This window comes from Triticum urartu, chromosome 3A (assembly GCF_056163025.1).
Source record: "Triticum urartu cultivar PI428250 chromosome 3A, HENAU_Tu73, whole genome shotgun sequence".
Taxonomy (NCBI): Eukaryota; Viridiplantae; Streptophyta; class Magnoliopsida; order Poales; family Poaceae; genus Triticum; species Triticum urartu.
In genome coordinates this window covers 618,968,052-619,040,140 of record NC_141875.1, presented here as the reverse complement: position 1 = coordinate 619,040,140, position 72,089 = coordinate 618,968,052, and the positions used below count along the sequence as shown (strand labels likewise).

General features: G+C 43.7%; 3 protein-coding genes and 1 long non-coding RNA gene across 4 annotated transcripts in view; 2 read left to right on the top strand and 2 right to left on the bottom strand.

The window, feature by feature from the left end:
• LOC125548905 (B3 domain-containing protein Os01g0905400-like) overlaps nt 1-1,270 on the bottom strand; it is a 2,487-nt gene extending 1,217 nt beyond the window's left edge. Inside the window, exons 1-2 of the mRNA XM_087513614.1 lie at nt 806-1,270; nt 1-707 (exon numbers count right to left, since the gene is read on the bottom strand). The exon at nt 1-707 is cut by the window's left edge and continues 314 nt beyond it. Coding sequence (XP_087369740.1) covers nt 1-707; nt 806-1,132 — 1,034 coding nt within the window. The 5' untranslated portion in view covers nt 1,133-1,270. The remainder of the gene's footprint in view (nt 708-805) is intronic.
• A 41,128-nt stretch (nt 1,271-42,398) lies between these two features.
• LOC125548904 (uncharacterized) lies at nt 42,399-43,739 on the top strand. The gene is made up of 2 exons (XR_015599818.1): nt 42,399-42,864; nt 43,319-43,739. It is a non-coding gene; the product is annotated as an uncharacterized LOC125548904 (long non-coding RNA).
• Nucleotides 43,740-61,045: 17,306 nt separating this feature from the next.
• Nucleotides 61,046-63,298, top strand: LOC125545478 (fructose-bisphosphate aldolase 1, cytoplasmic). Its single transcript, XM_048709426.2, has 2 exons — nt 61,046-61,203; nt 61,988-63,298. The coding sequence occupies exons 1-2, from the start codon at nt 61,176-61,178 to the stop codon at nt 63,034-63,036; spliced, it is 1,077 nt and encodes a 358-aa protein (XP_048565383.2). The 5' UTR covers nt 61,046-61,175; the 3' UTR covers nt 63,037-63,298.
• Nucleotides 63,299-64,642: 1,344 nt separating this feature from the next.
• Nucleotides 64,643-67,797, bottom strand: LOC125545477 (E3 ubiquitin-protein ligase AIRP2). Its single transcript, XM_048709425.2, has 5 exons — nt 67,482-67,797; nt 67,091-67,259; nt 66,896-66,962; nt 66,567-66,795; nt 64,643-65,158 (listed from the first exon to the last, which is right to left on the bottom strand). The coding sequence occupies exons 1-5, from the start codon at nt 67,559-67,561 to the stop codon at nt 64,948-64,950; spliced, it is 756 nt and encodes a 251-aa protein (XP_048565382.2). The 5' UTR covers nt 67,562-67,797; the 3' UTR covers nt 64,643-64,947.
• Nucleotides 67,798-72,089: the final 4,292 nt, after the last annotated feature.

The window sequence follows — 72,089 nt, the reverse complement described above, 5'->3', positions numbered from 1 at the left end:
CCGGAAGTTTGGCCCCGGGTAACGGGCGCTTCCATACCAATACCATTGTCCACAGGAAATACTCCTGGTTCTTCTGGAATACAGAGATCAGTTTCGAATTCGTATGCATCGGCTGTCAGAAATATGTCGTCCGTGATCTCATCGTCGAGATCCATCATGGCCAAAGGTGTTGTCGGTTCTGCATAAGTCCCAAAGTCAGAGCCCCCACAGTTCTCAGCTTGAGTGTTTGCTGTGCTTATCAGCACCATGTGATCTTGATCTTGACCTTGATCTCCGTGAGCTCTATCCTGATCACCATCTAACAGATCACAAGCACGCTGCTTCTTTTTACTGCTTTTCCTATCTTTATCCTTGCTGCTCTTCTTGCTTGCTTTCGCCGTGCGATCGCCGTCGGAGCTCGCCTTCTCCTGGGGCTTCTTCCTCTTCTTGCTCTGCCTCTTGTTCTTCTCGCACAGATGCAGCCTTTCACATGCGGATTTAGCGAAGATCTGGACGACGAAGACTGACCTGGTGATGTGCCGGAACACCAGGAACTCGCCGACGGCGACGGCGTGGTCCAGCACGAAGTTGCTCCATCCGTGCCCGAACGACAGGCGGCCGTCGCGCGAGCTCACGTACACCCGCCAGCGGAGCCCGAAGGCGTCTTCGAGGTAGACGTTGGTGTCCGCCAGGCCCGAAATGTTCTTGGCAAACGGGGGCGGCACGTCCTGCATGCACCGGTGCATCCCCGGTGAAGAATCTCCGAACCATTGCAGTGCACATACATGTCTGGTTGTGAGAGGAAAATGGGAATGCGGATTCGCACCAGTTTTTCGGAGAAGGAGCCCGTCATGACCTTGAAGAAGGACGGCGGCGTGGCGACCGGGGCCGGGGGAGCCTGGCCGGAGGAGGAAGCGGTGGCGCGGCCGTGAACTCGGGCGCATCGCCTGGTGCAGTCCACGCAGGCGCGCTTCCGTTGCGGGTCGGAGACGCCCTGCTTCCTCGTCTTCTTCTTCGCCTTCCCGGACGGCGACGGCTCCTCCTCGTGGCCGCCGCCGACGACCTTCTTGGCGCCTCCCTCTTCCAGGCTCAGGCTCTGAGCCGTACCATCTTCTTCTTGCTCTTTCTTGATCACTTCCATCATCTCGGCCATGACTACGGTTGGCTGTTGCTTGCTATGCGCGTGACATGCGTCCAGGATGGATCATCGCTGGAGGACGCTCCAAATGAAATGAGAATAAATCAGGAACAGGAAGACAGCAAGAGACGAGGAGGTGATTCTTTCACAGCAAGCATGCGTCCACCTGGCGCGCGCTCCGGGAAGTGAGACCTGGATGCTCCTCGTTGGCGTCTCACACCGATGCCCTGATGCTCTCTCGTGAGTGACCAGTCACTAATCACCGTGCACAACGGACAGTGACACCTTCTTCCTTTCTCGAACCATGCAGCCTGTGTTTTCTCGGAGAATATAATAGAACATGCACTACTAGTTATCATGCGCTCGTTCATGGGTCTATTTGTTTTGTTTTCGTGGTCATACCATGACTGTTGTTGGGTTACAAGCTTTAGTTATGTCATTATCGGTGTTTTTCTTGCGGCGGTGCCATTGTTAGTCTTTATAGCAGAAGTGCCCGTGCATTAACGGGATAATAAAATCGTGGTGTGTCAGATCAAGTTTCAAATATTCATGCTTCATGTATATACACGTATTTGAATATCTGTCCACCAACTGGCATGCATGCAAACATAAGACACGTGCATTCTAACATTCTCACAATGGATCGATGTTCGACTTGATTTTTGATGCGTGTATTTTTGTAGTACATCCTCGATGTGTGTATGAGAAGAAAAAGAAAAGAACAATCAGTCTCGCGATAGATGAAAAAACTGGAGGACACTATGACGCACAAATATTCGGAGGAACGCTCATTATTTTCACTTTTACAGGTGGCGGGGTGGGTAATGTACTTCAATCTTAGGGGCAGTTTCAACGAGAGGCGAAAATTTTAAAGAAAAAATTAACGAAGAGTTTTTTGTCACTTACATCTGACGGGGTGGGTAATTTACTTCAACTTTAGAGGCAATTTCAATGACATGCGAAAAAAATTAGGGAAACAATTACCGATAAGTTTTTTACTTATGAGTGGCATTGTGGGTAATTTACTGCAAGTATATGTGCAGCTTAGGATACGTGGACGGACCAAAAGATGGGAGAAATACATCGTCCTTTATTATTATTAGGTATAGATTAAGGTATGGTTTAGATGCGAGGAGAAGACATCATGCATTATTTATGACAGTTTTAAGGAAAATTCATACACGCGCTAACCACGACTCCAACAACACATGTACTAGCGCAGGGCTGCTATAGGAATAAGATGTTTAGAGCGCCCATTAGCATTGCGCCCCCATCGAGAATGGCGTTTTGGCTCTCGGGAGCACATGCTCCCGCGCGAATAGTAAACAAAAAAATATAGTAAATGTTTTCAAAATATTCCGAATTATTTTATAGATGTTGGAGTCAGTGTCACAAGCATCCTTAAAAAATTTCATGCGAAATGGAGCAACGGTGTTTCGCCGGTGAGAAAAAACAAATTTAGGGTGACTTTTTTGGGTAACATTTGATGTTTATTTTCCATAGGCCAAATTGTTTAATCTTTTTGCCTACAAATTTTTATGTAGCAATTGGATGTGACAAAGAACTAGATTTTTTGTTGGAAATTTTTTGGTATTTCAAAAAAAATATTTGAGCGTGCAGGAGCGCGAGCTCACGGGAGCACCAACGAATTTCTGCCCCCCCCCCCCACCACCACCACCACCTTATATATTGGGCAGTCCCATTAGCATAGGTTAGCCAAGATTTTGCATCTTTTATTTTCCTTTTTCTTTGTATTGATTTTTTATTTCACTTTTGTTTTATAAATGACTAAATGTTTCGGTAAGTTTGGAAAGTATTTTAGATAATATTCATGGTATGAAAAGTTGTTTACATATTTTTAAGAATATATGTGCATGAATTTTAAAATATGTTCTTGATATGTTAAAAATTATTCATATATTTTCAAAATTTTATTTGCGCATTTTGAAAAGTGTTCATGGAAATTCAAAAGGTGTTCATATTTTTAGAAATTTTCATGTAATTAAAAATATAAAAGAAGTGTTCATTCATGGAAATAATTATCCATACAAAGAATTCATGTATTTATAAAAAATGATCAAATATCTGGAAAACAAATTCCATGAAATTTAAAAAGTGTTCACGGGGTTCCTAAAAACGTACATGCATTTTTTTCGTAAATTTCTGTATATTTGTTGCAAAAGTTGCAGTGTAATTGTACTGACGTTTTACTTAACAATTACTCGTACAATGAAAAAAAACTAGGAAAATGAAAATACAAAAATAAATAAATAACAATTATCTGAAAAAAATAGTGTGTGTGTGTGAGAGAGAGAGAGTGAGAGCCTTATGTTTCTCGGTTCGACGTTCTTGTTTGGTGGTGGAGTTTAGTTGAACATTCGTCAAGCGGTAGATGAAAAGCTATACAGTACATAACTCGATAGTTGTTTCATTTTTTCGAGGGGAGCTGGACCGTTGTTTCAGCGAATACATCAAACGCAAGACACACATCACAGAAACCGGCCCAACCCGTCTAGCCCACAAGCACCAGTCAGGCCAGCCTGCCTCCAAAGTTCACGATGTACCAAGGAGTGTGGACGATCTGTACACAGGGGCATCTACACCCGTTTTTTAAAAATGTACTTTTTATGCGTTTTGTAATGTTCAAAAATTCAAAAAAAAATTATGCATACATGTTGGCAAAGGTACGTCCATGGTACAAAGTTTTGTGTAAAAAAGTATTTTTGTTTTGTCTCAGTAAAAAAGACAAATTTTACTGCTTCTAAATAGCGTTTTACGGCATAAAATTTTGTCTTTTTTGCACAGGCTACAAAAAAAGTTGTTTTTCTGTAAAACTTTCTGCACACACATAGAATTCGGAGATATCCGTGCGCACCCTTTTTCAGAATTTTTTGACATTGCAAAATGTGTTTTCCAAAGCGGGTTCATCCATGCACTTCTCATGTACCAAGAGGCTTCCTTTCACGAAGATCCTGTACAGCGCGTATCGCGCCCGCTGCAGTTTCTATGGGCCGGCCCATTTCGGGGTTTAACCCCAACCGGTTTTGGGAAGGTTCTAGAACCTTCCTTGAACCAGGGATTTTATGTTTTTCTTTCGAGTTTTTCTTTTTCTTTGTTCCTTTCTCTGTTTTCTTACCATTTTTTCTTTACTTTTATGTTTTCATTTTTATTCGTGTTTTTCAATTTCCAAAAATATATTAATTCGTGATTTGTTTCTAAAATCGTTTTTTTTGCATGATAAACATTTTTATTGATGATAGCTTTCCTGATGAACAATTAAATGTCATAAATACTTTTTGTACTACTCCATGGTATGCTGATTATGCTAATTATATTGTTGCTAAATTTATACCACCTAATTTCACATACCAATAAAAGAAAAAAATCTATGATTTGAGGCATTAATTTTGGGATGACCCACATCTTTATAAAGAAGGAGTAGATGGTGTTATTAGACGTTGTGTACCTGAGCATGAATAGGAACAGATCCTACGCAAGTGTCATTCCGAGGCTTATGGAGGACACCACGCTGGAGATAGAACTGCACATAAGGTACTGCAATCCGGTTTTTATTGGCCTACTCTCTTCAAGGATGCCCGTAAGTTTGTCGTATCTTGTGATGAATGTCAAAGAATTGGTAATATTAGTAGACGTCAAGAAATGCCTATGAATTATTCACTTGTTATTGAACCATTTGATGTTTGGGGCTTTGATTATATGGGACCTTTTCCTACCTTCAATGGATACACACATATTTTAGTTGCTGTTAATTACGTTACTAAGTGGGTAGAAGCTATTCCAACTAGTAGTGTTGATCAGAACACCTCTATTAAGATGCTTAAAGAAGTTATTTTTCCGAGGTTTGGAGTCCCTGGATATTTAATGACTGATGGTGGTTCACATTTTATTCACGGTGCTTTCCGTAAAATGCTTGCTAACTATGATGTTAATCATAGAATTGCATCTCCTTATCACCCACAGTCTCGTGGTCAAGTAGAATTGAGTAATAGAGAACTCAAATTAATTTTGCAAAAGACTGTTAATAGATCTATAAAGAATTGGTCCAAGAAACTTGATGATGCATTATGGGCCTATAGAACTGCATATAAAAATCCTATGGGTATGTCTCGTATAAAATGGTTTATGGAAAAGCATGTCACTTACCTCTCGAACTAGAACATAAGGCTTATTGGGCTATTAAAGAACTCAATTATGATTTCAAACTTGCCAGTGAGAAGAGGTTATTTGACATTAGCTCACTTGATGAATAGAGAACCCAAGCCTATGAGAATGCCAAATTATTTAAAGAAAAAGTTAAAAGATGGCATGACAAAAGAATACAAAAGCGTGAGTTTAATGTAGGTGATTATGTATTGCTATACAACTCTCGTTTAAGGTTTTTTGCAGGAAAATTTCTCTCTAAATGGGAGGGACCTTACTTATCGAGGAGGTCTATCATTCCGGTGCCATAAAAATCAACAACTTCGAAGGCACAAATCCGAAGGTGGTGAATGGTCAAAGAATTAAACATTATATCTCAGGTAATCCTATAAATATTGAAACCAATGTTATTGAAACCGTAACCCCGGAGGAATACATAAGGGACACTTTCCGGAACGTTTCAGACTCCAAAAAAGAATACGTATGTGGTACGGTAAGTAAACCGACCCCAAAACAGTTCTAATGGCAATTTTCCTCCGTTTTGGAGTATTTGGAAAAATAGAAAATAAGAAGTCCGGGAAGGACACGAGGGCTCCACGAGGGTGGAGGGCACGCCCTACCCCCTGGGCACGCCCCCTACCTCGTGGGCACCTCGTGTGCTCTCCGGACCCCGTTTTCTTACACATTACGTATTTTGGTTGGTAAAAATTCATTATATAATCTCCCGAAGGTTTTGACCACAGTATCACGCAAAAATCTCCTGCTCTTGTTTTGAGCCGTTTAGGCTGCAGATTAGAGCAATATGTCTTCCCTGGATTCGGAAGGAGAAAGCTATGTGGCTGATTATCTTGTAGACCCTAAGGTCTATGGGGACGTGGAGCATGGTGGTTGGACTACTGAAGAAGAAGAGGACTATGAACCCAAGGGAAGGGAGGAGATGAGCTCAGATGAAGATGAAGTCCCATTGCCCCAACCTGGGGACATGCATGTGGATTTCAAAAAGTCAAGCCTCCCTGATAGAGCAAAGAAACCTAAGATCGAGTTTATCCCTTTTCACCTCTTGCAGGAAAACAAACAGGAATCATGCAAGAAGATATTAAACCTTGAGCAGGAGATCGATGACCTAAGGGATCAAAATTCTGTCCTCAAGCGCAAATTTAGGAAGAAGCCTACGCCATCAACAAAACCAACACTCTCTTCACCAACAAAGAAGGAGACATAATCACATGGGTATGGGCACTCCCCTTGGCAACTACCAAGCTTGCGGGAGTGCCTCAGTATCGTATCACCATCACTTTTATCTTTACCGTTATTCTTAGTTCGATCCTTTTGGTAATATCTTGATCTAGTAGAATAAAGATTAGTATGATCTCATTGTGAGTTTTGCTTTATGATCCTTCTATGTAATCGAGTTCGTGAGCTATATATAACAAAGATTAGTGTTGAGTCAAGGGCTTGATTATTTTGCCATGATATTGAGTGAATAAAATAAAAGAGAGCATATGGATCTTAGGGAGAGTAATGAGCTCACATAGAAAAAGTATGATGAATAAAAGCTGTTGAGAGTTGACAAACATAGTTTTGGTCATCGTTGCAATTAATAGGAGGTAATAAAGAAAGAGAGGTCTTCACATATAAATATACTATCTTGGACTTCTTTTATGATTGTGAGCACTCATTAAAATATGACAGGCTAAAGTGTTGACGTTGGACAAGGAAGACAACGTAATGGGTCATGTTTTCTTACATCTGAGATAAATTATATTGTCATGGGTCATCCAACATGGTTGAGCTTGCCTTTCCCTCTCATGCTAGCCAATTCTTTACACCAAGTAGAGATACTACTTGTGCTTCCAAATATCCCTAAACCCAGTTTTGGCATGAGAGTCCACCATACCTACCTATGGATTGAGTAAGATCCTCCAAGTAAGTTGTCATCGGTGCAAGCAATAAAAATTGCTCTCTAAATATGTATGACTTATTAGTGTGGGAGAAAATAAGCTTTATACGATCATGTGATATGGAAGAAATAAAAGCGACGGACTGCATAATAAAGGTCCATATCACAAGTGGCAGTATAAAGTGACGTTCTTTCACACTAAGATTTTGTGCATCCAACCTAAAAGCGCATGACAACCTCTGCTTCCCTCTACGAAGGGCATATCTTTTACCTTTATCTCCTACCTTACATAAGAGTCATCGTGATCTTCACCCTTCCTTTTTACATTTTATCTTTTGGCAAGCACAACATATTGGAAAGATCCTGGTATATATGGCTAATTAGATATGAGTTTTCATGAACTATTATTGTTGACATTACCCTTGAGGTAAAACATTGAGAGGCAAAACTATAAGCCCCTATCTTTCTCTGTGTCCGATTAAAACTCCATACCCATAAGTATTGCATGAGTGTTAGCAATTGTGAAAGACTATATGATAGTTGAGTATGTGGACTTGCTGAAAAGCTCTTATATTGACTCTTTCCTATGCTATGATAAATTGCAATTGTTCCAGTGACTGAGATTATAGTTTGTTAGTTGTCAATGAAGTTTATGATTCATACTTGAAATTGTGATTGAATTATTACTCTAGCATGATCATATGACAAGAATTATATAAGTTGTTGTTCTAAGAATGATCATGATGCCTTCATGTCCGTATTTTATTTTTATCGACACCTCTATCTCTAAACATGTGGACATATTTTTTTGATTTCGGCTTTTGCTTGAGGACAAGCCAGGTCTAAGCTTGGGGGAGTTGATACGTCCATTTTGCATCATGATTTTATATCGATATTTATTGCATTATGGGCTGTTATTACACATTATGTCACAATACTTATGCCTATTCTCTCTTATTTTACAAGGTTTACATAAAGAGGGAGAATGCCGGCAGCTGGGATTCTGGGCTGGAAAAGGAGCAAATATTAGAGACCTATTCTGCACAGCTCCAAAAGTTCTGAAACTTCACGGAAGTCATTTTCAGAATATATAAAAAATACTGAGCGCAAGAAGTTCCGGAGGGGGGCCACACCCTGCCCACGAGGGTGGGGGCGCGCCCTACCCCCCTGGGCGCGCCCCCTGCCTCGTGGGTCCCCTGGTGGCCCTTCGATGCCCATCTTCTGCTATATGGAGTCTTTTGATGAGGAAAAAAGCATAAGCCAGCTTTCGGGACGAGACTCCGCCGCCACGAGGCGAAACCTTGGCGGAACCAATCTAGGGCTCTGGCGGAGCTGTTTTGCCGGGGAAACTTCCCTCCAGGAGGGGGAAATCATCACCATCGTCATCATCAACAATCCTCTCATCGGGAGGGGGCAATCTCCATCAACATCTTCACCAACACCATCTCTTCTCAAACCCTAGTTCATCTCTTGTATCCAATTCTTGTCTCTAAGTCCGGGATTGGTACCTGTTGATTGCTAGTAGTGTTGATTACTCCTTGTAGTTGATGCTAGTTGGTTTATTTGGTGTAAGATCATATGTTCAGATCCTTTATGCATATTAATACCCCTCTGATTATGAACATGAATATGCTTTGTGAGTAGTTACGTTTGTTCCTGAGGACATGGGAGAAGTCTTGCTATTAGTAGTCACGTGAATTTGGTATTCGTTCGATATTTTGATGAGATGTATGTTGTCTCTCCTCTAGTGGTGTTATGTGAACCTCGACTACATAACACTTCACCATTATTTGGGCCTAGAGAAAGGCATTGGAAAGTAATAAGTAGATGATGGGTTGCTAGAGTGACATAAGCTTAAACCCTAGTTTATGCGTTGCTTCGTAAGGGGCTGATTTGGATCCACATGTTTCATGCTATGGTTAGGTTTACCTTAATACTTTTGTTGTAGTTGCAGATGCTTGCAATTGCAATAGAGGTTAATCATAAGTGGAATGCTTGTCCAAGTAAGGACAGCTCCCAAGCACCGGTCCACCCACATACCAAATTATCAAAGTACCGAACGCGAATCATATGAACATGATGAAAACTAGCTTGACGATATTCCCATGTGTCCTCGGGAGCGCTTTACATCATATAAGAGTTTGTCCAGGCTTGTCCTTGGCCACCTTGTTGCACTTTATTTACTTTTGTTACTTGTTGCTCGTTACCAATTATCTTATCACAAAACTATCTGTTACCTATAATTTCAGTGCTTGGAAAGAATACCTTGCTGAAAACCGCTTATCATTTTCTTCTGCTCCTCGTTGGGTTCGACACTCTTACTTATCGAAAGGACTAAGATAGATCCCCTATACTTGTGGGTCATCAGGCCTCCACTCCCATGCCCACCAAGTGCCAACTTGACATTGATCCCAATGGTAAATCGGTGGATCAGAAGGTATATCGCTCCATGATTGGCTCCTTCCTTTACCTTTGTGCATGTAGACCGGATATGATGTTGAGTGTGGGAATTTGTGCATGGTTTCAAGCCGCACCTAAGGAAAGCCACTTTGTGGCGGTCAAGTGAATCTTTTGATATTTGGCTCATACCCCAAACTTTGGCTTATGGTACCCAAGGAGCAAACTTCAAGCTTGTAGGATATTCGGACTCCGATTGGGTGGGAGATAAAGTGGATAGGAAGTCAACTTTCGGAGGGTGCCAATTTCTTGGTTCCTCTTTGGTGAGTTGGTCTTCCAAAAAGCAAAGTTGTGTGTCTCTCTCGTCCACCGAAGCGGAGTATGTGGCGGCCGGTAGTTGTTGTGCACAACTTCTTTGGATGAGGCAAACTTCAAAGGATTACGGTGTCATTTGTGACAAAGTGCCACTTTGGTGTGACAATGAAAGTGCCACCAAGATTTCTCTCAACCCGGTCCAACATTTCAAGATGAAGCATATTGAGATTCGGTATCACTTCATCCGGGATCACATTAGGCGAGGGGAGATCGAGGTCAACTATGTCAACACTCATGATAACTGACATTGTCCTAGACTAGGGGGTACTCAACACGTCATCTCCCGATCTGTTAGATTGAGCCGAGGACCCCCATTGTCGTATACTCATGGGCCAGTTCGGACAGCTGCCGCATACATGGATGATTCCACAAGACTTAGTGATCAAGACAAGGACTCCTCCCCACCGACGTATTCGGCTAGGACTCTTGTTATCCTAGGCCTCTGGTGCATTATATAAACCGAGGCCAGGCTAGTCGATAGATCATATACAACAATCATACCATAGGCTAGCTTCTAGGGTTTTAGCCTCTACGATCTCGTGGTAGATCAACTCTTGTAATACTTGTATCATCAATATCAATTAAGCAGGACGTAGGGTATTACCTCCATCAAGAGGGCCCGAACCTGGGTAAACATCGTGTCCCCTGCCTCCTGTTACCATCGATCCTAGACGCACAGTTCGGGACCCCCTACCTAAGATCTGCCGGTTTTGACACCGACATTGGGCTTTCATTGAGAGTTCCGTTGTGTGATCGGCAAAAGGATCAATGGCTCGCCCGCAGGTCAACTACGACGCCGGCATCTTCGTCGCCGGCTCGACTGGTCACCTTGGCTCGACCGAGGACCGTGCTCCATCTCCAATCGTCATGTTCGGACGGGGGCCTTCTTCAACATCAACTCCGATCTCTATCATGATCATAGAGGAGTCATCCATGGAGCTCGAGGGCTCAACATCAACATTGCCCTCGGGCGGCCGTGCTGTTTTTATGGACAGTGAAGTTGTATTCGCCGTCACCACCTCCTCGAGCGTCGATTTGACGATTGCTTTGGTGGAATAGTGAGGAATTACGTCTACAACAGCCATGCAAAATGTCGTCAAGTTCCGATGGAGGAATCTCCGACAATCTATGATATACCGGAGCCCTGTCAAATCTGGACGTGAATCTGGACGAGTTTAGGGCGTGGTCTCCAGAGCTCAACTCGGAGGTCCTTTGGAAGATCCAACCATTCATCTACTGCGGAATTCCCATATCTACCACCCCTCCAAATTTCAGCTCGATCCGACGGTTCAAACTCCGGGAACCTTCTGATGAGTAGACCAATTTTCGGATCCGTTTTCTGCGCGAATATGGATCCGACCCGAATTCATGTTTCTTTATGAACGTGATATTGGACAACCTTTTTAGAGGAATTCTCTTCTAGGATATTGTGTGTTGTTTTTAAACACGTGCCCGTAAATTTTTAAGCCTCCCCTGAGGTCATCTTCATCATCATGCTGGTGTCAAACCAGTCCGGCAATATTGCTCCAAGGCTACCGACCTGCGCTAGACACGTCGTCACTTTGTTGAGCCGAGCTCAACTTCTTCGGATCATCATCTCGGCAAGCCAAACAAGAGTCTGGTATAACGAAGGATAAATCATCACCAACATCGCCGCCCCACGGATTACACGGAGCGGGCATACCGGCATCGCCGCACAGTCACTTTATCAAGCCGGCATCGACCACGTCACGACCTGCATCGGCAGGGCCGCACTGTTGCTTCTTCAAGATGGGGTCCATCACACCGACCTACTTCGACTCATCGGCTGACATTGAGGCTTCGACATCTCGGCTGGACCGGGGGCTTCGCGATCTCTTCATCAACCTACTCTAGAGACTTCGGCGTCACTAGCCGACCAGCTCCATCACGTTAGCTGGACCGAGGGCTTTGCCTCGGCGAGCCAACCTTTGCGAGCATCGCCATGCCGTCGCTTTATCGCCCATCAGGCAATGGGTGTGCGGATCGATTCCCAATTTTGGGAGTCACCTTTCTTCGGATTGCTACAACAAATAAATCAGGTGCTATTAATCCTAGTAATTTTTGCTTGTTGGAGTTTATTTTTCCCAAGAAATTATTACTCTTGTTTGTTCCTGTACACAGGTCTATCGAATGATATCCGCATTAATGACGGTCATGTGGTGGTTCGGTCAGTTTCCGTACATAGTCCGACGAACGCCGCATCCGGAACTCGGACCGACCTGTGAATTCAGGCTTTGCCACACCTTTACCGCATCACGCCGACACCCTGCATCGACATTGACTTCGGCGCCAGGCCATATTTCTTTTATTACTCACTTTGCATAAATTATTTATTATGCAACATTTTTTTATTATCATTACTATTATCTCCGGTTTGCACTATTTTTTGTGCACAGGAAAATAATCCGGGTTGGGCAGTATCGTCAACTCGGCGTACTGACATACCACGTCACCTCGGCTGGACGGGGGGCTTCGTCAACACTTCATTACCCCATGCCGGGGACTTCGGCATCACTCTGCCGGCCTGCATTGGCCGTGCTATGTCACCACTCCGGAGTGTCGAGCCCTTTGCTCCGCCACCTCGGGACCGGCTTGGGGGATGGAACCTTGTCCCGCATCAAGCTCGGACCGCGTCATCAAGACCGAACACATTAACCAGCTAAGTTGCCTTCATGCTCAAAGTTTTAAATTTTTAACTTATGTTCGGTTCGACCAAGCATTATACTTTTTTTAGAAAAAAGTTGCTTGTAAAAAATTTCCTTGTCCAAACTTTGTTTGTGACGCACAAATTCAAATACCCCATTTATTTGGGGGCTTCCTTTATGAAGCTTTTCCCCTTGCATATGATTATACTTGTACGGCTTCGTTCCTTGTTCGTGTATTACGCCACAATATGCACCATATTGACTTAAGCGATTTGCAAGCTGGGTTGCCTGGCTCCTGTGCTTACCCCTACGTTCCCGATTGTTCGGCTAGGGAGTAAAGGGAGCACCTCTGCGATTGTCACGACCGGGTCCTCCGAGCTCTGACCTCAGACTGGGTGAAGCCGAAAGCTAGCGCTCTTATTTGTTTTCAATCATGGTCGGCACACAACGGAACTCATGAGTACAAAAAATCTATTGCACAAGTCTCATAGTAATAATGAGCACCGAAGAAAGGTATCGGTGGGGGTACTATTTTCTTCAAAGATGCTTCTTACACTTCATCTGTAATATAGCATAAGTTCCCTGAGCGCGCTTTGTCTGTTACAGCCTTATGGCCTGGTTGCCTGGTTATCGGAAACACTGTCGATATTCTCGATAGGTGGAGTACATAACACTTTTCGGTCCTTGACCGAAGAGGGAGAAGCCGACGGTCGGTTAAGACGCGTTTAAAGTTCGGGTGGACAAAGATATGATATTAGTACTTCGGTACATACAATCATTATACATAAAATTCTTTTACCCAAGTAACTTGGGGGCTCTTAAATTTATATGAGCCGTTTTATAATAAGTGTTCTTCTTAGTTGTTGCAAAGTTTTTATTACTATTATTATTCATCACTCCTTTTTTCGACACGAGTGTGTGGTCACTAGCCGGGGAGCCTAATTTCTCTCTCAAAGCCGCTAGAGTTTAGTTTGCTAAACTGTCCTAATGAGAAGTACTCCGCCTTCGGGATAGGAGGTTGAAGCCGTAGGCTGACCCGCGTGAAGTCTTGAGATAGGATGTGACATGTTAAAGCACGACAGAAGCACTCTTTTCTAAGACCAATTTTCGGATTGGTACCGAACACTTGATCTTGTTCGGACGTCAAGTTTTTACTGACGTTTTTTGGTTTTCCAAGCTTATGGCACTTTTAAACTATTTGTGTGTTTCCAGCACAAGTCTCACAGTGCAATGCCGGACACCTTTAGAGATTCGGCAAAAACATTCTCGGATATTGCTATATATGCATCGGTTTCGAATTGTGTCTTCGGTCAATAGTTGGGTTGCCCGGCTCTTGCACTTGCTTCTTACGTTCCGCTTTGTTCGGCTAGGCGTGCAAAGGGAGAACCACTGCGATTGTGCTTCCAGCTCACATGGTTAAGCACCTCAATGGAGAAAGCCAAAAACTGACTATCACAATAAGCGTAAACTGGTCAGCGATCTGATGACTGTGTTAAATGACGGGCCATTCATAACAATGGCCAAAGTGTTTACGGCTTGACCTCGACTATCGCCGAACACTACCGGGGGCTATTAATTGGCCTCCCAAACTAAATCCTCAATATTTTGCTCTTACATTAGAGCTGAGGTTTCATGATCATACTTAGCATGACAATCCAAAGAAAGGGACCGATAGCGGGACTATTTTCTTTAGAAGACATTTCTTATGTTAAATAGTAATATAACATATCTCTCTCCGTACCTTTGTTTATAAAACCGTATGGCCAGATTGCCTTGTTTGTCGTAAATCTTTGCCCTCATAAAGGCTATATGAAGTAGGACAAACACCCCTCGGCTACTAGCTGAGGAGGTGGAAGCCGATGGTCGGTCAACAAAGTTTTGTACAATGCGGATCCGAGCATTAATGATGTAAAGTACTTGGATACATAGAGTCATTACACATAATTTGTGATTTTACTATGGATATCGATCCTTAATTCAGCCACCCGTGCCTGCATTAAGGCTCGGGGGTTACTGGGCTTCGGGCTTATTATTTACAAATATGAAAGGGGCACATCGATCCCCTGATCTGGTGTTGCCACCCGACCAGTGTCTCGGGGGCTACTGCATTGCTTGTTCAATGCATAAAATTTTAAGTGCAATACAGTTTCCGACGAGATTTTGATCCTCAGGTTGGTCGGCCGCACCCAACCTGAGTCTCGAGGACTGAGCACGCCGCTTTTTGTGTCCCGAAGTATTCTGCCGAGTTAGGACTTGATCCTCAGGCCGATTTTGCAAATCAACCTGAGTCTCAGTGGCTACTGGGATCAGCGGTCTTACGTCATCCTTCAGGTACATCTCGGGTTTTAGACCGATACACACCTTGAGGGCTACTGGCTATATATCTCAGCAGAGAATAAATTGCACCAATAAAAAATATTGACAAAAAATCAGCCTACAGTCGGGGTGGTGCACCACCTCGGAAGTAGTCCGGCATAAAGCTCGGGCGCTAGTGGCTGGCTCCATAGAGGGCATTTCCGGCATTAAGTTCGGCTAAACTCCTTCAACTTTTTTGAACCAAGGTGATTTATGACAGTCCGGCGTTGGAGCTTGGACATAGTCCGGCGTTGGAGCTTGGACATAGTCCGGTGTTGGAGCTCGGATACAGTCCGTCGTTGGAGTACATTCCGGCGTTGGAGCTCGGAAGCGGTCCGGCGTTGGTGCTCGTCTGCAAAAGATACCTTGAATGCAGTCCGGCGTTGGAGCTCGGACGCAAGAGGACACTGCCTCCCGGGAACAACTTCAAACCCGAGGTGTGACATAAAAATAACAAGGCATTGATAAAGGCCGGAAACTTAAAGGGGCTCCTCGGATACCCGACGTATAAACTCGTCGAATGCATTTCGGCGATCCTCAAGATCGAAGATGAGAAGATTTGTTGAACCAGTTTTCAAGACCGACAGCCGAAGATGAAGAACGATTCGGAAGAATCGAGGAGCGTCCGTAACTTGAAGACTGGTTTAGGGGGCTACTGACGGTGTCCTGGACTAGGGGGTACTCAACACGTCATCTCCCGATCTGTTAGATTGGGCCGAGGACCCCCATGGCCGTATACTCATGGGCCAGTTCGGACAGCTGCCGCATACATGGAAGATTCCACAAGACTTGGTGATCAAGACAAGGACTCCTCCCCACCGGCGTATTCGGCTAGGACTCTTGTTATCCTAGGCCTCTGGTGCATTATATAAACCGAGGCCAGGCTAGTCGATAGATCATATACAACAATCATACCATAGGCTAGCTTCTAGGGTTTTAGCCTCTACGATCTCGTGGTAGATCAACTCTTGTAATACTCATATCATCAATATCAATCAAGCAGGACGTAGGGTATTACCTCCATCAAGAGGGCCCGAACCTGGGTAAACATCGTGTCCCCTGCCTCCTGTTACCATCGATCCTAGACGCACAGCTTGGGACCCCCTACCCGAGATCCGCCGGTTTTGACACCGACAATAACCTTGAAGATATCTTCACGAAGCCCTTGGATGAAGCAAGATTTCGCGAGTTAAGGCATGAGCTAAATATCATTGATTCGAGCAATGTTGCTTGAACCTTTCACACCCCGCCATACTCAACTTGTTGTCTAGTTTAGATGTAGGCATGGACATAGGGGGAGTGTTGTTCTCTCAATGAACCTTCCCTCCCCCCATTATGCATAAACTAATCAAACTCTTTCACTTTAGCAATTTTTTATGGTACTTGTGCTTCAAAGATGAGTTTTGGTCATGGGCCCAAGGTTAAAATCTTCGCGGCGCCATACCTCCGGACTCAAACATAGGTGGCCTCGGCCACCGCCCTCTCTTGGAGAGGTGTGTGTTTCTCGTCCTCTTTGTGTTGGTTTTGCGTGTGTGTTTGCTCTCGTTTTCTAGTTGGCTACTTTTCTTGAGCTAAGCCGTTTTGGCCAGCCTTTTTGCGGCTGAGCGATACTACCGCTGGGTGCGCGGTACTACCGCTGATGATCGTCAAGCGGTACTACCGCCCACCCCAGCGGTACTACCGCTACGGGGCGGGTGATGGGGGTTATGTTGGATCCGGGGGAGTTGCTTTTCTCCCCCATACCCATTCGCTCCACTCGCTCGTCTTCTTCGCCGCTCCAGCGACGTCTTGCCGCAGGAGGGCTCCGGCCGGCCACCGTCTTCGTGCCGTCCCTCTCCAGTTCCTCCGGTGGAGTCAATCCCCACCGCGTCCTCTTGCCATGGATGCCGGTATTGCCCCCGTTCCCGTTCTCTCTTTGCCTAGATCTCACATCTAGTTGTTATGGGCAATAGGCATTGCTTTTCTCGATTTTTGGCTAAGTCGAGGCTTGAGTAGGATGGAGATGGTTTCTAGGCCTTTTGGATTGATGTTTGGTAGGCTTATTTTTGAATTTGGAATCCCTGGTAGTGCCAGATCTGTCCACGGTAGTAGGGAACTGCCGTTCCCCATCTAGAGCGGTACTACCGCTCATCTTGCACGGTACTACCGCTCGAGCGGTACTGCCGCGGTTGGGTCGCGGTACTGCCGCTGGATGCCCAATTCCATCATTTCCTACCACTTTTTGATCCATGTTGTCTTGTTTGGAGGCTTATGCTCTTTCTTTCTTGTTGTTTCTTCTGCTCGTGTGTTTGGTTCCAGGCGATGAACATCCTAAGCAGCAAGTCTGCCGTGTCAACTTCGGACGTGCAACGTCCAAGCGCTGCCGCACCTCTGAGACAACGGCGGCCTCATCAAGTGTTCCTCCAAGTGTTCCACCTCAAATGAAGAAGATGAGTGCGTCCAAGCCCAAGCCAAGGGCCAAGTCTATGACAAAGATGTCTGCCAAGGAATTCTGGGAGAAGCGTCGGTGCAACCCCTATGAGGTCGATCAAGAACCTGCTTTGGTCAATCACCCGTTCTGGAACCGTTTTTAGTATGCCATTTACTTTGATGTGATCAAAGCTAAGAAGAATCTCTTTGTTGATGTTCGCTCCATCGATGTTGCCTTTATGGAGAAGGATCCTGACTACTTTGGGGAGGCTCTTCAGATGTGCTCTCAGTTGAACATCCTCAGGATCATGCAGTTCAACAAGGATTTTGATGCAGATTTGGTGGCTCAGTTTTATGCCACCGTCCATCTTGGAACAGATGAGGACATGACTCTGACTTGGATGAAAAATGGCAGGCTGCTTACTGTCAAGTGGAAGGCCTTCATGGAGCTTCTTGAAGTTGAAGATCAAGGTCTTAAGAACCCAGTTGGCTTTCGCCCTCACCGCAATGCAACTTCCACTCACAAGCAATCTCTCTGGCCATACTGTACCTTGAAGATTAACCCAGTGACTCAGAAGGAGACCTATGAGCTGCCAGCATTTCTGGATATTCTCCATCACATCTTCAAGGAGACCCTCTTCCCTCGCATTGGCAACTTGGATATGGTACACTCTTATCTTGTGGACATGCTTCTTTTCTGTCAACATGAGAAGGAAGAAAACACTTGAGACTCTTTGGATATCTCTCATGTCATGTGTTCTGAGTTGGTTTCCGCCATCTCTGAGCGCAAGTGCCCTATCTATGGACCGTTTATCATGTTGCTCATTGAGAAGGCCTGGGAGCGTGTGTATCCTAGGGTGGTGCTGGAGACTGGGGATCTAGTTTCTCATGAAATCAAGCGTCTGAGGAAGAAGGAGAACTGGGGCACCACAGCTCCGAGTTCTGGCATTCCGCCTGGAGCTGCTGACATGGAGATCGAGGCTGAGGCGGATGATGACGATGACTATGAGCCATCTGGAGCAGAGCCCTCTTGGGCAAAGAAGCTCAAGCGCAAGATGAAGAAACTCTTCTGCATGGAGTCTCATGGTCAGTACATGACTCATGTGGATGAGAAGCAGGCCAAGAGTCGTCACAAGGAGCTCATGCGTCAGTTGGGTGCGATCGTTGCCAGCGGTTCTAAGGGCAAGATCACTGATGAGGAGGAGTGGATTCAGCAGCACTGTCCGTGGACCGACTCAGACACCGAGTAGTTTCCGACCGATGACGGCGGTGCAGTCGATCCCGCTGGGATATGATGTTTGAGATCCTCAGTTGGCTATCACCTGGAGCCGTAGCAATGCCAAAGGGGGAGAGAGCTTAGGGATTTGTCGTTATCGAGTTGCGAGCATGTGTTTGTTGCGAGCGTGTGTTTGTGTGGCATGTTTGCCTTGCCTGTCTTTCTCGCAAACTCTTTTCTCGTGTTGAACCTTGCTTGCATTGGTTTGGTTGTGCTCGTGAGACTTATCTATCATATGGTGTAAGACATATGCACTCTATCGCATCTTATTGAGCTTATGTTATCTTGTGCTAGTTATACTATCTTGCTTAGTGTTAGCCTTATTGTTGCAAGATATGCATTGTCTATAAAATATAGGGGGGGTGTTGATCCTAGTATGTGCGCCGTGCAGTCCAAAGCACTTTCTAGATAGAACACATCTAGGGGGAGACCGTCTATATTTTAGAGATGTGGGGTTTGCTTATGTCATATATTTTCCCCTTTGTGCAAATCCCGTATTGTCATCAATCCACCAAAAAGAGGGAGATTGTAAGGGCATATTTATCCCTAAGGTGTTTTGGTGATTGATGACAATGCTTTTGCGGACTAATCATGTGCTTTGAGCATTTCAGAGATTCATCCTTTGGCACGAGACGTTTCTTTCCCCTCGGAGTTTTAATCAAGACGGTGTAGCTCTTTCGTTTCTGTTTTGGTGGACTTGTTTCATAGGAGTCACCGTACTATCAAGAGGGGGTCCGCTTTGGTAAGGCTAGGGTGGAATCAACACGTACACTTCCTTTTCCCACCCTCTGAGCCTTCCCGCTTTGATGGAGGTTTCATTCCCTGTTTTATGAGTATGTTTTGGTCGCAGTGGTAGTACCGTAGTGCCTAGCGGTAGTACCGCTTGTGGGTCCTCAGCCGTAGTACCGCTGCGGTACCGGGCTCCTACCGCGTCGACTCGAGGGGGTCGCCTCTCGTGTTGGATTGTGCGGCACTAAGCAGCGGCAGTAGAAGCGGTAGTACCGCTCGAGAGTGGTAGTACCTCCCTACCACCGCGGCAGTACCGCACTGGGTCTGACTCCTGCTCATACGCCAGCCCTCCCAGACTGCACGGCAGTACCACGAGGGGGAGCGGTAGTACCGTTGGTCCCAACGGTAGTACCGCTGGTACCAGTGGTAGTACCGCCCTCTGCGGGGCTGTTTTGGGGGGTAACGGTTGGATTGTTCCCCCCTCTATAAAAGGCGGTCTTCTTCTCCAAATTTGACTTACCTCTTCCCCCAAAGCTCCATTATTACTCCAAGCTCCATTTTCACCCGATCTCTCTCCCTAGCCAATCAAACTTGTTGATTTGCTTGGGATTGGTTGAGAAGGCCCCGATCTACACTTCCACCAAGAGAAAATTGATTCCCCCACTAATCCCTAGCGGATCTTGTTACTCTTGGGTGTTTGAGCACCCTAGACGGTTGAGGTCACCACAGAGCCATATTCCATTGTGGTGAAGCTTCGTGGTGTTGTTGGGAGCCTCCAATTAAGTTGTGGAGATTGCCCCAACCTTGTTTGTAAAGGTCCGGTCGCTGCCTCCAAGGGCACCAATAGTGGAATCACGGCATCTCGCATTGTGTGAGGGCGTGAGGAGAATACGGTGGCCCTAGTGGCTTCTTGGGGAGCATTGTGCCTCCACACCGCTCCAACGGAGACGTACTTCCCCTGAAAAGGAAGGAACTTCGGTAACACATCCTCGTCTTCACTAGCTCCACTCTTGGTTATCTCATACCTTTACTTGTACAAGCTTATTTGTGTTATTTCCCTTGCTTGCTTGTGTGCTTGTTGTTGTTGCATCATATAGGTTGCTCACCTAGTTGCACATCTAGACAACCTACTTTGATGCAAAGTTTAATTTGGTAAAGAAAAGCTAAAAATTGTTAGTTGCCTATTCACCCCCCCCTCTAGTCAACTTTATCGATCCTTTCATCTCTGTTTATGGATCCTCTTTTGATGATTGCTTGAGCAACCTTGATCGAGTTTTGCAGAGATGTGAAGAAACTAACCTTGTCTTGAATTGGGAGAAGTGCCACTTTATGGTTAATGAATGTATGGTCTTGGGGCATAAAATTTCTGAAAGAGGTATTGAAGTTGACAAAGCTAAAGTTGATGCTATTGAAAAGATGTCGTGTCCCAAGGACATCAAAGGTATAAGAAGTTTCCTTGGTCATGCCATTTTTATAGGAGGTTCATTAAGGACTTCTCAAAAATTTCCAGGCCTCTGACTAACCTATTACAAAAAGACATTCCTTTTGTCTTTGATGATGATTGTGTAGAAGCATTTGAAATACTTAAGAAAGCCTTGATTTTTGCACCTATTGTTCAGCCACCTGATTGGAATTTACCATTTGAAATCATGTGTGATGCTAGTGATTATGTTGTAGGTGCTGTTCTAGGACAAAGGGTTGATAAGAAACTAAATGTTATTCAATATGCTAGTAAAACTCTAGACAATGTCTAGAGAAATTATGCTACTACTGAAAAGGAATTCTTAGCAGTTGTATTTGCTTGTGATAAGTTCAGACCTTATATTGTTGATTCCAAAGTAACTATTCACATCGATCATGTTGCTATTAAATATATTATAGAAAAGAAAGATGCTAAACCTAGACTTATTAGATGGGTTCTCCTACTACCAGAATTTGATTTGCATATTATTGATAGAAAGGGAGGTGAGAACCCCGTTGCAGACAAGTTGTCTAGGTTAGAGAATGTTCTTGATGACCCACTACCTATTGATGATAGCTTTTGATGTCTGCTACACAACCTTACTCTTGTAGATGTTGTTGGGCCTCCAATGTCGGGGAACGTAGCAGAAAACAAAAAAATTTCCTACGGTTTCACCAAGATCCATCTAGGAGTTCATCTAGCAACGAGTGATTAGATGCATCTACATACCTTTGTAGATCGCGAGCGGAAGCGTTCGAAGAACGGGGTTGATGTAGTCGAACACGTCGTGATTCAAATCACTGGAGATCCTAGCACCGAACGGACGGTACCTCCGCGTTCAACACACGTACAGAGCGGATGACGTCTCCTCCTTTGTCTATCCAGCAAGGGGGAAGGAGAGGTTGATGAAGATCCAGCAGCACGATGGCGTGGTGGTGGATGCAGGGCGTCACAGTAGCAGGGCTTCGCCTATACTACGAGGGAGAGATGTAACAGGGAGAGAGGGAGGCGCCAGGGGCTGAGCTATGAAGTCCTCCCTCTCCTCAACTATATATAGGAGGGCCAAGGGGGGGGGGTGCGCCAGCCTAGGAGATCCAATCTCCTAGGGCCGGCGGCCAAGGGGAGGTTTCCCTCCCCCCCAAGGCACCTAGAGGTGCCTTCCACCATTGGGACTCTTCCCTTTTGTGGAAACCTAGGTGCATGGGCTTTTGGGGCTGGTTCCCTTGGCCCATGCAGGCCAAGGCGCACCCCCTACAGCCCATGTGGCCCCCCCGGGACAGGTGGCCCCACCCGGTGGGCCCCCGGGACCCCTCCGGTGGTCCCGGTACAATACCGATAACCCCGGAACTTGTCCCGATGGCCGAAACAGCACTTCCTATATATAATTCTTTACCTCTAGACCATTCCGGAACTCCTCATGATGTCCGGGATCTCATCCGGGACTCCGAACAACATTCGGGTTACTGCATATACATATCTTCACAACCCTAGCGTCACCGAACCTTAAGTGTGTAGACCCTACGGGTTCGGGAGACATGCAGACATGACCGGGACGACTCTCCGGTCAATAACCAACAGCGGGATCTGGATACCCATGTAGGCTCCCACATGCTCCATGATGATCTCATCGGATGAACCATGATGTCGAGGATTTAATCAACCCCGTATACAATTCCCTTTGTCAATCGGTATGTTACTTGCCCGAGACTCGATCGTTGGTATCCCAATACCTTGTTCAGTCTCGTTACCGGCAAGTCACTTTACTCGTACCGTAATGCATGATCCCGTGATCAACCACTTGGTCACCTTGAGCTCATAATGATGATGCATTACCGAGTTGGCCCAGTGATACCTCTCCGTTATATGGAGTGACAAATCCCAGTCTCGATCCGTGTCAACCCAACAGACACTTTCAGAAATACCTGTAGTGCACCTTTATAGTCACCCAGTTACATTGTGACGTTTGATACACCCAAAGCACTCTTACGGTATCCGGGAGTTACACGATCTCATGGTCAAAGGAAAAGATACTTGACATTGGAAAAGCTCTAGCAAACGAACTACACGATCTTGTGCTATGCTTAGGATTAGGTCTTGTCCATCACATCATTCTCCTAATGATGTGATCCCGTTATCAATGACATCCAATGTCCATAGCTAGGAAACCATGACTATCTGTTGATCAACGAGCTAGTCAACTAGAGGCTTACTAGGGACATATTATGGTCTATGTATTCACACGTGTATTACGATTTCCGGATAATACAGTTATAGCATGAATAAAGACAATTATCATGAACAAAGAAATATAATAATAATACTTTTATTATTGCCTCTAGGGCATATTTCCAACAGTCTCCCACTTGCACTAGAGTCAATAATCTAGTTACATTGTGATGAATCGAACACCCATGGAATTCTGGTGTTGATCATGTTTTGCCCTAGGGAGAGGTTTAGTCAACGGATCTGCTATATTCAGGTCCGTATGTACTTTACAAGTCTCTATGTCTCCATCTTGAACATTTTCACGAATGGAGTTGAAGCGACGCTTGATGTGCCTTGTCTTCTTGTGAAACCTAGGCTCTTTGGCAAGTGCAATAGCCCCAGTGTTGTCACAAAAGAGTTTGATTGGCCCCGACGCATTGGGTATGACTCCTAGGTCGGTGATGAACTCCTTCACCCATATTGCTTCATGTGCTGCCTCCGAGGCTGCCATGTACTCCGCTTCACATGTAGATCCTGCCACGATGCTCTGCTTGCAGCTGCACCAGCTCACTGCTCCACCATTCAATATATACACGTATCCGGTTTGTGACTTAGAGTCATCCAGATCTGTGTCGAAGCTAGCGTCAACGTAACCCTTTACGACGAGCTCTTCGTCACCTCCATAAACGAGAAACATTTCCTTAGTCCTTTTCAGGTACTTCAGGATATTCTTGACCGCTGTCCAGTGTTCCTTGCCGGGATTACTTTGGTACCTTCCTACCAAACTTACGGCAAGGTTTACATCAGGTCTGGTACACAGCATGGCATACATAATAGAACCTATGGCTGAGGCATAGGGGATGACACTCATCTCTTCTATATCTTCTGCCGTGGTCAGGCATTGGGCCGAGCTCAATTTCATACCTTGCAAAACAGGCAAGAACCCTTTCTTGGACTGATCCATTTTGAACTTCTTCAAAATCTTATCAAGGTACGTGCTTTGTGAAAGACCTATGAGGCGTCTTGATCTATCCCTATAGATCTTGATGCCTAATATATAAGCAGCTTCTCCAAGGTCCTTCATTGAAAAACTCTTATTCAAGTAGGCCTTGATGCTGTCCAAGAGTTCTATATCATTTCCCATCAAAAGTATGTCATCTACATATAATATGAGAAATGCTACAGAGCTCCCACTCACTTTCTTGTAAACGCAAGCTTCTCCATAAGTCTGCGTAAACCCAAACGCTTTGATCATCTCATCAAAGCGAATGTTCCAACTCTGAGATGCTTGCACCAGCCCATAAATCGAGCGTTGGAGCTTGCACACCTTGTCAGCATTCTTAGGATCGACAAAACCTTCCGGCTGCATCATATACAATTCTTCCTTAAGGAAACCATTAAGGAATGACGTTTTGACGTCCATTTGCCATATTTCATAATCGTAGAATGCGGCAATTGCTAACATGATTCGGACGGACTTTAGCTTCGCTACCGGTGAGAAAGTCTCATCGTAGTCAACCCCTTGAACTTGTCGATAACCCTTAGCGACAAGCCGAGCTTTATAGATGGTCACATTACCATCCGCGTCTGTCTTCTTCTTAAAGATCCATTTATTTTCTATGGCTCGCCGTTCAACGGGCAAGTCAGTCAAAGTCCATACTTCGTTTTCATACATGGATCCTATCTCGGATTTCATGGCTTCTAGCCATTTGTCGGAATCCGGTCCCGCCATTGCTTCTTCATAGTTCGAAGGTTCACCGTTGTCTAACAACATGATTTCCAAGACAGGGTTGCCGTACCACTCTGGTGCGGAACGTGTCCTTGTGGACCTTCGAATTTCAGTAGGAGCTTGATCAGAAGTATCTTGATCATCATGAACAACTTCCTCTCTAGTCGGTGCTGGCACCTCAGGAACATTTTCTTGGGTTGCGCCATTTACCGGTTCAAGAGGCAATACTTCATCAAGTTCTACTTTCCTCCCACTTACTTCTTTCGAGAGAAACTCTTTCTCCAGAAAGATTCCGTTCTTGGCAACAAAGTTCTTGCCTTCGGATCTTAGGTAGAAGGTATACCCAATAGTTTCTTTAGGGTATCCTATGAAGACGCATTTTTCCGACTTGGGTTCGAGCTTCTCAGGTTGAAGTTTCTTGACATAAGCATCGCATCCCCAAACTTTTAGAAACGACAGCTTAGGTATCTTCCCAAACCATAATTCATACGGTGTCGTCTCAACGTATTTCGACGGAGCCCTATTTAAAGTGAATGCGGCAGTCTCTAAAGCATAGCCCCAAAAAGATAGCGGTAAATCGGTAAGAGACATCATAGATCGCACCATATCTAATAGAGTGCGATTACGACATTCGGACACACCGTTACGCTGAGGTGTTCCAGGCGGCGTGAGTTGTGAAACTATTCCACATTTTCTTAAGTGTGTACCAAATTCGTGACTCAAGTATTCTCCTCCACGATCTGATCGTAGAAACTTGATTTTCCTGTCACGTTGATTCTCAACCTCACTCTGAAATTCCTTGAACTTTTCAAAGGTTTCATACTTGTGTTTCATTAAGTAGATATACCCATATCTACTTAAATCATCAGTGAGCGTGAGAACATAACGATAGCCACCGCGAGCCTCAACACTCATTGGACCGCACACATCAGTATGTATGATTTCCAATAAGTTGGTTGCTCGCTCCATTGTTCCTGAGAACGGAGTCTTGGTCATTTTTCCCATGAGGCATGGTTCGCACGTGTCAAATGATTCATAATCAAGAGACTCTAAAAGTCCATCTGCATGGAGCTTCTTCATGCGTTTGACACCTATGTGACCAAGGTGGCAGTGCCACAAGTATGTGGGACTATCATTATCAACCTTACATCTTTTGGTACTCACACTATGAATATGTGTAGTAATACGCTCGAGATTCATTAAGAATAAACCATTGACTATCGGAGCATGACCATAAAACATATCTCTCATATAAATAGAACAACCATTATTCTCGGATTTAAATGAGTAGCCATCTCGAATTAAACGAGATCCTGATACAATGTTCATGCTCAAACATGGCACTAAATAACAATTATTGAGGTTTATAACAAATCCCGTAGGTAAATGTAGAGGTAGCATGCCGACGGCGATCACATCGACCTTGGAACCATTCCCGACGCGCACCGTCACCTCGTCCTTCACCAGTCTCCGTTTATTCCGTAGCTCTTGCTGTGAGTTACAAATATGAGCAACGGCACGGTATCAAATACCCAGGAGTTACTACGAGCACTGGTAAGGTACACATCAATTACATGTATATCAAATATACCTTTGGTGTTGCCGGCCTTCTTGTCCGCTAAGTATTTGGGGCAGTTCCGCTTCCAGTGACCCTTCCCTTTGCAATAAAAGCACTCTGTCTCAGGCTTGGGTCCATTCTTTGACTTCTTCCCGACAACTTGCTTGTCGGGCGCAGCAACTTCCTTGCCGTCCTTCTTGAAGTTCTTTTTACCCTTCCCTTCTTGAACTTAGTGGTTTTATTCATCATCAACACTTGATGTTCCTTCTTGACTTCTACCTCTGCTGATTTCAGCATAGCAAATACTTCAGGAATGGTCTTCACCATCCCCTGCATATTGAAGTTCATCACAAAGCTCTTGTAGCTTGGTGGAAGCGACTGGAGGATTCTGTCAATGACCGCGTCATCCGGGAGATTAACTCCTAGCTGAGTCAAGCGGTTATGTAACCCAGACATAGTGAGTATGTGCTCACTGACAGAACTATTTTCCTCCATCTTACAGCTGAAGAACTTATCGGAGACTTCATATCTCTTGATCCGGGCATGAGCTTGAAAAACCATTTTCAGCTCTTCGAACATCTCATATGCTCCATGTCTCTCAAAACGCTTTTGGAGCCCCGGCTCTAAGCTGTAAAGCATGCCGCACTGAATGAGGGAGTAGTCATCAGTACGTGTCTGCCAAGCGTTCATAGCGTCTTGGTTCTGTGGGACGGGTGGATCACCTAGCGGTGCTTGTAGGACATAATCTTTCTTGGCAGCTATGAGGATGATCCTCAGGTTCCGGACCCAGTCCGTATAGTTGCTGCCATCGTCTTTCAGCTTGGTTTTCTCTAGGAACGCGTTGAAATTGAATACTACATTGGCCATTTGATCTACAAGACATATTGTAAAGATTTTAGACTAAGTTCATGATAATTAAGTTCATCTAATCAAATTATTAATGAACTCCCACTCAGATTAGACATCCCTCTAGTCATCTAAGTATTACATGATCCGAGTTAACTAGACCGTGTCCGATCATCACGTGAGACGGACTAGTCAACATCGGTGAACATCTTCATGTTGATCGTATCTTCTATACGACTCATGCTCGACCTTTCGGTCTTCTATGTTCCGAGGCCATGTCTGTACATGCTAGGCTCGTCAAGTTAACCCTAAGTGTTTTTGCATGTGTAAAATTGTCTTACACCCGTTGTATGTGAACGTAAGGATCTATCACACCCGATCATCACGGCGTGCTTCGAAACGACGAACTGTAGCAACGGTGCACAGTTAGGGGAGAACACTTCTTGAAATTGTTGTAAGGGATCATCTTATTTACTACCGTCGTTCTAAGTAAACAAGATGCAAAACATGATAAACATCACATGCAATCAAATAATAATAGTGACATGATATGGCCAATATCACATAGCTCCTTTGATCTCCATCTTGGGGCTCCATGATCATCCTGTCACCGTCATACTCATCGACATGTAAGTTGTGATTCCTTGTACAATAGCATGAACATCTCATACATCACATATAGACCATTCATCATTCATCACAACTTTGGCCATATCATATCACAAAGCACTTGCTGCAAAAACAAGTTAGACGTCCTCTAATTGTTGTTGCAGGTTTTACGTGGCTGAAGTAGGGTTCTAACAAGAACGTTTTCTTACCTACGTGAAAGCCACAACGTGATTTGTCAACTTCTATTTACCCTTCATAAGGACCCTGTTCATCGAATCTGCTCCAACTAAGGTAGGAGAGACAGACACCCGCCAGCCACCTTATGCAACTTGTGCATGTTTGTCGGTGGAACCGGTCTCACGTAAGCATACGTGTAAGTTTGGTCCGGGCCGCTTCATCCCACAATACCGTTGAAGCAAGATAAGACTAGTAGCGGCAAGAAAGTTGACAACATCTACGCCCACAACAAATTGTGTTCTACTCGCGCAAGAGAACTACGCATAGACCTAGCTCATGATGCCACTGTTGGGGAACGTAGCAGAAAACAAAAAAATTTCCTATAGTTTCACCAAGATCCATCTAGGAGTTCATCTAGCAACGAGTGATTAGATGCATCTACATACCTTTGTAGATCGCGAGCGGAAGCGTTCGAAGAACGGGGTTGATGTAGTCGAACATGTCGTGATTCAAATCACTGGAGATCCTAGCACCGAACGGACGGTACCTCTGCGTTCAACACACGTACGGAGCGGATGACGTCTCCTCCTTTCTTGATCCAGCAAGGGGGAAGGAGAGGTTGATGAAGATCCAGCAGCACGATGGCGTGGTGGTGGATGCAGGGCGTCACAGTAGCAGGGCTTCGCCTATACTACGAGGGAGAGATGTAACAGGGAGAGAGGGAGGCGCCAGGGGCTGAGCTATGAAGTCCTCCCTCTCCTCAACTATATATAGGAGGGCCAAGGGGGGGTGCGCCAGCCTAGGAGATCCAATCTCCTAGGGCCGGCGGCCAAGGGGAGGTTTCCCTCCCCCCAAGGCACCTAGAGGTGCCTTCCACCATTGGGACTCTTCCCTTTTGTGGAAACCTAGGCGCATGGGCTTTTGGGGCTGGTGCCCTCGGACCATGCAGGCCAAGGCGCACCCCCTACAGCCCATGTGGCCCCCCCGGGACAGGTGGCCCCACCCGGTGGGCCCCCGGGACCCCTCCGGTGGTCCCGGTACAATACCGATAACCCCGGAACTTGTCCCGATGGCCGAAACAGCACTTCCTATATATAATTCTTTACCTCCGGACCATTCCGGAACTCCTCGTGACGTCCGGGATCTCATCCGGGACTCCGAACAACATTCGGGTTACTGCATATACATATCTTCACAACCCTAGCGTCACCGAACCTTAAGTGTGTAGACCCTACGGGTTCGGGAGACATGCAGACATGACCAGGACGACTCTCCGGTCAATAACCAACAGCGGGATCTGGATACCCTTGTAGGCTCCCACATGCTCCACGATGATCTCATCGGATGAACCACGATGTCGAGGATTTAATCAACCCCGTATACAATTCCCTTTGTCAATCGGTATGTTACTTGCCCGAGACTCGATCGTTGGTATCCCAATACCTTGTTTAGTCTCGTTACCGGCAAGTCACTTTACTCGTACCGTAATGCATGATCCCGTGATCAACCACTTGGTCACCTTGAGCTCATAACGATGATGCATTACCGAGTGGGCCCAGTGATACCTCTCCGTTATATGGAGTGACAAATCCCAGTCTCGATCCGTGTCAACCCAACAAACACTTTCAGAAATACCTATAGTGCACCTTTATAGTCACCCAGTTACGTTGTGACGTTTGATACACCCAAAGCACTCTTACGGTATCCGGGAGTTACACGATCTCATGGTCAAAGGAAAAGATACTTGACATTGGAAAAGCTCTAGCAAACGAACTACACGATCTTGTGCTATGCTTAGGATTAGGTCTTGTCCATCACATCATTCTCCTAATGATGTGATCCCGTTATCAATGACATCCAATGTCCATAGCCAGGAAACCATGACTATCTGTTGATCAACGAGCTAGTCAACTAGAGGCTTACTAGGGACATATTATGGTCTATGTATTCACACGTGTATTACGATTTCCGGATAATACAGTTATAGCATGAATAAAGACAATTATCATGAACAAAGAAATATAATAATAATACTTTTATTATTGCCTCTAGGGCATATTTCCAACATCCAAGTGCAGAGGTTTGTAGGACAGTAGCAAATTTCCCTCAAGTGGATGACCTAAGGTTTATCAATCCGTAGGAGGCGTAGGATGAAGATGGTCTCTCTCAAGCAACCCTGCAACCAAATAACAAAGAGTCTCTTGTGTCCCCAACACACCCAATACAATGGTAAATTGTATAGGTGCACTAGTTCGGCGAAGAGATGGTGATGCAAGTGGTATATGGATAGTAGATAAAGGTTTTTTGTAATCTGAAAATATAAAAACAGCAAGGTAACTAATGATAAAAGTGAGCGTAAACGGTATTGCAATGCTAGGAATCAAGGCCTAGGGTTCATACTTTCACTAGTGCAAGTCCTCTCAACAATAATATCATAATTGGATTACATAACTATCCCTCAACATGCAACAAAGAGTCACTCCAAAGTCACTAATAGCGGAGAACGAACGAAGAGATTATGGTAGGGTACGAAACCACCTCAAAGTTATTCTTTCCAATCAATCCGTTGGGCTATTCCTATAAGTGTCACAAACAGCCCTAGAGTTCGTACTAGAATAACACCTTAAGAAACAAATCAACCAAAACCCTAATGTGACCTAGATACTCCAATGTCACCTCAAGTATCCGTGGGTATGATTATACGATATGTGTCACACAATCTCAGATTCGTCTATTCAACCAACACAAAGGACCTCAAAGAGTGCCCCAAAGTTTCTACCGGAGAATCACGACGAAAACGTGTACCAACCCCTATGCATAGGTTCATGGGCGGAACCCGCAAGTTGATCACCAAAACATACATCAAGTGAATCACGTGATATCCCATTGTCACCACAGATATCCACGGCAAGACATACATCAAGTGTTCTCAAATCTTTAAAGTCTCAATCCGACAATATAACTTCAAAGGGGAAACTCAATCCATTACAAGAGAGTAGAGGGGGGAAGAAACATCATAGGATCCAAATATAATAGCAAAGCTCGCGACACATCAAGATCGTATCACCTCAAGAACACGAGAGAGAGAGATCAAACACATAGCTACTGGTACATACCCTCAGCCCCGAGGGAGAACTACTCCCTCCTCGTCATGGAGAGCACCGGGATGATGAAGATGGCCACCGGAGAAGGATTGCCCCCTCCGGCAGGGTGCCGGAACGGGTCTAGATTGGATTTCGGTGGCTACGAAGGCTTCTGGCGGCGGAACTCCCGATCTATTCTGCTCACCGATGTTTTTAGGGTATATGGAGATATATAGGCGGAAGAAGTACGCCGGGGGGGGCCACGAGGGGCTCACGAGGGTGGAGGGCGCGCCCAGGGGGGGTGGGCGCGCCCCCTGCCTCGTGACCTCCTCGCAGATCCCCCGACGTGCACTCCAAGTCTTCTGGGCTTCTTTCCTTCCAAAAATGAGTTCCGTGAAGTTTCAGGTCAATTGGACTCCGTTTGATTTCTTTTTCTTCGAAACCCTAAAACAGGGTAAAAAACAGAAACTGGCACTGGGCTCTGGGTTAATAGGTTAGTCCCAAAAATGATATAAAAGTGTATAATAAAGCCCATAAACATTCAAAACAGTAGATAATATAGCATGGAGCAATCAAAAATTATAGATACGTTGGAGACGTATCAAGCATCCCCAAGCTTAATTCCTGCTCGTCCTCGAGTAGGTAAATGATAAAAACAGAATTTTTGATGCGGAGTGCTACTTGGCATAATTTCAATGTGATTCTTATTAATTGCGGTATGAATATTCAGATCCATAAGATTCAAGACAAAAGTTCATATTGACAAAAAAATGATAATAGTTCAAGCATACTAACTAAGCAATTATGTCTTATCAAAATAACATGGCCAAAGAAAGCTATCCCTACAAAATCATATAGTCTGGCTATGCTCTATCTTCACCACACAAAATATTCAAATCATGCACAACCCCGATGACAAGCCAAGCAATTGTTTCATACTTTCGATGTTCTCAAACTTTTTCAATCTTCACGCAATACATGAGCGTGAGCCATGGACATAGCACTATAGGTGGAATAGAATGGTGGTTGTGGAGAAGACAAAAAGGGAGAAGATAGTCTTACATCGACTAGGCGTATCAACGGGCTATGGAGATGCCCATCAATAGATATCAATGTGAGTGAGTAGGGATTGCCATGCAACGGATGCACTAGAGCTATAAGTATATGAAAGCTCAACAAAAGAAACTAGTGGGTGTGCATCCAACTCGCTTGCTCACGAAGACCTAGGGCATTTTGAGGAAGCCCATCATTGGAATATAAGCCAAGTTCTATAATGAAAGATTCCCACTAGTATATGAAAGTGACAACATAGGAGACTCTCTATGATGAAGATCATGGTGCTACTTTGAAGCACAAGTGTGGTAAAGGATAGTAGCATTGTCCCTTCTCTCTTTTTCTCTCATTTTTTTTATTTTTATTTTTTTATTTGGGCCTTCTCTTTTTTTATGGCCTCTTTTTTTCGTCCGGAGTCTCATCCCGACTTGTGGGGGGATCATAGTCTCCATCATCCTTTCCTCACTGGGACGATGCTCTAATAATGATGATCATCACACTTTTATTTACTTACAACTCAAGAATTACAACTCGATACTTAGAACAAGATATGACTCTATATGAATGCCTCCGGCGGTGTACCGGGATGTGCAATGACTCATGAGTGACATGTATGAAAGAATTATCAATGGTGGCTTTGCCACAAATACGATGTCAACTACATGATCATGCTAAGCAATATGACAATGATGGAGTGTGTCATAATAAACAGAACGGTGGAAAGTTGATGGCAATATATCTCGGAATGGCTATGGAAATTCCATAATAGGTAGGTGTGGTGGCTGTTTTGAGGAAGGTATATGGTGGGTTTATGGTACCGGCGAAAGTTGCGCGGTACTAGAGAGGCTAGCAATGGTGGAAGGGTGAGAGTGCGTATAATCCATGGACTCAACATTAGTCATAAAGAACTCACATACTTATTGCAAAAATCTATTAGTTATCGAAACAAAGTACTACGCGCATGCTCCTAGGGGGATAGATTGGTAGGAAAAGACCATCGCTCATCCACGACCGCCACTCATAAGGAAGACATTCAATAAATAAATCATGCTCCGACTTCATGACATAACGGTTCACCATACGTGCATGCTATGGGAATCACAAACTTCAACACAAGTATTTCTCAAATTCATAACCACTCAACTAGCATGACTCTAATATCACCATCTCCATATCTCAAAACAATTATCAAGTATCAAACTTCTCATAGTATTCAACACACTCATAAGATAATTTTATTATTCTTGAATACCTAGCATATTAGGATTTTAAGCAAATTACCATGATATTTAATACTCTAAAAATAATCTAAGTTAAGCATGAGAGTTCATCTATTTCTATAAAATAAAACCACCACCGTGCTCTAAAAGGATATAAGTGAAGCACTAGAGCAAGCGACAAACTACTCCGAAAGATATAAGTGAAGATCAATGAGTAGTCGAATAATTATGCAACTATGTGAAGACTCTCTAACATTTAATAATTTCAGATCTTGGTAATTTATTCAAGCAGCAAGCAAATCAAAATAAAATTACATCTAAGAATAGCAAACATCATGTGAAGAAGCAAAAACTTAGGATCAACCGATACTAACCGATAGTTGTTGAAGAAGAAAGGTGGGATGCCAACCGAGGCATCCTCAAGCTTAGATGTTTGAGACTTATTGAAATATTATCTTGGGATGCCTTGGGCATCCCCAAGCTTGAGCTTTTGTGTCTCCTTAATTCCTCTCATATCACGGTCTCCCTAAATCTCAAAAGCTTCATCCACACAAAACTCAACAAGGACTCGTGAGATAAGTTAGTATAAACCATTGCCAAAACCTTATCATACTCTACTGTAGCAAATCACTAAAATTATTATTCAACATTGCATACTAAATGCCTCTGCATATTTAATAGTCCTATCCTCAAATAAAATCATTAAAGAAGCAAACATATGCAAACATAACAGCAATCTGCCTAAACAGGATAGTCTATAAAGAATGCTGCAACATCCATACTTCCCTAGCTCCAAAAATTATGAAATAAAATTCACACTGTGGTAAATTTATCAGATATTAATATGCAAAAGTTTTCAACATTTTATCACATTCTGACATTTCTAGGGAATTATTGCAACAGCGGTAAACTTTCTGTTTTCAAACAGCAACATGTATACTTGTAACATATGCATAGTAAAGGCTATCAATGCCACTTTTATTGAAATAAAAGATGCAAAACATTGTTCTAAATAACAGCAATCAAATCCTAACAAAATAAATTGACGCTCCAAGCAAAACACATATCATGTGGTAAATAAAAGTATAGCTCCAAGTAAAGTTACCGATGGACGAAGACGAAAGAGGGGATGCCTTCCGGGGCATCCCCAAGCTTAGGCTCTTGGTTGTCCTTGAATATTACCTTGGGGTGCCTTGGGAATCCCCAAGATTAGGCTCTTGCCACTCCTTATTCCATAATCCATCGAATCTTTACCCAAAACTTGAAAACTTCACAACACAAAACTTAACAGAAAACTCGTAAGCTCCGTTAGTATAAGAAAATAAATCACCACTTCAAGGTACTGTAATGAACTCATTATTTATTTATATTGGTGTTAAACCTACTGTATTCCAACTTCTCTATGGTTTATAAACTATTTTACTAGCCATAGATTCATCAAAATAAGTAAACAATACATGAAAAACAGAATCTGTCAAAAACAGAAAAGTCTGTAGTAATCTGGATCAAACGTATACTTCTGGAACTCATAAAATTCTCAAATAAATTGCTAGACCTGAGGAATTTACCTATTAGTCATCTGCAAAAATAATTAACTAAATATCACTCTACAAATAAAAATGACAGCAGTTCTCGTGAGCGCTAAAGTTTCTGTTTTTTACAGCATGATCATAAAGACTTCACCCAAGTCTTCCCAAAGGTTCTACTTGGCACAAACACTAATTAAAAGCATAAAACCACATATAAACAGAGTCTATATGAATTATTTATTACTAAACAGGAACAAAAAGCAAGGAATAAAAATAAAGTTGGGTTGCCTCCCAACAAGCGCTATCGTTTAACGCCCCTAGCTAGGCATGATGATTTCAATGATGCTCACATAAAGGATAAGAATTGAAACATAAAGAGAGCATCATGAAGAATATGACTAGCACATTTAAGTATAACATGCTTCCTATGCATAGGGATTTTGTGAGCAAACAACTTGTGGGAACAATAATCAACTAGCATAGGAGGGCAAAACAAGCATAACTTCAAAACTTTAAGCACATAGAGATGAAACTTGATATTATTGCAATTCCTACAAGCATATATTCCTCCCTCTTAATAATATTCAGTAGCATCATGAATGAATTCAAAAATAACCAGCACCTAAAGTATTCTTTTCATGATCTACAAGCATAGAAATTTTATTACTCTCCACATAAGAAAAATTCTTCTTAATCGGAATAGTGGGAATATCATAAGAGACTTGAATACTATAAATTGTTTCCACATTAAAAGAGTAATGTTCAGAAAAAGGGTAATCATAATCATGACAAGTTTTATAAATATAATCACTACTTTTTATAGCATAAGTATCATCACAATAATCATCATAAGTAGGAGGCATGCTATCATCATTATAAACTTGCATATCAAAACTTGGGAGACTAAAAATATCATCTTCATTAATCATAGCTTCCCCAAGCTTGGGACAAACATTAATTGCAGCAAATATATTCTCAAAAACATCATCTTCATCAAACATAGCATCCCCAAGCTTGGGCCTTTTCATATCATAAGCATAATCACTCTCATCATTAATAGTATGGATAGCACCAATAGTATAGCAATTATTATATTCTTCCAAGCAAGTGCCAAATAGATTTTCAAGATCATAAGAAGCATCATTATCTTCCACAATTATATTTTCATGAGGCACAATAGTAATAGGAGCAGCATTATTTGGGAGACATATCTTTTTACCTCTCTTCCTTTTTCTTTTATTCTTCTTCACCACATCATGTGTGGGTTCAATCCTCTTTTTGGAGCTCCTTATTAATGAGATTGGTTGAATAGGAGGCTCCTCCTCGTTACCTGATTCATCATAAGAAATAATAGGAGAATATTGGGAAGTCTCTTCCCTTTCGTTAGCATTCTCTTAATCTTCTATTTCTTTTCTTTTCTTTATGTAATTGGCAATAAAAGGATTTTCAATGCAATTCACCGCGCAATACATATAAATTTCCTCTAGATCAAAATGAAGAACTTTATCAAGGGCAAATTTTGGAATATCCTTAGTTCTACGTTTAATTTCTTCATAACCCAAGAGCAAACTAAGTCATCACATTTTTTGGACACGATACGCTCATGAAACAATTTTCATTGGGTACTAAAATGATCACGTTCATTGCAAAGTTCACAAGTAGGGCTAAGAAAAGATAAATTTTCAGCACATTCATCTAGCTCTTCTTGCAACAATTTGGTTTCTAAGTACTTATGCCTCTTGCAATATCTATCTTCCTATTTGGTGTGTACTTGCAAACCCAGTCTACTCCACAAAAATTGACATGTTTATAGGAGGCATTTTCATCATAACTAGTGCAATCATCATTAGCATCATGGATATTCAAAGAATTTGTACTAATAACATTGCAATCATGCTCATCATTCAAATATTTAGTGCCAAACATTTTAGAGATCCCTTCTTCTAGCACTTGAGCACAATTGTCCTTTCCATCATACTCACAAAAGATATTAAAAAGATGAAGCGTATGAGACAAACTCAATTCCATTTTTTTGAGTTTTCTTTTATAAACTAAAACAAGAAACTGAAAGACTCGATTGCAAGATCTAAAGATATACCTTCAAGCACTCACCTCCCCGGCAATGGCGCCAGAAAAGAGCTTGATGTCTACTACACAACCTTCTTCTTGTAGACGTTGTTGGGCCTCCAAGTGCAGAGGTTTGTAGGACAGTAGAAAATTTCCCTCAAGTGGATGACCTAAGGTTTATCAATCCGTAGGAGGCGTAGGATGAAGATGGTCTCTCTCAAGCAACCCTGCAACCAAATAACAAAGAGTCTCTTGTGTCCCCAACACACCCAATACAATGGTAAATTGTATAGGTGCACTAGTTCGGCGAAGAGATGGTGATGCAAGTGGTATATGGATAGTAGATAAAGGTTTTTGTAATCTGAAAATATAAAAACAGCAAGGTAACTAATGATAAAAGTGAGCGTAAACGGTATTGCAATGCTAGGAAACAAGGCTTAGGGTTCATACTTTCACTAGTGCAAGTCCTCTCAACAATAATATCATAATTGGATTACATAACTATCCCTCAACATGCAACAAAGAGTCACTCCAAAGTCACTAATAGCGGAGAACGAACGAAGAGATTATGGTAGGGTACGAAACCACCTCAAGGTTATTCTTTCCAATCAATCCGTTGGGCTATTCCTATAAATGTCACAAACAGCCCTAGAGTTCATACTAGAATAACACCTTAAGACACAAATCAACCAAAACCCTAATGTCACCTAGATACTCCAATGTCACCTCAAGTATCCGTGGGTATGATTATACGATATGCGTCACACAATCTCAGATTCATCTATTCAACCAACACAAAGGACCTCAAAGAGTGCCCCAAAGTTTCTACCGGAGAATCACGACGAAAACGTGTGCCAACCCCTATGCATAGGTTCATGGGCGGAACCCGCAAGTTGATCACCAAAACATACATCAAGTGAATCACGTGATATCCTATTGTCACCACAGATATCCACGGCAAGACATACATCAAGTGTTCTCAAATCTTTAAAGACTCAATCCGATAATATAACTTCAAAGGGGAAACTCAATCCATTACAAGAGAGTAGAGGGGGTAAGAAACATCATAGGATCCAAATATAATAGCAAAGCTCGCGATGCATCAAGATCGTATCACCTCAAGAACACGAGAGAGAGAGAGAGATCAAACACATAGCTACTGGTACATACCCTCAGCCCCGAGGGAGAACTACCCCCTCCTCATCATGGAGAGCACCGGGATGATGAAGATGGCCACCGGAGAAGGATTGCCCCCTCCGGCAGGGTGCCGGAACGAGTCTAGATTGGCTTTCGGTGGCTACGGAGGCTTCTGGCGGCGGAACTCCCGATCTATTGTGTTCATCGATGTTTTTAGGGTATATGGAGATATATAGGCAGAAGAAGTACGTCAGGGGGGCCACGAGGGGCTCACGAGGGTGGAGGGCACGCCCAGGGGGGTGGGCACCCCCCTGCCTCGTGACCTCCTCGCAGATCCCCCGACGTGCACTCCAAGTCTTCTGGGCTTCTTTCCTTCCAAAAATGAGTTCCGTGAAGTTTCAGGTCAATTGGACTCCGTTTGATTTTCCTTTTCTTCGAAACCCTAAATCAGGGTAAAAACAGAAACTGGCACTGGGCTCTGGGTTAATAGGTTAGTCCCAAAAATGATATAAAGGTGTATAATAAAGCCCATAAACATTCAAAACAGTAGATAATATAGCATGGAGCAATCAAAAATTATAGATACGTTGGAGACGTATCAGCTTTCCTGATGAACAATTAAATGTCATAAATGCTTCTCGTACTGCGCCACGGTATGCTAATTATGCTAATTACATTGTTGCTAAATTTATACCACCTAGTTTCACATACCAGCAAAAGAAAAGGTTTTTCTATGATTTAAGACATTACTTCTGGGATGACCCACACCTTTATAAAGAAGGAGTAGATGGTGTTATTAGACGTCGTATACCTAAGCATGAACAGGAACAGATCCTACGCAAGTGTCACTCCGAAGCTTATGGAGGACACCATGCTGGAGATAGAACTGCACATAAGGTATTGCAATCCGGTTTTTATTGGCCTACTCTCTTCAAGGATGCCCGTAAGTTTGTCTTATCTTGTGAGGAATGTCAAAGAATTGGTAATATTAGTAGACGTCAAGAAATGCCTATGAATTATTCACTCGTTATTGAACCATTTGATGTTTGCGGCTTTGATTATATGGGACATTTTCCTTCCTCTAATGGGTATACACGTATTTTAATTGTTGTTGATTATGTTACTAAGTGGGTAGAAGCTATTCCAACTAGTAGTGCTGATCATAACACTTCTATTAAGATGCTTAAAAAGGTTACTTTTCCGAGGTTTGGAGTCCCTAGATATTTAATAACTGATGGTGGTTCACATTTTATTCATGGTGCTTTCCGTAAAATGCTTGCTAAGTATGATGTTAATCATAGAATTGCATCTCCATATCATCCACAGTCTAGTGGTCAAGTAGAATTGAGCAATAGAGAGCTTAAATTAATTTTGCAAAAGACTGTTAATAGATCTAGAAAGAATTAGTCCAAGAAACTTGATGATGCATTATGGGCTTATAGAACTGCATATAAAAATCCTATGGGTATGTCTTCGTATAAAATGGTTTATGGAAAAGCATGTCACTTACCTCTCGAATTAGAACATAAGGCATATTGGGCTATTAAAGAGCTCAACTATGACTTCAAACTTGCCGGTGAGAAGAGGCTTTTTGACATTAGCTCACTTGATGAATGGAGAACCCAGGCCTACGAGAATGCCAAACTGTTTAAAGAAAAAGTTAAAAGATGGCATGATAAAAGGATACAAAAGCACGAGTTTAATGTAGGTGATTATGTATTGCTATACTACTCTCGTTTAAGATTTTTCGCAGGCAAGCTTCTCTCTAAATGGGAAGGTCCTTATGTCATCGAGGAGGTCTATCATTCCGGTGCCATAAAAATCAACAACTTTGAAGGCACAAATCCGAGGGTGGTGAACGACCAAAGAATCAAACATTATATCTTAGGTAATCCTATAAATGTTGAAACTAATGTTATTGAAACCGTAACCCCAGAGGAATACATAAGGGACACTTTCCAAAACGTTTCAGACTCCGAAAAGGAATAGGTACGTGGTACGGTAAGTAAACCGGCTTCAAAACAGTTCTAATGGCAATTTTTCTCTGTTTTGGAATATTTAAGAAAATAGGAAAATAAGAAGCAGACCAGAAAGGACACGAGGCTTCCACGAGGGTGGAGGGCGCGCCCTACCCCCTGGGCGCGCCCCTGCCTCGTGGGCACCTCGTGTGCTCTCCGGACTCTGTTTTCTTGCACGATACTTCTTTTGGTCGGTAAAAATTCATTATATAATCTCCCGAAGGTTTTGACCACCGTATCACGCAATTATCTCCTGTCTTTGTTTTGAGCTGTTTTTCTAACAGATATAGATCGCCATGGCGTCTTCAAGTGCCCCCAAGGACAAGTTCTTCAAGAAGGTCATCAACCCCTACCTCGTGGAGGTGCTGCAACACCCTCAAACCATTGAGATGCGTGAGGGGTTGCTGCACATCCGCGATGTTGAGGGACCAAGTAGGACCGAAAGCATGGAGACAAGGCTCGAGGCATTGGAGCAACAAGTTTTCAAGTGCCAGGAGATGGTGGAACGTGGACTTGACTCCAATCATATAATGATCATGGAGTTCACCAACAACCACAAGCTGGATGACAAGAACATTGGGGAAGCCATCTTCAAGCTTCACGAGAAAATCGAGCGCCTCCTAGCCCAGATCTACGACCCACAAAACCAAAATTGTGAGTATGAATATAGATTCAAGAGGATGAGTTTGGCTGCAGATTTGAGGATCCCGGAGACTCGGTCATCCTTCTATGATGGTGAGCCTATGCCTTGGAAGATGGACGACAAGCCTACATCATCAGCAACTCCTTCATCACCACCTGCGAGGAAGGAAACATAAACACATGGGTATGGGCACTCCCCTTGGCAACTTCCAAGCTTGGGGGAGTGCCCCGGTATCGTATCACCATCGCTTTTATCTTTACCTTTTTCTTAGTTCGATCCTTTTGGTAATATCTTGATCTAGTAGAATAAAGTTTTAGTATGATCTAGTTGTGAGTTCTGCTTTATGATCCTTCTATGTAATCGAGTCCGTGAGCTATATAATTAAGATTAGTGTTGAGTCAAGGGCTTGATTATCTTGCTATGATCTTGAGGGAATAAATAAAAGAAAAAGAAATAAAGAGATCATAAGGATCTTATGGAGAGTAATGACTTCACATAAAAAAGTATGATGAATAAAAGTTGTTGAAAGTTGATAAACATAGTTTTGGTCATCGTTGCAATTAATAGGAAGTAATAAAGAAAGAGAGGTTTTCACATATAAATATACTATCTTGGACATCTTTTATAATTGTGAGCACTCATTAAAGTATGATATGCTAAAGAGTTGACGTTGGACAAGGAAGACAATGTAATGGGTTATGTTTTCTTACATCTGAGATAAATTATATTGTCATGGATCATCCAACATGTTGAACTTGCCTTTCCCTCTTTTGCTAGCCAATTTCCTTGCACCAAGTAGCGATACTACTTGTGCTTCCAAATATCCCTAAACCCAGTGTTGCCATGAGAGTCCACCATATCTACCTATGGATTGAGTAAGATCCTTCAAGTAAGTTGTCATCGGTGCACACAATAAAAATTGCTCTCTAAATATGTATGATCTATTAATGTGAACAAAATAAGCTTTTATACGATCTTGTGATGTGGAAGAAATAAAAGCGACGGACTAAATAATAAAGGTCCATATCACAAGTGGCAATATAAAGTGACGTTCTTTGGCATTAAGATTTTGTGCATCCAACCATAAAAGCGCATGACAACCTCTGCTTCCCTCTGCGAAGGGCCTATCTTTTACTTTTATCTTCTACCTTATATAAGAGTCATGGTGATCTTCACCTTTCCTTTTTACATTTTATCCTTTGGCAAGCACAATGTGTTGGAAAGATCCAGATACATATAGCTAATTGGATGTGAGTTTTCATGAACTATTATTGTTGACATTACCCTTGAGGTAAAAAGTTGGGAGGCAAACTATAAACCCCTATCTTTCTCTGTGTCCGATTAGAACTTCATAACCATAAATATCGCGTGAGTGTTAGCACTTGTGAAAGACTAAATGTTGGTTGAGTATGTGGACTTGTTGAGAAGCATTGACTCTTTCCTAGGTTATGATAAATTGCAATTGCTTCAATGACTGAGATTATAGTTTGTTAGTTTACAATGAAGTTTCTGATTCATACTTGAGTATGTGAATGAATTGTTACTTTAGCATAAGATATCATATGACAATATATATATATAGAGTGGCACTATTCTAATCCCGGGATTAGAATAGCTATTTGAATCACGGCGCGCCCTATATAGGAGCCGAGCAGATCCTCCCGAACCGCTGTGGCGGCCCACGCGATAAAACAAGAAATAAAAACCTCTTCTCCCCCACTCCCGCACTCCACCCCGCAACCGCCCGCATCCTCGGATCCCCGCCGCCGAGCCCCTCCCCCGATCCCCACGCCGCTTTCACTCCCCTGGATGCCCACACCGCCGCGCCCTTCCCCGGATCCCCATGCCGCCGCGCCCCTCCACAGAGACCCGCGCCGCAGCGCCCCTCCTCGGAGACCCGCGCCGCCGCGCCCCTCCCCGGAGACCGGTGCCGCCGCACCCCATCCCTGGAAACCCCCGCCGTCGCCCCCGTCCCCGGAGACCCCCGTCGGCGCGCCCCCTAACCGGATCCACCCGATAACGTGCGCCCTCCCTGGAACCCCCACGTGCGCCGCCGGATCTTGCGGCCGCCTCACGCCTCCACCACCGGCCACCGCTGCTCTTCCCGTCCCCCACTCTGGTCAACCCCGCACTTCTCCCTCCGGTGAGTCTCCTCCCGCTCTCGGCCTTCCTCTTCTACTTCTCTACCTCCGGGGAACTCCCCTGGTTCCTCCTGCTCATCGTCGCTCCAGTTCCTCTTGTTCATCCGTGCGTGACCCTCGGACCACCATTGCGGCACTGTTCTTGTTCTTCAAGCTCTCGTGTCCTGCCGATGTCGTTGTCCCAACCCCTTGCACAGCGCGAACGCTATTCTCGAGGATGATTCCGATGCCTGACGGTGTAGTTGCCATCCGCAAGATCTCCCTGACATGTGGATCCATTGGTTCGATTAACCAAGTTCTTGTTCTGAAAATTGAAGTTCACAGAGAACAAGGGGTGAAAAATACAGAGAGTTTTTGCATAAAAAGTTCAGAAAATATGCCCTATCACAATTTTTGTTCATGCTAGTTCATATATCTATTTCTCTTATATATGTATTCAGATTTTGGTTTTTGCAGAAGAAGGCACGAAGTTCACTTACTGTCATCGAGGAAATTCAGCTATACCCTCTCCAACGTCCTCGGCCACGACCGTGCTCCAGCCATAGAGCGCTTGCCTCTGCCGTCTCTAAGTGATTTTTGATGTCTGAAGTTCAGCTATACCTGCAGGTGCAAAAAATAGGTGTTTTGGTCCATTTGTTTCAGTTTGACAAGTCGGTTTTCTTCCAAGTTTATCTCCAAAATGCAACAACGTCTGGAGTTTTAATCCTCCAGTTTCTGTGAGAAGAAGAACGACAACGACATATTTCTATGAACTTCCCATTTGGCCACAACTAGACCCCAAGAAAAGTGCACATACAGGATCCTATTACAACCAAATATGATGTAAAATGCAGAGACAAAAAAGTGAATATATTCAGTAGTTTTTTTGTTTTCTTTCGTGTTTTCTCTGACTATACATGACAGTCTATCATTTGTATTCAAATCAGACCCTTGTTGATGAGCTCATACATTTCTAAATAGTATGCGTTGACATTGTGTTGCCCAAAAAGTTCAACACCGCCATCTCGGGCCGTTCAACGATGCGGCTTGCTACGTCTTGAGCTTGCGTTGGTTTTCCCCGAAGAGGAAGGGATGATGCAACAGAGTAGCGTAAGTATTTTCCTCAGTTTTTGAGAACTAAGGTATCAAGCCAGTAGGAGCCCACGCTCAAGTCCCTCGTACCTGCACAAAGCGATAGCTACTCGTAACCAACGCGATTAGGGGTTGTCAAGCCCTTCACGGTCACTTACGAGAGTGAGATCTGATAGATAGAATATTTTTGGTGTTTTTGATATAAAGATGCAAAGTAAAAAGTAAAAGCAAAGTAAATAGCAAAACAATATAAAAGTGATGGAGATTGATATGATGAGAATAGACCCGGGGGCCATAGGTTTCACTAGTGGCTTCTCTCAAGAGCATAAGTATTCTACGGTGGGTGAACAAATTACTGTTGAGCAATTGATAGAATTGAGCATAATTATGAGAATATCTAGGCATGATCATGTATATAGGCATCACGTCCGTGACAAGTAGATCGAAACGATTCTGCATCTACTACTATTACTCCACTCATCGACCGCTATCCAGCATGCATCTAGAGTATTAAGTTAAAAACAGAGTAACGCCTTAAGCAAAATGACATGATGTAGAGAGATAAATTCATGCAATATGAAATAAACCCCATCTTGTTATCCTCAATGGCAACGATACAATACATGCCTTGCTGCCCCTTTTGTCACTGGGTAAGGACACCGCAAGATCGAACCCAAAGCTAAGCACTTCTCCCATGGCAAGAACTATCAATCTAGTTGGCCAAACCAAACGGATAATTCGAAGAGACTTGCAAAGATAACCAGTCATACATAAAAGAATTCAGAGAAGATTCAAATATTATTCATAGATAGACTTGATCATAAACCCACAAATTCATCGGTCTCAACAAACACACCGCAAAAAGAAGATTACATCAAATAGATCTCCACGAGAGAGGGGGAGAACTTTGTATTAAGATTCAAAGAGAGAAGAAGCCATCTAGCTACTAACTATGGACCCGAAGGTCTGAGGTAAACTACTCACACTTCATCGGAGGGGCTAGGATAATGTATAAGCCCTCCGTGATGACGGCCCTCTTCCGGCGGAGCTTCGGAACAGGCCCCAAGATGGGATCTCATGGATACAGAAAGTTGCGGAGGTGGAATTAGGTTTTTGGCTCCTGTTCTGATCGTTTGGGGGTACGTGTGTATATATAGGAGGAAGGAGTACGTCGGTGGAGCACCGAGGGGCCCACGAGGCAGGGGGGAGCACCCTAGGGGGGAGCCCCCCACCCTCGTGACAACCTCGTTGATCCCTTGCAGTAGGTTCCAAGTCTCCTAGATCACGTTCGGTGAGAAAATCACGTTTCCGAAGATTTTATTCCGTTTGGACTCTGTTTGATATTCCGTTTATCCGAAACACTGAAATAGGCAAAAAAAACATCAATTCTGGGCTGGGCCTCCGGTTAATAGGTTAGTCCCAAAAATAATATAAAAGTGGAAAATAAAGCCCAATATAGTCCAAAATAGTAGATAATATAGCATGGAGCAATCAAAAATTATAGATACGTTGCAGACGTATCGGGCATCCCCAAGCTTAATTCCTGCTCGTCCTCGAGTAGGTAAATGATAAAAAGAGAATTTTTGATGCGGAGTGCTACTTGGCATAATTTCAATGCAAATCTTCTTAATTGTGGTATGAATATTCAGATCAGAAAGATTTAAGATAAAAATTTATATTGACATAGAAAATAATAATACTTCAAGCATACTAACAAAGCAATTATGTCTTCTCAAAATAACATGGCCAAAGAAAGTTATCCCTAAAAAATCATATAGTCTGGCTATGCTCCATCTTCCCCACACAAAGTATTTAAATCATGTACAACCCCGATGACAAGCCAAGAAATTGTTTCATACTCTAACTTTTTCAAAACTTTTTCAATCTTCACGCAATACATGAGCGTGAGCCATGGATATAGCACTATAGGTGGAATAGAATGGTAGTTGTGGAGAAGACAAAAAGGAGAAGATAGTCTCACATCAACTAGGCCTATCAACGGGCTATGGAGATGCCCATCAATACATATCAATGTGAGTGAGTAGGGATTGCCATGCAACCGATGCACTAGAGCTATAAGTATATGAAAGCTCAAAAAGAAACTAAGTGGGTGTGCATCCAACTTGCTTGCTCATGAAGACCTAGGGCAATTTGAGGAAGCCCATCATTGGAATATACAAGCCAAGTTCTATAATGAAAAATTCCCACTAGTATATGAAAGTGATAACATGAGAGACTCTCTACTATGAAGATCATGGTGCTACTTTGAAGCACAAGTGTGGTAAAAGGATAGTAACATTGTCCCTTCTCTCTTTTTCTCTCATCATTTTTTTTGTTTGGGCCTTTTCTCTTTTTTTATGGCCTCTGTTTTTCGTCCGGAGTCTCATCCCGACTTATGGGGGAATCATAGTCTCCATCATTCTTTCCTCACTGGGACAATGCTCTAATAATGATGATCATTCTTATAACTCAACAATTACAACTCGATACTTAGAACAAAATATGACTCTATGTGAATGCATCCGGCGGTGTGCCAGGATATGAATATGGCAATGATGAAGTGTGTCATGATGAACTAGATGGTGGAAAGTTGCATGGCAATATATCTCGGAATGGCTATGGAAATGCCATAATAGGTAGGTATGGTGGCTGTTTTGAGGAAGGTATATGGTAGGTGTATGATACCGACTAAAGTTGCGCGGTATTAGAGAGGCTAGCAAAGGTGGAAGGGTGAGAGTGCATATAATCCATGGACTCAACATTAGTCATAAAGAACTCATATACTTATTGCAAAAATCTAGAAGTTATCAAAGCAAAGTATTACGCGCATGCTCCTAGGGGGATAGATTGGTAGGAAAAGACCATCGCTCGTCCCCGACCGCCACTCATAAGGAAGACAATCAATAAATAAATCATGCTCCGACTTCATCACATAACGGTTCACCATACGTGCATGCTACGGGAATCAGAAACTTCAACACAAGTATTCTTTAAATTCACAACTACTCAACTAGCATGACTTTAATATTATCACCTCCATAACTCAAAACAATTATCATGCTTCAATCTTTTCTTAGTATTCAACACACTCAAAAGAGAGTTTCACAAATCTTGAATACCAAGCATATTATTATTAGGCAAATTACCATGCTATTAATGGACTCTCAAATTAATTTAAGTGAAGCATGAGAGATCAATAGTTTCTTTAAAACATATCCACCACCGTGCTCTAAAGGATCTAAGTGAAGCACATAGAGCAAAATTATAACGCTTAAAAGATATAAGTGAAGCACATAGAGCAAAATTATCTAGCTCAAAGGATATAAGTGAAGCACATAGAGCAAAATTACTTAGCTCAATAGATATAAGTGAAGCACATAGAGCAAAACTACTTAGCTCAAAAGATATAAGTGAAGCACATAGAGTATTCTATCAAATTTTAATTCATGTATGGATCTCTCAAAAGGTGTGTACAGCAAGGTTGATTGTGGCATACTAACAAATAAAGACACAAATAATACAAGATGCTCCAAGCAAAACACATATCATGTTGGTGAATAAAAATATAGCTCCAAGTAAATTACCGATGGAAGTGGACGAAAGAGGGGATGCCTTCCGGGGGCATCCCCAAGCTTTGACTTTTTGGTGTCCTTGGATTATCTTGGGGGTACCATGGGAATCCCCAAGCTTGGGCTCTTGCCACTCCTTGTTCCATGATCCATCAAAAGAATTCACCCAAAACTTGAAAACTTCACAACACAAAACTCAAAATAGAAAACTCGTGAGCTCCGTTAGCGAAAGAAAACAAAAGACCACTTCAAGGTACTGTAATGAACTCATTATTTATTTATATTGGTGTTAAACCTACTGTATTACAACTTCTGTATGGATTATAAACTATTTTACTAGCCATAGATTCATCAAAATAAGCAAACAACACACGAAAAACAGAATCTGTCAAAAACAGAACATTCTGTAGTAATCTGTAGCTAGCGCAATATCTGGAACCCCAAAAATTATAAAATAAATTTCTGGACGTGAGTAATTTATCTATTAATCATATGAAAAAATAATTAACTAAATAGCACTGTTTAAATAAAAATAACAGCAGTTCTCGTGAGCGCTAAAGTTTCTGTTTTTTACAGCAAGTTCAACATGACTTTCCCCAAGTCTTCCCAATGGTTCTACTTGGCACAAACACTAATTAAACACAAAAGACACAACCAAAACAGAGGCTAAATAATTTATTTATTACTAAACAGGAGCAAAAAGCAAGGAATAAAAATAAAATTGGGTTGCCTCCCAACAAGCGCTATCGTTTAACGCCCCTAGCTAGGCATAACGAGCAAGAATATATCTAGGTATTGCCATCTTTGGTAGGCAATCCATAAGTGGCTCTCATGATAGTTTCATATGGTAATTTTATTTTCTTTCTTGGAAAGTGTTCCATGCCCTTTTTTAATGGAAATTGAAATCTAATATTCCCTTCCTTCATATCAATAATCGCACCAACCGTTCTAAGGAAAGGTCTACCAAGAATAATAGGGCAAGAAGGATTGCAATCTATATCAAGAACAATGAAATCTGCGGGCACATAATTCCTATTTGCAACAATAAGAACATCATTAATCCTTCTCATAGGTTTCTTAATAGTGGAATCCTCAAGATGCAAGTTTAGAGAGCAATCATCAAAGTTACAGAAATCTAGTAAATCACACAAAGTCTTGGGAATAGTAGAGACACTGGCACCCAAATCACACAAAGCATAAAACTCATGATCTTTAATTTTAATTTTAATAGTTGGTTCCCACTCATCATAGAGTTTTCTAGGGATAGAAATTTTCAATTCAAGTTTTTCTTCATAAGATTGCATCAAGGCATCAACAATATGTTCGATGAAGGCTTTATTTCGATTATAAGCATGTGGAGAATTTAGCACAGATTGCAACAAGGAAATACAATCAATCAAAGAGCAACTTTCATAATTAAATTCCTTCAAATCCAATATATTGGGTTTAGCAACATCTAGATTTTTATTTCTTTCAATCCCACTTTCATCAATTTCATCATTAAAATCTAAATACTCCGAATTTTTAGAACGCCTTCTAGGTAAAGGAAGATCATATTCAGTTTCATCAAGATTCATATTGCAAAATAAAGATTTAATTGGAGACACATCAATAACTTTTAGATCTTCATCTTGATTTTCATAGATATTCGGTTTAGCGGCCATCTTATTGACTAAGGTGGCTTGCATATCCGAAATTTCAGCAGTCATCTTCTCTAGATGAGCAATCTGGGATCTTATACCCTCAAATTCTTTAGACATATCATCAAGCTCTTTATTCATATAATTCATAAAACTTTTTTGTTCTTTAAGTTTGTTTCTAAAGAAATTATTATGCTCAAATTGCAAAACCATAAACTTCCTAACGTTGTTTTCGATCTCCTCTAACCTTTTAAGGTGAAGATCACCAAATCTTGGTTGAGCCATCGCGACAAACAAGCAATCTGACACACGAGCAAACAAAAAGCAAACGGATAAAAGAGGCAAACAGAGAGGGAGGATAGAGAGAGAGGGCGAATAAAACGGCAAGGGTGAATTGGGGGGAGAGGAAAACGAGAGGCAAATGGCAAATAATGTAATGCGAGAGATAGGGATTGTGATGGGTACTTGGTATATGACTTTTTTCGTAGACTCCCCAGCAACGGCGCCAGAAATCCTTCTTGCTACGTCTTGAGCTTGCGTTGGTTTTCCCCGAAGAGGAAGGGATGATGCAACAGAGTAGCGTAAGTATTTCCCTCAGTTTTTGAGAACCAAGGTATCAATCCAGTAGGAGCCCACGCTCAAGTCCCTCGTACCTGCACAAAGCGATAGCTACTCGCAACCAACGCGATTAGGGGTTGTCAAGCCCTTCACGGTCACTTATGAGAGTGAGATCTGATAGATAGAATATTTTTGGTGTTTCTGATATAAAGATGCAAAGTAAAAAGTAAAAGCAAAGTAAATAGCAAAACAATATAAAAGTGATGGAGATTGATATGATGAGAATAGACCCGGGGGCCATAGGTTTCACTAGTGGCTTCTCTCAAGAGCATAAGTATTCTACGGTGGGTGAACAAATTACTGTTGAGCAATTGATAGAATTGAGCATAATTATGAGAATATCTAGGCATGATCATGTATATAGGCATCATGTCCGTGACAAGTAGATCGAAACGATTCTGCATCTACTACTATTACTCCACTCATCGACCGCTATCCAGCATGCATCTAGAGTATTAAGTCAAAACAGAGTAACGCCTTAAGCAAGATGACATGATGTAGAGAGATAAATTCATGCAATATGAAATAAACCCCATCTTGTTATCCTCGATGAAAATGATACAATACGTGCCTTGCTGCCCCTTCTGTCACTGGGTAAGGACACTGCAAGATCGAACCCAAAGCTAAGCACTTCTCCCATGGCAAGAACTACCAATCTAGTTGGCCAAACCAAACGGATAATTCGAAGAGACTTGCAAAGGTAACCAATCATACATAAAAGAATTCAGAGAAGATTCAAATATTATTCATAGATAGACTTGATCATAAACCCACAATTCATCGGTCTCAACAAACACACCGCAAAAAGAAGATTACATCGAATAGATATCCACGAGAGAGGGGGAGAACTTTGTATTGAGATTCAAAGAGAGAGAATAAGCCATCTAGCTACTACCTATGGACCCGAAGGTCTGAGGTAAACTACTCACACTTCATCGGAGAGGCTAGGATGATATAGAAGCCCTCTGTGATGACGGCCCTCTTCCGGCGGAGCTCCGGAACAGGCCCCGAGATGGGATCTCGTGGATACAGAAAGTTGCGGCGGTGGAATTAGGTTTTTGGATCCTGTTCTGATCGTTTGGGGGTACGTGTGTATATATAGGAGGAAGGAGTACGTCGGTGGAGCACCGAGGGGCCCACGAGGCGGGGGGCGCACCCCCCCACCCTCGTGACCACCTCATTGATCCCTTGCAGTAGGGTCCAAGTTTCCTAGATCACGTTCGGTGAGAAAATCACGTTTCCGAAGATTTTATTCCGTTTGGACTCCGCCTGATATTCCGTTTATCCGAAACACTAAATTAGGCAAAAAAACAGCAATTCTGGGTTGGGCCTCCGGTTAATAGGTTAGTCCCAAAAATAATATAAAAGTGGAAAATAAAGCCCAATATAGTCCAAAATAGTAGATAATATAGCATGGAGCAATCAAAAATTATAGGTACGTTGGAGACGTATCACGGCTCCAAGAAGTTTGTTTTCCATATTGGTTTTATAGTGTCAATTTTTCTGTGTTCATGTAGTAAAACATTAGGAAGTTCAATTTTAAGGAAGCAACAAGTTCAACCAATACGGAAACACTAAAAAATACATTGAATAGAAAATTTTTAGTGGGGTTCAAATTGGAATGACATGGAAAAAAATTGTTCTCTGCTCTTTATAGTAAAAAATGTATCACGTATTGGTTGGTTTCCTCAATTAGTTGTCTCTCTGACACACATTATGTTGTTGCTTTCCTTCTCCTTCATAAAACTATTACAAAATAATAGAGCATAGAAGTTCGATATTAAAAGCAAAAAAACAAGCGAGCATTCTTGAAGACAAAAAAGGTTGATGCGAAGTTCATATTCTCTGTCGCGGATAGTTCAATATGTTCGCTTAGGGCAAAACACACACATTGGGTATAAAAAAGAGGCGAACATACAAAAAATTCATGAAGTTCAAATTTTGAAAATAGAGAAGTCTGAAGTTTATTAAAAAAGAAAAAAAATATTCGTTTCCAAAAAGTAAAATAAAAACATTCGGGTTTAAATACCACAACAGTTTGGATGTTTATTAAAATACTCCTAGCAAAAAATAAAAGAACTAGGAAGTTCAATTTTAAATCATAGAATAGTTTGATGTATATTAAAATCTTGGATTTTTCTCCTTATTACAAGAATAAGGCCAAGAAGTTCAAACTAAAATAACGAAGTAGTTTGATGTATATAAAGAACGGAGATTTTTCTGTTTACTAAATAATAAAACCAAAGAAGTTCAACTTTTAAAAGTAGAGTGTTTGATACTTATTTGAAACTCAGTTTTTTCGGTTACTAAAGAATAAGACCAGTAAGATCTATTCAAAATAACGAAGAAGTTCAATGTTTCTAACAAAACTTTCATTTTTCACAAATCTAAAAATCACACAAAAGAAGTTGAAAAAAGAAAGTTAGAGCGATTCGATGTCTATAAAAAACTCAGATTTTTTTCGCTACTAAAGTGAAATAGGGAGAAGTTCAAATTGACAACAGACGGAGGTTCACGTACTGCATGGTGTGTGTTTCGTATGAAAAAATAGGAGTAAAAAGGTGAAGTCCAAAAATTTTGTTGCTAGAAGTTCAAGTGCACAAACTGGGAAAGTTCAAAAGGTTCCTCCTGTTAAACAAGTTTCCACAACGGAAGCTCAAATTAAATAAAAAAATAGTTCACAAAAATTAATTAGAAAAAGAATGTGAAGGGGGTCCAATATTTATGACAAAACTAGGATATTTTGATGCTAAAAGAAATAAACCAAGAAGTCCAAATAATAAAAAAAGAGAAGTTCAATATTTAAAAAAACACAGATTTTCTTTGTTAATAAAGTATAAAATTAAAGAAATTCAAATTAAAATAAAAGGAGTAGTTTGATGTTTACGTAAAACTCAAATTCTTTCCATTTCTAGGAAAATAAAATAAAATTATGAGGTTCAATTTAAAAAAATGTTTGATGCTTATTTGAAAACACATTTTTTCTAAGAATAAGACTAAGAAGTTCAATTTGAAATAACAGAGAAGTTCAAAGTATATAAAAAACTGAGATTTGTTGCAAGAAGTTCACGTGCACCTCTATGCACGGTTCAGAATTTATATTGCGGGACGTTCTACCTCTAGTTACATGTTTCAAAAATGGCAAAAAATGACGTTCATCCTTGAATTGTGTGTAATTCAACGTATACACAAAAATGTGATAGAAGTTCATACTGAAAACAGTGAGAAGTTCAAGTACTGCAAGGAATGCGTTTCAGGTGAAATAAAAGTATAGAAAAATAGAAGTTTAAAAGGTTTATTCACAAAAGTTCAAGTGCTCTGTCCAGGGAAGTTAAAAAATTCTTGCGAGAATGGTTCACCTTGTATGTCCATGTTCAAAAACAAAAAAAATGTTTTTTGGGGTTTTAAAACAATTCTCTCAATCCACGAAGAAGTTCAGTTATTATTTGGGACCAATTTGATTTCAAAAAGAAAATAAAAAATCAAATTATAAAAATGGAAAAAGTTCATGTACTACATGGTGTGTGTTTAATATGAGAAAAAATGAATTAAAAGGCAAGGTCCAAATTTTTTGTTGTTATAAGTTCAACTACTCGGTCGAAGAAAATTAAAAAATTATTGTGAGAGAGGTTTGTACAAAAGTAATATCATTTGTGTGACACTGACGAATGAATGAGATAATTACAAACGAAAGTATGTAACAGAAGTTCAACGTGAAAACAGCACGAAGTTTAACTACTACGCTGAATGAATTTCAGATGAAAAACTTTTAAAATCATCGCGAGTATGAAAAAACGATCAACACGGGAAAGTTGTGTGCTTACAGCAGCTTTCCGCCGGTATATCACTTGCTCAATTCCGGTGAGTGGATTGAGAGCTACGAGCAGTGGATGGAGAGCTACGAGCAAAAAAATCACGTGAAAAACATAGTGAAGTTCAGGTACATGCGCCGAGAAGTTCAGGTTCTTCACGCGCTGCATTTCCGAAGAATCTGTTTCGCGATAAAGGCAGAACGAATGATCTCGCCGTTTTCGAAATTACATAAAAACGGCTGGGAATCAGAGAAAACCATCAACATGGAAAAGTTTCGCATTTTCCGTAGCTTTTCAGCGGTATATTATTTGCCTCATTCCGATAAAGTTTGTAGAAATTACGGGGAAAATACATTTTTAGCCATTTTCAAAATTGACTTAAAACCATAAGGAATTGGGAGAAACAATATATACAAAAAAGTTTTCCATTTCTTCAAGCTTTCCAACACGATATGATTTGTTGCATTCGGACGTACGGTTAAAACATTAGCTCGAAAATACGAACTCGGTGGAACTTGTATCGTTTTCTAAATTACTTTTAAATTGTTCAAAATTAGAAAAAACTTTCAACATGAAAAAGTAGCGTATTTTCATAAGCTTTCCAACGCCATATTATTTGCCTCAATTGGATTAGCCGTTTAGAAATGGCATCGAAAATACGAACTCAGGTGTTCCGTTTATGAAATTCTACGGTTTTCCAAATTACCCTTTATCCATAGGGAATTAGAGAAAACTTTCAACATGTGGAAGGAGCGGTTTTGCAGCAGGTTTCCAACGCCATATTATTTGCCTCATTCCGATAAATGGTTTAGAAATGCGATCAAAAATATGATTCATGTTTTTTGTATGAGGAAAAAACAGTTTTCAAAACTGATCTTAAACCGCTTACATTTTGCCAAAAATTTAACTTGGGTCATGATACTGGTGTCCATAGCTTTCCAACGGTATATCGCAAGCCCCATTTGAGCAATGTTGGCGGAAGTTCAACCTAGCACTAGGAGAAGTTCAGGTCAAATAAATCAGGTAGTAAAATTAAAAAAACACAATTTCATCACGATCCCAAGAGCAAAATCCGCCAACGAGCGAGATTCCTATTTAAAACCGGTATTTAGTTGCTAAAAAACATTTCTAGATTACACTAACACCATATAGAACACGACTAAGCAGAATAATTCACGGGGGGAGCCATGGTTGCGAAGATAGCCCGAAGGTCGGGTTCGTACAGAGGGAAGTTCAAGCACGTTATTCAGGCTGTTCAGGTTGTGATCAGAATATTATTTTGATCCCATGATCAGAATATATATACCTCATGTCCGTATTTTATTTTATCGACACCTCTATCTCTAAACATGTGGACATATTTTTCGATTTCGACTTTCGCTTGAGTACAAGCGAGGTCTAAGCTTGGGGGAGTTGATACGTCCATTTTGCATCATGTTTTTATATCGATAATTATCACATTATGGGCTGTTATTACACATTATGTCACAATACTTATGCATATTCTCTTTTATTTTACAAGGTTTACATGAAGAGGGGGGTGCCGGCAGCTGGAATTCTGGGCTGGAAAAGGAGCAAATATTAGAGACCTATTCTGCACATCTCCAAAAGCCCTGAAACTCCACGGGAGTTATTTTCAAAATATATAAAAAATACTGAGCGAAGGAAGTACCAGAGGGGGGCCACCCACCATCCACGAGGGTGGGGGCGCGCCCTACCCCCTGGGCGCGCCCCCTGCCTTGTGGGCCCCCTGGTGGCTGATAACCCACAAGTATAGGGGATCGCAACAACTTTCGAGGGTAGAGTATTCAACCCAAATTTATTGATTCGACACAAGGGGAGCCAAAGAATATTCTCAAGTATTAGCAGCTGAGTTGTCAATTCAACCACACCTGGAAACTTAGTATCTGCAGCAAAGTGTTTAGTAGCAAAGTAATATGATAGTAGTGGTAGCGGCAACAAAAGTAAAGACAACAAAAGTAATGTTTTTGGTATTTTGTAGTGATTGTAACAGTAGCAGCGGGAAAGTAAATAAGTGAGAACCAGTATATGGAAAACTCGTAGGCACCGGATCAGTGATGGATAATTATGCCGGATGCGGTTCATCATGTAGCAGTCATAACATAGGGTGACACAGAACTAGCTCCAATTCATCAATGTAATGTAGGCATGTATTCCGTATATACTCATACGTGCTTATGGAAAAGAACTTGCATGACATCTTTTGTCCTACCCTCCCATGGCAGCGGGGTCCTATCAGAAACTAAGGGATATTAAGGCCTCCTTTTAATAGAGAACCGGAACAAAGCATTAGCAGATAGTGAATACATGAACTCCTCAAACTAAGGTCATCACTGGGAGTGGTCCCGATTATTGTCACTTCGGGGTTGCCGGATCATAACACGTAGTAGGTGACTATAGACTTGCAAGATAGGATCAAGAACTCACATGTATTCATGAAAACATAATAGGTTCAGATCTGAAATCATGGCACTCGGGCCCTAGTGACAAGCATTAAGCATAGCAAAGTCATAGCAACATCAATCTCAGAACATAATGGATACTAGGGATCAAACCCTAACAAAACTAACTCGATTACATGATAAATCTCATCCAACCCATCACCGTCCAGCAAGCCTACGATGGAATTACTCACGCACGGCGGCGAGCATCATGAAATTGGTGATGGAGGATGGTTGATGATGATGACGGCGACGAATCCCCCTCTCCGGAGCCCCGAACGGACTCCAGATCAGCCCTCCCGAGAGGTTTTAGGGCTTGGCGGCGGCTCCATATCGTAAAACGCAATGATTTCTTCTCTCTGATTTTTTTTCTCTCCGAAAGCAAATATATAGAGTTGGAGTTGGCGTCGGAGGGCATCCAGGGGGCCCACGAGGTAGGGGGGCGTGCCCCCACCCTCGTGGACAGGGTGTGGGCCCCCTGGTCTTCATCTTTGGCGAGGATTTTTTATTATTTTTTCTAAGATGTTCCGTGGAGTTTCAGGTCATTCCGAGAATATTTGTTTTCTGCACATAAAACAACACCATGGCAATTCTACTGAAAACAGCGTCAGTCCGGGTTAGTTCCATTCAAATCATACAAGTTAGAGTCCAAAACAAGGGCAAAGGTGTTTGGAAAAGTAGATACGACGGAGACGTATCAGTGGCCCTCTAATGCCCATCTTTGGCTATATGGAGTCTTTCGTCGAGGAAAAAAATCATAAGCAAGCTCACGGGACGAAACTCCGCCACCACGAGGCGGAACCAATCTAGGGCTCCAGCGGAGCTGTTCTGCCGGGGAAACTTCCCTCCAGGAGAGGGAATTCATCACCATCGTCATCACCAACGATCCTCTCATCGGGAGGGGGGCAATCTTCATCAACATCTTCACTAGCACCATCTCATCTCAAACCCTAGTTCATCTCTTGTATCCAATCTTTGTATCCAAACCTCAGATTGGTACCTGTGGGTTGCTAGTAGTGTTGATTACTCCTTGTAGTTGATGCTAGTTGGTTTACTTGGTGGAAGATCATATGTTGAGATCCATTATGCATATTAATACCCCTTTGATTATGAACATGAATATGCTTTGTGAGTAGTTACGTTTGTTCCTGAGGACATGGGAGAAGTCTTGCTATAAGTAGTCATGTGAATTTGGTATTCGTTCGATATTTTGATGAGATGTATGTTGTCATCCCTCTAGTGGTGTCATGTGAACGTCGACTACATGACACTTCACCATTTTTTGGGCCTAGAGGGAGACATTGGGAAGTGATAAGTAGATGATGGGTTGCTAGAGTGACAGAAGCTTAAACCCTAGTTTATGCGTTGCTTCGTAAGGGGCTGATTTGGATCCATATGTTTCATGCTATGGTTAGGTTTACGTTAATACTTCTGTTGTAGTTGCGGATGCTTGCAATACAGGTTAATCATAAGTGGGATGCTTGTCCAAGTAAGGGCAGTACCCAAGCACCGGTCCACCCACATATCAAATTATCAAAGTACCGAACGCGAATCATATGAACGTGATGACAACTAGCTTGACGATAATTCCCATGTGTCCTCGGAAGCGCTTTCCTTTATATAAGAATTTGTCCAGGCTTGTCCTTTGCTACAAAAGGATTGGGCCATCTTGCTGCACCTTATTTACTTGCATTACTTGTTACTCATTACAAATTACCTTATCACAAAACTATCTATTACCGATAATTTCAGTACTTACAGAGAATACCTTACTGAAAATTGCTTATCATTTGCTTCTACTCCTCGTTGGGTTCGACACTCTTACTTATCGAAAAGGCTACGATAGATCCCCTACACTTGTGGGTCATCATCAGGAGAGTCGTGCGGTGGTGGGTCGAAGGATTGATGGTGCGAGCGTACTCTAGGCGGGCGCTGAGATCACTAGCGCCTGGTGGCTCATTGGGCAGGCAAGCCCAGGCGGGGCTGGCCATAGTGACCCGTGCAGCTGGACAGGCCAAGGCGTGGCAACGCGAGCAGGTTCAGATGGCCGGTGAAGCACGCAGGAAGTGCTACAAAGCAGCGAAAAGAGTTTTGTTTTGGAACAAAAAAAGGACCAGTCCTTGTGTGACACGGATGGAGGCAGATCAATCGGCAAGGAAAAAGTCTATCAAGGGATATGCGTACGTCAGGAAGGCTAAGGATTTGACAAAGCAAATAGCTAGCATTGAGAGTTGAGCCTAGGAGTTACACCACGTGAAGACCAACATTGTTTTGGTTGAATTGCTACTAGTGCTGGGAGGTGACCACGTTAGGTTTGCTTATGTACTTTGGCATCATGGAAAGAAGCTCTGTTAATTTTCGCAAGGTCAGCCATACAAAGAATCATGATGCCATCGGGCATCGGGTTTGAGGTGGAGAAGTTCATTAGAACTAAAAACTTTGGGTTATGGCAGACACGGATGAAAGATTTGTTGGCACAACAGAGATGCTTGAAGGCGTTGCGAGAAGTCAATTCAGTTAAGATGAAATTATCATGTGATGGATGAAAATTTGCCAAAGACGATTTGGGAGCCTCGAGCGTGTCATATAGTCGAACGAGTTCGGCCGGGTCTGACTAGGCAGTTTGACGAATCAACGCAAGTCGGTTGTTACAGAAGACGGAGGTGGGATTGGCGACAATGACATAGGAGTGTGATACTGATGGTGACCGATTTCTGGAGCGTGGAAACACGTGGCGCAGGCCTGAGGGCTTGTGTGACTTCGACAAGACTATGGCGCGGGGTTGATTCAAGGTGATGTACACACGGAGCTTGAAGTCGACGAGCGCGAGGGTGGAATGATCATCTACCATGGAGTCATGTTGAAGGTGGAGCTGGATTGAGGGGCTACGGTGTAAGGATCCAGAGAATCGAAGCCTATTCGGTGGGAAAAAGCGAGTGACACGTAGTTCGGACTGGAGCCCAGTGGTCTGATGGAAGCGTGAGACTTGTCATCGGTCGGTGATGATCGGTGGTACTCTGTAGTGGGGGTTGAGTGGTGTGGTTTTGCGACCCTTGAGACTCGACCGGGATAGCGGAGGCTCGACGCGGTAATAGCGGCGAGGCGTGCGGTACGCACGGGACATGGAGACAGGTCATGGCTCTGGTGGTCATACATGTGGTGAGACAACTGCGAATTTGACTCGCGATGATTAGAAGCAATGGTGATATTCTTTCAAGTTTCAGACAGACGGGCAAGAAATGAGCGGTGATGTTGAGTTCAGGTAACTCTTATGTGTGATATCCAATATGTTAGTTGTTCACTTTCACGCATGTCAATGATCAGTGTGTGATGGCATTGGACGGATACACTGGAAGTTGGGAGCGCAAACTAGAGTAATGTGGAACTTAATTTCGCTCGAGCATTGACTGTGGTCAAGAAAAGAACGGACTACAAGTTGCAGGTGGAGTCACATGAAGTCTTTGGAGTAGCAGCGGTGCTCATGGGATAAGCTCAAGTCCAATGTATATGAAAGTTTGATGCATTGACGAACTCAAGGTGGTGGAGAATATTCGCCAAGGTGGAGTTTGCTAGAGTTGTGTCGAATATTGTGTACAAGTAGGTTACAGTTGGACTCTGAGTAGTATTGTGTTTACAAGATATGGAGTCGTGTCCTAGTAGGACACTTGTATTCTAGGTCTCTTATATATATCGAGAGTAGACACACGATGTAACATATGCCAACATAGTAGCACAGGAATGCAGGGGAAGCCAGCGGCATGTGCCGACGTCCAGGGCGACTGAGTGCGGTATTGTAGCGGTATCACGGGGAGGAGCGCCTGTAGTCAGGTCCCAGAGATGTAACCATATCGGTGAACCTCGTTAACAAATCTCGGTGTCGTGCATTGTGTAATTGTTTGGTTCTTGGATGATCGACGGAGTGTCTCGGATTTATTCTAATAGGAAGTGTATCTCTAAATGATAATCTGTTTGTGATCCTCAGATCTTTGATATTGCACTTTTTTTCTTTATAAGTTTTTTTCTAAATGGTTTTTTATAGAAGGTTTTTAATGAGACATTATTAATGCAGTCATTGTAATATGTCAGTTTCTCTTATTTTTCTATTGAGTTTTTGGATGGAGTTTTTAATGGCATATTGTACATATTTCCTCGTATTTTTCCTACAGGGTTTTTGAAGACTAACCGTGATGATAATGTTTACAAAAAAAATTGAAGCAAATATTAGGGGTGGTGTTTTTTAACACAGTACAGACACAAGCGCTTATATACACGCGCATATATTCATCCCTATGAACGCATATGCACACCCTACTCATATGAGCCCCTCCAAAAGACTGAGCCGACATATCATCTTGAAATTTACGAAATAACCGTAGTCACCTCGTCATCGACGGGAACGTCTCCTTCCACTGAATGCGCATCGCCGAAAATCATGAAATAAATCCAGGAATAATTGCAAGCACCAGGACTTGAATCCTGGTGAACTCGGAATACCACAATCCCTCTAACCATTCAACCACAGATTGGTTCGCTTAAGAGGAGTGCTAGGATTAATTAATTAGAATCTCTGCTTGTGGAACCGACAGCCGGTTTCTCTCTCAAACGATTGCATCCTAACGTAACGGACGCGTCGTTCAGATCGTGCCTATTGTGAACGTTGCGCGTGTGCGATGCGTCCCTCCAGGGATATAAATATGTACATCATTAACATCAATCAATAGTGAATCGTCACAAATCTGTACATCATCGAGATCAATCAATAGTGAATCGCTACTGTTCATTCACATAGTTTCTTCACAGTTTTCTCACGTTGCGACATACGGATTTTTTTTGGAACTATTGCGACACACGGACTTTTTTTTGCTAGCAAAGGATAGAGAGGATTCGCGAAGAAAACCAAGGACGAGAGGCTTCGACGAGTCCGTGGGCCGGTGTGAATACGACGTGCGCGGGGGGGCAGAGCGGTGGTTTAGCCGGTCGAATTGCCCCTTTCTTTCCCCTCGTCCAAGCCTGGGCCTCTTTATAACCCCCGCCACCTAATCCTGCCCGTCCACCAAAGCCACCACCCCCATCACCTGCCTGCCAACTAGCCCCAAATCTCCCCTCCCTCCCCCGCTCTCGAATCCCCCCGAGCATCGACCATGTCGGCCTACTGCGGAAAGTACAAGGGTACGCGATCCATCCCCTCCCTCGTCGTTCTCTCGATACGTCGGCGCTTTGATCTGCCTCGCGTGTAGATCCGTTGCCTGTTCGCCGTGCTTAGATCTACCTTTGCTCGCGAATCCGATGTAGTGTGTGCCGTCCGTACGCGCCGTGCTTTGATCTGCTTGGTTCTAGCGGTTACGCTGTTTTCGAGCGGATTTAGGCACTGCCTGTAAGATCCGAGTCCTTTGGGTGGATTTAGGTCGCGTCAGGGTGATGGGCTGCATGCTGATGATTACTGCTAGGTCCATGCTAGTGATTATTTTATATGAATGATGATACTGGCGTTCCTTCTTATTTTGCATGTACTTTTTTTGGGTAAGTTGATGGACTCGGTTGCTCCATCTGTACATAATTCTGTTTGTGTTCGTTGTAGTGTTTACTATGGCTTTATGGTTGTTTGAAGATTGCCCCTGTAAATCTATTTCTGTTTAGATCCTAGTGGCTTCTTTTGCTAAGCTATATCCTGTGCTTATATAGTTGCAAGCTGTACTGATTGCTCTGCTGCCATGTTAATTCTTTGTTGCCCCTGGCCGTGTTAGCCACCTTGTGCTGTTGTGCAGATACATCTTTGAGAAATTGTAAAAAAATCATAATCAGTTGTCAGAATCATGCTAGTCAGTTTGTTGTGCATCTGTTGTTAGCTCAACGCTGTTAATGGCTACTCTCAACTTGTGCAGTTTTCTAGATTTTAGCACAATCTGAATAGTTATGGCAATTCATCTTAATACTGATGGTGGTTATCCTGCAGATGAGCTCATCAAGAACGCTGCCTACATTGGCACCCCCGGCAAGGGTATCCTTGCTGCCGACGAGTCCACCGGCACCATCGGCAAGCGCTTTGCCAGCATCAATGTTGAGAATGTTGAGGACAACCGCCGTGCCCTCCGTGAGCTCCTCTTCTGCACCCCTGGAGCCCTCCAGTACCTCAGTGGTGTGATCCTCTTTGAGGAGACCCTGTACCAGAGCACCAAGGGTGGCAAGCCCTTCGTTGACATCCTCAAGGAGGGCAACGTCCTCCCTGGCATCAAGGTGGACAAGGGTACCGTCGAGCTCGCTGGAACCAACGGTGAGACCACCACCCAGGGCTTTGATGACCTTGGCAAGCGCTGTGCCAAGTACTACGAGGCTGGTGCCCGCTTTGCCAAGTGGCGTGCCGTCCTCAAGATTGGCCCCACCGAGCCATCACAGCTTTCCATCGACCAGAATGCTCAGGGTCTGGCTCGCTATGCCATCATCTGCCAGGAGAATGGGCTGGTGCCCATTGTTGAGCCTGAGATCCTTGTTGATGGACCTCATGACATTGACCGCTGTGCTTACGTGACTGAGATGGTCCTTGCTGCGTGCTACAAGGCCCTCAACGACCAGCATGTCCTCCTTGAGGGCACCCTCCTGAAGCCCAACATGGTCACCCCTGGATCCGACGCCAAGAAGGTGGCCCCTGAGGTCATTGCTGAGTACACCGTCCGCACCCTCCAGAGGACTGTCCCTGCTGCCGTCCCAGCCATTGTCTTCCTCTCTGGTGGACAGAGCGAGGAGGAGGCGACCCTGAACCTGAACGCCATGAACAAGCTCGAGACCAAGAAGCCATGGAACCTGTCCTTCTCCTTCGGGCGTGCCCTCCAGCAGAGCACCCTCAAGGCCTGGGCTGGCAAGGTGGAGAACGAGGAGAAGGCCAGGAAGGCGTTCCTGGTGAGGTGCAAGGCCAACTCTGAGGCCACCCTCGGCACCTACAAGGGCGATGCCACCCTCGGCGAGGGGGCCTCTGAGAGCCTCCACGTCAAGGACTACAAGTACTGATCTGCCTTCGGTGCGGTGGCCTGTTTGGGTGTCCTGCTTACCAGTATTATCGTTTGGTTTTCAGAGTCTTGATATATCCTTCGGATATCGAACCTAGTATGGAACTTGTGCTCTCAAAATAGCTTAGGTAGTTTCGTTTTTGGAGTCGAATACCCTGTTACTCGGGTGCGGTGGTTTTTGTTCTACTATGGTCGTGTAATTTTGCTGCTTATACAATGGGTAAAACCTGTTATATGCTGAGTACATGTCTTTAGTTGCTCTATTTCGATTGTGTTGCATCGCTTAATTTTTCTTTTGTTGCTTCAGCTGAAGCAACATCGCTTAATTTCATTCGTTGCTTCACTTGGCTGAAGTAACCTCAGTTTTCTCTTGCACTTTCGTGCATGCTCATGAAATTGAGATTGCTCAGTTTTGTTACACTAGGCTGGAGTACTCTTTCAGTTTTCTCTTAAGCAGAAATCAGAACTTCAAATTTCGTGTATGCTTATGAAATCAAGGTTTTTATATCAGGTTTTTGTTCTATGCTCCTGTAACCAGTCAGCAGCACCTTTTTGACGCACGATTGAATAATGCAATACTAGTTTATCTCGTCAAACAGCTTAGTAAGTTTCCGATTTCATATCCAAGTTTGCAGCTTCAATGGCAGCAACTGACACCTGACACTGCTATCTCAAACTTAAACTTCTGGGGTGGTGCATAAATCTTGAACTGCAATCAGAAACCAAACTTGAAATTTCGTGTATGCTCATGAAAGCGAGCCCTAGAGTGCAAGGTTTCCTGTGTGCCTTCTGCACGGGCGATAGTTGGCTAACTAGGCAGCAGGTCAGCTTTTTTTGTTTGCAGCACTTTATTTATTTTTAGTTCCGCTTGGACGGTTGAATAATACTCCCTTCGTCTCAAATTATTTCTAGATATACGTATCTGAGACAACTAATTCTGGATGGAGGTAATACAAACTAGTTGAGTCGACAGAACAGTTTGTTCTGATTGAACGACTGAGTAGTTTCTTACTTGGCAGACTTGACTGCCTTCTGATTGATGAGATCATCCAACCTAGAGCGAGAGCAGCGCTGAAGTTGAAAAGTTTCGTTGGGTCATCATCAGCGCTTACGTGTACATTCACAACAATCTGCACTTAGTCTCAATTTCAATGGCCGTAAAAAGTTGACCGGTACGGAACTGATGGGGCGTACTTTCACAATTTGCAAGTTCACGGACATAAGTTTTAAGTTTGACAGGGTGCTCACTGAAGCAGTGCTTCTCTGACCATTTCGAAATCATTCGTTCGCTTTCTTCGGGTTTCTGGGGCACTTCATGACCCAAACTTGAATCCATAACAAGTGCCGTGGTTTTAGTTCAAACTACAAACTCTAGTTTTTTGAACCAAAACCACGACACTTATTATTGTGGATCGGATCGGAGGGAGTACCTATTATGAACTTGTGATGTGGTCTATAAATTTTGAACTACCACACAAATTTTGAACTGGTACCAGAAAAACTGTGCTGCACAACATAACACAACCACAAAGGGAAGAAGCAGTAGCAGAATCATGAAGGGCTCCTTTTCTACCAATGGTGGTGACACACACACACAGATTGACTCATTACCCAGAAACTGTTCTTTTTTAATTATAGCTTGGCAATTTGCCATAGCATCGATACCAAACAAGTAAAAACCTTCATCAGGATCCATCAAACACTTCTTTTTCTGTACACTTATTACCACACCAATGCGATTGCGCAAAGCCAGAGCAACAAATAATGGCGCTTGGCAAACGGACTGACTGACGGCTTCGGCTTTCGCTTGCCAGACTCGATCTGCGGAGGATGGTCGGCTGCCGGAGAACCCTTGCACTGTAGTACATCATCGCTATCTCCACGCCGAGCCGGAGCTGGCGCTGGAGCGTCGCTAGACTAGGTAGTCATAGTAGACCAGCAGGAGGTTGTCAGGGACGATGAGGGGCAGGCTGTCGATGAAGCTGTGGAAGTGCCTCACATTCTCCTTCTCCAGGGTCACGGGGTCGATCACGTCCTCGTCGCCGGTGAGTACCCACAGATCCCTGGACTGGACTCGCTTCAGGCTTCCGCGGCAGAATGGGCAGGACTGAGATCTTGTGTACCTGTAACCATGATGCACATTAGAGGTGTGGCTTGATGGCACTTGCAGCAGCAAATAGAAAGCGCAACAACAAAATCGACTGAACGTTGTTCGAATAGAGTTCAGAAACAGAAAATAGACCACACTATTGTACATAACCTCATCCAGTTGCCTACATTGCAAAATTAGCTTTGATCAAAAGGAAGCGAGTTAACGGAACCTTCTTCCCTTAACTTGACAATTTTCTGCGTCGGGCCACTGCAAGGCTAATAGCGATAGACCAGTTACCAAAAGTATCTACAGATACAATTGCAGCAAACTGCATCTTGTCTGAAGTAATGCTGTTAGAGAAGCCATTGACTGCTCCCAACATTGTACTGAAGCAGCCAGTTCATTATCATTATAACGACAACTTGCCATGTGCAAAACCTATGACACACACGACGCCTTGCGGATAACACTTGCCTTGGTACACAAGTATGATCTGCCAGCTAAGGAAACATAATTAGCATTATTAGAATGTCACATTTAAATATCCCCCACGCCCCCTTGCGCTTATCCCTTCAAGTTCGTGTTGTGCTATTGACAATTGCCACTGGTAATGCAGTACTGCTACTGGTTTTTATTTATGGACGCAGCTTCCAGGTTGTCTCATTTCCATACCACTGATAAAATATAGTCCGTTGTATTTAGTGTGACAAACAGCAGGGCTTTAAGAATGGTACTATGAAGTACCACAACTGCCCATTAAACTCAAACATAAATACAGTGCCTAATTAAAGGGATAACCGAATGTGTCTCTTGAGTACGGCATAAAGTTGGAATGGTTGGATTATATGTAATCTCTCCTATAGTTGACAGTAGAAGGCCAATAAGAAACACTGCAACTTCCAGCTTCCAGCCAACTAATCGAGCGTTCAGTGCAAGCAAAGCAAAACAATCTGAACAGATTGCAGTTCTTTCAAACAACAGTGAATCAGCGATAACATTTTTGTTTGGTGTGAATTTTGAATATTTTGGAGAGAATGTAGCTTAAGTAGGGCTAAATGGAGTTGTAGAGCAATAAAATGCAGAATTGTGTGCATCAAAGACTACTGTTGGGTTGTTGAACTACTCCCTCCCTACCCCTACCAACACTGAGTTGAGTAGGAGCAGCTCACAAACAGCGCCAAGGTTGAAAAAGAACTGCACCAATAACTCCTTCGCACAATACAAATGCATTGTTAGAACCCATGATTCCAAAGCTGTCGCCGCTCACGCGATTCCTCGCATATTTATCTCTTAAATTGACCTTATCTCGAGGCTCTTTCAACCACTGGCAATTTTTAACATTAGCGTGTGACGTGGGGACTATAAATGATAAACAACATATATGGTGCTAATTAAGAATGCCTCAAACGGATAAGCAAGGGGAACCAGGGGGCAATTACCAGTCTCGGTAACAGTTGATGCACATGGCATGGTTGCAGTTGGGAAGGACCATCTTGGTGCAGGTCTCCAGGCAAATGCCGCACTCGTCTTCCCTCTCGGCGTCCTTATCATCGGCGTAAAGCTTCCGGCGGCCGCCGCTGTCGCCGTCCCCCTTGCACCACCCTTTCTCCTTGCACTCCTTCGCCATGACGTTCTCCTCAATTTGTTGCAAGTAGGGGTATATTATGGCTGCATTCCATGGCACGTCAGAAAGAAGCACACGGTGTCAGTGCATGAAGAAGGCCTGAAACTGAAGAATTTCCCCCAACTATGTGCCTGCTATGCATACCGTAGAATTCTTTGAGGCTCGCTCGCCTTTCGATGGTGGATATGGACGCATCCCCATCAACATAAACCTGCAGTGAGACCAAAGCATCTAAAAACATCATTACCATGTAGCAAAAAGATAACAATAATAATAATCTGGAGATAAAATTCAGCTAAGAAATTTGAGGGCCTGCAGCAGGACTGAATGAAACAATACCTTGTAGACAAGAACCTCAAGGAGGCCCAGGTAGCTGGGGAGGGTGTAGGAGAGGGAGCAGCTGCAGTCCATCCACTGGATAAGGTTGAGGATGATTGGAGCCATGGAGCTGTAGGACAGCCTCATCTGCACGCAGGTGCCCCCGTAGGCCCTGTGGACAGCATGCGCCCTGAAAAAAGAAGCGCCGATTCATCAAAACATGCCTGCGGACATGAATTTAACACCCCCGCAAATTGCATCAAACATGTCAAAACAGGGACCAAAAACAGCCAGGAACCAAAAGGGGAACCTTTCCCTTTCCACTCCTTTTTCCCAGGAAAAATCAAGTACAGAAAGAGAGCAACACCCAGAATCAAGAAAATCATGGAGGGGAAGGAGAGGATTTGCTTACAGGGTGTTGGCGTGGTGGATATCGGCTTCGAGGGCCTTGAGGGAGCCCCTGAGGGACAGCGGCCTGCCGCCCTGAAGCATGGCTCTTCTCCGGCAATCCAAGAACCCCCTGTGGCCGCGGACCGGGATGGTTCAGAGAGAGAAGCTTGGGCGAGGAGGAGAGGGGCTCGAGGAAGCAAGAGGCGACCGGGGTACCAAGCAAGAAGAAGACCGCGGAGCAAGCTGGTGAGGTCTGGGTGTGGGGAAAGGTAAGCTTTGGGGAAGCTGTGAGGGGGAGAGGGAGAGGGGTGAGGAGCTTTTGTCCTGCGGCCTCGGCCCCCTCGGTTTTATAACGGGAGGGCAGGCTACGGCCGTGCAACCTGTGGCTGCTTTGCTTTTGCTTTGTTTTTGCTTCCATGGTTGCTTGAGGGCTTTGAGGGGAGGATAGATAGAAAGGAAATGCTTGGGAATAAAGAAAGTGGAGGAGACAAAGGGAGAGGGAAAGGCTACACAAATGAGGCATGGAGGAACAGTTTTATGAGCCTATTCTATACATATTTCCAATATTGTAGTACAATTTTTCTATTGATTCTATTTGCCAATCGTAATTTACCCATGGATTTTGCACGCGCTGGTCGATTTTGGGATGAGGTCGAAGATGGGGGCTATGTGCGGAGCGCCGGCGACGAGCGTTGATGCCGACGAGGCTGAGCCAGGACCTCGCCGGGAGATGGGGGTGACGCTGGGAGCGGTAGCAAACTGCGACGTCCTAGGTAGGCGAGGAAGCGGGTTGATGGGTGCAGGTGTGGATATGTTGATGTCGGAAAACAGGAAAGTGGCGTGGGGGTGGGGAGCAGAGATGGCCTTGGGCGGCAGGGCATGGCGGTGCACTGCGGCGATGGAAGGGCAGAGTGGTGACGTGATTGCGAAAGGGGAAGGGAGGGGGGGGGGAGGGCGACGGTTAGGGCTGGGTTGGAGGGCGACGACACGAGGAAGAAGGAGAGGGGCAAGAAGATGAACATTGGGATTTGGGTTGGTGGTTGTTGGATGAATCTTCACATTCCCCATAAATTTCGCGTGCATCGTTCGATTTTCGGACAACCCCAGAAATGGGATGATGTGAGGAGCGCCAGCGACGAGCGTTGACCCTGACGAGGCCGAGTTAGGACCTAGCTGAAGACGAGGCGGTGCTTCGAGCAGCAGCAAGCTGTGACATCCCGGGTGGAGGCGAGGAAGCAGCTTGACATGTGAAAAGTCTGTTAGCATCGAAGAACAAGAGGTTGGGGGAAGGGAGAGGTAGAGCTAGAGGTATGTCCCTGGTGACAACGGCAGATGATGGGCTGCAACAAGGGGAGGGCGGCGCAGGGCGAGGAGGAGGGGGAGCGATGCGGTCGCCTAGGGCGGCTGTCAACTGTTAGGGATGGGTTGGAGGACGGCGCATGGAGAAAGAAGTGGTCCTTGGTCGATGATTAGACGTTTTGATTTTCGGTTGACGACATTTTTTCTTGCCAGGTATATGATGAATAGGCGCTTCATTTAAAGATTATACCATGAAACTGAAAAAAAAGTTGAATTCTCAATAATAGGTGTTTCGAGTGGAAATATTGAAAAAGAAATAGATGGGAAGAAAAAAATGGGAGCAGGTAGATAGATGGATTGATGATGGATGGATGGTGATAATGAGGCGTTGGTGGAGGGCGCAGATGGCGTTCGGAAAAGAAAGGTCTTGGTGGGGGGAGGGGGGATCCGGCTTGCCTGCTCCCTTTCCGTGCTCCCATCCGTGCTCCCACCTCATCCAACGGCTGTCTTTTTTCTTTTTTCTTTCTAATCTAATCATCTCTCCCCTGATTTTAAGGGATGGGGTCGGGCCTTATTTTGTTTCAATCAAATCAAGCCACGTATGCGGGAGCACGGATGGGCACACGGGAGGGGAGCAGGCAAATCTCGTCCGGGGGAGGGGAGATGGCTGGTTGGCCCTATCCACTACCAGCAGCACGCTGGGACCCGCCGCCGGTCTCCCCACGGACCCACTTTCTTTATCGGTGTGATTCAAACTTGAAAGGAGAGAGACGTTAATCATATTTAAAAACCCTTTTGAAACCCAATCATGCTTAAACTGAAGGAGTCCATTTCAACTTGAATACCATACTCTATGCAAAATCTAGTATATTTTTGTATTCGGAGAAATTTACCGTTTACGTCGCTTCACTCGCTATACTACGGAAGGTACGTACTATACACTGATTGATGAGTTCTCTGGGCATGGGCAGACAACGGGAAAGCTCGCACTGTTTCTAGATCTTTCGCCGGCGGGCCCCGCGGATCCCCACTACGGGAAAAAGGCCATCACATTCAGAGATCGATCACTGGATCAGTCTATCAGGAATATTTCTCGGTGGCCCGGGGACCGGTCGGCTCAGCCCGGCCCATCCGAGCCTGAGGATGAGGCCACTGCCTGCGCCACCCTACTCTATCCTCTCAGATTCCGTTTCACCCCTCCCCCTAGATTTCTGGCTCCCGTCCCGTCCCGCCCCGGCCCGGCGAAATATTCATCGTCCCCCGAAACTTTATTCGCTCGAAATCTAAATCTAAAAATAAAAAAATCTATACCTTAACTTTGCGGGTTAACGAATATGATAATCGTGGAATTGCCAGAGGCGGCGATGGAAACTAGCGGGGGGTGCCTCCGTGCCCGGTCGTTGCTTCAGCACGGCCCGGCCGCCGACCAGACTTGGAATCCAAGGAAGAGGAAAAGAAAAGAGAGAAAGAAAATGCTCTTCGGTGCGATCACGGGTCAGGTGAGACCGTGGGACGATGACCGTGCCGCATCACCACGGCGTACGCACAGCGAAAAGTTCCTCCGGCTCCTTAATCCGGGGTTGAAAAGTTCTTGTTCCCTTGCGTATGGCGTGCGTGCTTAGGGGGAGACGGGTCGCAGCTGTGGTTTTTTGTAGCATCGTTTTCTCCCGGGCCGCAAGTATCCCGTTCCGTTCCATTTTTTTTTGAGGGCGTTCCGTTCCATTTCTTGGACGGCTCTTCTTAGGCTCTGACCCTTTGCGGCCCCAGGGTCGCAGGGTCCGGGCATGCCGCACCGAAAGGGCCTTTGGTCCGTTCTGGCGCATCGGCTTTGTGAGTGAGCCATTTTTCTTTTCGAATGGTCGACAACAGCTGGTCGTGTGTGTCTTTCCCTAACATAATTGCTTGCTTAGGTGGCGCCCGATTAGTCCGTCGGGGTTCCCGATGTGGCGTGACGGAAGGGGTTGCCTCACCCTCCTCCAAAACCCCTACCCTGCCTGGGTTTCTTTAGCAATTGTCGCGTACGGCCACGGCCACGCGGCGATGAGATGCCTTCCAGCCTCGAGCACACGTTTTGTTCCGTTGGATGGATGGACCTCCCGGCCAGCGGCGGCGGATGAAGGAACACGCAGACGCACACGCCGCCGAGCCAGCGACCAGCCGAATCCGGAGGGTACGCGGCGGCGGTGCGGCGATAGATAGATAAACCGATCGGGTCGGCACGGGCGTGGCTACGGGCCAGAGGACGCGTCACGGTCGGGTCAGCCGGGCTTATCGCGCGCACCGCAAGCTGCCGAGCCCACGCCGCCCGTCGTCGATCGTCGACCGTCTCTCTATCTTTCTTTGCCGTTGGCGTCGGGGTCAACCGGCCTTGATTGAACCGGAGGGTGGCTCGTGTTTGCGCTCCACGAGTCCACGGATGGACGGATGGTTCTGGATTGGCGGCATGGGCAGCGGTGGCGAGTGGCGGTTGGCTGTCTGGTTGGGGCAGGATCGGGTTTGAGGCGGACGCTTGCTCGCGGGCCGGACGTGGACGCTCTCTGCGGCACTACACGTCTACACTACGGTTAGCCTCTCCCATTATTTTGTGTGTGCGTGCGGGGTTGAGCCAGTGGTCGCTGTCGTGACGCTCTCCGGGGCGTCCAGTGGATGGAGTAGGAAGCAAAATCCGAGGTCGGCCAGCCGCAAGCGGGCTTAACTAGGAGCAACTCGAACGAATTTCCTAAATTCTAAGCCTCCGCAACATTGCTCCGTAGTAAGTATCAAAATAAAAGAGTTTCAAGTGCAAAAACGTCTTACATTTTGATACGGAGAGAGCAGGTTTATTTAGAGAGACCTTAGCGTGCTTTATCATGTTTAATTTTTCCAATGTTATAAATATGTCTAAATTCTTTTTACACGTGGGAACCATTGTCAACGGGTTCAACGGCAGAGCTATGTAGCACCCCAAGCACTCATATTTTACCATTCGCCCCCCCCCCCCCTCCCCCCAGCCCCCAGTTCATTGTTCTAGCTCCGCCACTGAACGGGTTGTCCCTATATTTCTATCTTCCTCGCATGAGCCACCTCCTACCGCTCTAATGGTCCCAACAGTCAAAGGTCATGCTCATGGGTGCTCTGACTGCATATACCGCCTCTCTTTGTCGTCGTGGGTTCGGAGACTTGGAGTCAACTAGCCAACTCTTACTTACTTACTGGTTGTCGGAATGAACAACCATTTTTAAAAGTAGACATTGTAAGTAACCGTTCTCCAATAATTTGAGCAAGATAAATATTTTATATTGATTAGTTTTCCTAAGAAACACAGTGATACGCTAACATCGACACATTAAAG

Bases quoted from the DNA above. Each gene is read 5' to 3' on its own strand.
- LOC125545478 (XM_048709426.2), top strand. From the start codon at position 61,176: ATGTCGGCCTACTGCGGAAAGTACAAGG. The intron at 61,204-61,987 runs GTACGCGATCCA...GTTATCCTGCAG, and splicing joins CTACTGCGGAAAGTACAAGG to ATGAGCTCATCAAGAACGCT.
- LOC125545477 (XM_048709425.2), bottom strand. From the start codon at position 67,561: ATGCTTCAGGGCGGCAGGCCGCTGTCCCTCAGGGGCTCCCTCAAGGCC. The intron at 66,963-67,090 runs GTATTGTTTCAT...GTCTCACTGCAG, and splicing joins TTGAGGTTCTTGTCTACAAG to GTTTATGTTGATGGGGATGC. The intron at 65,159-66,566 runs GTAATTGCCCCC...TCATGGTTACAG, and splicing joins ATCAACTGTTACCGAGACTG to GTACACAAGATCTCAGTCCT.